The sequence below is a fragment of the Megalobrama amblycephala genome, linkage group LG18 (genome assembly GCF_018812025.1).
Source record: "Megalobrama amblycephala isolate DHTTF-2021 linkage group LG18, ASM1881202v1, whole genome shotgun sequence".
NCBI classification, from domain to species: Eukaryota; Metazoa; Chordata; class Actinopteri; order Cypriniformes; family Xenocyprididae; genus Megalobrama; species Megalobrama amblycephala.
Window position 1 is genome coordinate 2,942,045 of NC_063061.1, and position 72,089 is coordinate 3,014,133.

At 38.5% G+C, this 72,089-nt stretch overlaps 3 protein-coding genes across 10 annotated transcripts in view; 2 read left to right on the forward strand and 1 right to left on the reverse strand.

The window, feature by feature from the left end:
* Window positions 1-20,466, forward strand: part of acsl6 (acyl-CoA synthetase long chain family member 6) — a 73,733-nt gene extending 53,267 nt beyond the window's left edge. For 2 of the 4 annotated variants that reach the window (XM_048166648.1, XM_048166646.1), the window contains exons 2-21: window positions 1,070-1,290; window positions 3,243-3,357; window positions 3,913-3,977; window positions 4,050-4,151; window positions 4,234-4,333; window positions 6,033-6,211; window positions 7,802-7,834; window positions 9,117-9,168; window positions 10,569-10,642; window positions 10,730-10,807; window positions 11,441-11,575; window positions 12,910-13,044; window positions 13,123-13,218; window positions 13,295-13,367; window positions 14,740-14,828; window positions 15,472-15,588; window positions 16,450-16,593; window positions 16,673-16,774; window positions 16,861-16,932; window positions 18,961-20,466. In XM_048166648.1, the coding sequence (XP_048022605.1) occupies window positions 1,087-1,290; window positions 3,243-3,357; window positions 3,913-3,977; window positions 4,050-4,151; window positions 4,234-4,333; window positions 6,033-6,211; window positions 7,802-7,834; window positions 9,117-9,168; window positions 10,569-10,642; window positions 10,730-10,807; window positions 11,441-11,575; window positions 12,910-13,044; window positions 13,123-13,218; window positions 13,295-13,367; window positions 14,740-14,828; window positions 15,472-15,588; window positions 16,450-16,593; window positions 16,673-16,774; window positions 16,861-16,932; window positions 18,961-19,101 (2,106 nt within the window). In that variant the 5' untranslated portion in view covers window positions 1,070-1,086 and the 3' untranslated portion in view covers window positions 19,102-20,466. The other 2 variants (XM_048166649.1, XM_048166647.1) reach the window with 2 other exon arrangements.
* Window positions 20,467-29,360: 8,894 nt separating this feature from the next.
* Window positions 29,361-41,345, reverse strand: LOC125252952 (protein phosphatase 1 regulatory subunit 36). Of its 5 annotated transcripts, XM_048166655.1 has the most exons (12): window positions 36,028-36,050; window positions 35,868-35,946; window positions 35,353-35,426; window positions 35,156-35,248; window positions 34,924-35,012; window positions 34,777-34,846; window positions 34,510-34,608; window positions 32,755-32,886; window positions 32,636-32,678; window positions 31,287-31,462; window positions 30,615-30,809; window positions 29,361-30,525 (listed from the first exon to the last, which is right to left on the reverse strand). In XM_048166655.1, exons 1-12 carry the CDS (start codon window positions 36,033-36,035, stop codon window positions 30,255-30,257), a joined length of 1,329 nt encoding a protein of 442 aa, XP_048022612.1. In that variant the 5' UTR covers window positions 36,036-36,050; the 3' UTR covers window positions 29,361-30,254. The 5 variants fall into 5 exon arrangements, with proteins under 5 accessions (XP_048022612.1, XP_048022611.1, XP_048022614.1 ...); XM_048166654.1 differs by lacking the exons at window positions 35,868-35,946; window positions 36,028-36,050 and adding an exon at window positions 40,692-41,345; XM_048166657.1 differs by lacking the exons at window positions 35,868-35,946; window positions 36,028-36,050 and adding an exon at window positions 40,520-40,818.
* Window positions 41,346-47,557: 6,212 nt separating this feature from the next.
* Window positions 47,558-59,504, forward strand: LOC125252958 (tripartite motif-containing protein 16-like). Its single transcript, XM_048166677.1, has 4 exons — window positions 47,558-47,919; window positions 48,124-48,397; window positions 49,643-49,678; window positions 58,568-59,504. The coding sequence occupies exons 2-4, from the start codon at window positions 48,139-48,141 to the stop codon at window positions 59,098-59,100; spliced, it is 828 nt and encodes a 275-aa protein (XP_048022634.1). The 5' UTR covers window positions 47,558-47,919; window positions 48,124-48,138; the 3' UTR covers window positions 59,101-59,504.
* Window positions 59,505-72,089: the final 12,585 nt, after the last annotated feature.

Consider the following 72,089-nt stretch of genomic DNA (forward strand, 5'->3'; position numbering starts at 1 on the left):
GCGTCAGTATCCGGCGTCCGCTGCTGGACGGGGCAGACGCTGCTGCTCCACACCGGTGAGTTACGACTGACGTGACGCTCTCATACTTTCATGTGCCTAATGATGCTTATGTCGTTCATTTTGCAAGACTCGCTCACAGGGGAAACGGCTGAAGAAATCTAATTCCTGTTGATCAACTTCCATTTTTGGAAGAGTTCAACCAATGAGGCCAGCAAATACAGCAAAACTCCAGGATCAGCCACACGTGTGTTCATGACTGCGACCGTCAGAGAGGAAAGAAAGAGTCACGCTTCAGTTCATTCAGCGTTCTTCTAACTATAAGTAACTTTGCAATGTTACCTAACTCTCAATAATTTGCAGCTACATCAATCAACTCTCATTAGAGAATCAGTAGACGGTTAGGTTAGGGTTTGTGCTAGTAGAATAAGTTGTATTTGCAGAGTTATAAAGCTGGGAAACCGTCTTCAGCTCCACACAGATGCCACAAGAGAGATCCGACAGCATCAGATTCGTGTTTCTCTCAGTTGATCTTTACACCGAGCTGATCATGCTGAATTATAGAGAGTAGTGACTGATCACGTGTCATCTGGATTACACAATCAGAGTCCAAAAATGACATTATATTACCTTTTAAAATACTCATATTCAGACTACAGTTACTCATGTATTGATTACGTGATTACTTAATGTTCACAGAATGGCAATAAATGATTCATAATTCAAAACGTCTACAGCAGGTGATTCTGCGGTCAGACTATGACACTGTGTTTGTTGACTTTTGAGGATCACAGAGTTCAGATGAACCGCTGGACTGACTCTCAGTAGAGAGGACCTTAGTGAGCACAGGCTCTGTCGATTCCCTCAGTTTGTGTTCAGTGGCGCTCTGGCTCAGACAGCAGACTGATGTTAATATGTAAGCCGTCAGAAGAAGCCCGAGCGCTTCTGAATGTGTGCGCTGATGTCGAGACAAACTCTGTTCTGTCACTGTGACTTTCAGTGTTATCTTTACACACACGTGATCATACAGTAAAACTGAGTGTGTGTGTGTGTTTGTGTGTGTGTGTGTCAGAGCTCAGCTCCACTCTTATGGAGAAGATGCAATCTCGGGATCTGCTGCTGGGGCTTCAGCTGCCGGAGCTGGAGGATCTGGGTCAGTTCATCCGCTCTCTGCCCACCTCCACACTGCTGGGTCTGGGCGCTCTCACCGCGGTGCTGGCCTACTGGATCACCACACGCCCGCGGTCCATCGTCCCGCCCTGCGACCTCCGGCACCAGTCACAGGAAGTGCAGGTAAACACACCTTTCCTTAAAAACCTCTCGATCTGATGAACTCCACAGCGGCCACAAGATGACTTCATATTAAATAACACAAGACAAGATTTAAATGAAATGTAATCTAATTTATTTAATACAAACATATAAAAATTATATATTGCTATTTGTTAGTCAAAAACGGGGTTATTACAGTTAACTAAAACTGAGATCATAAAGAAGCATTCTTGTTTGGTGAAATAAAATAAAACATTAACTGAAATAAAATATGAAAAACTTAAGCTTTATTTAAACTAAAAAAAACAAAAAACAATAACTAATAAAAATGACTAAACACAGCAAAATTACTAAAACTTTAAAATGGAAAATTGAGAAAAAAAATCTCAATTATACTAAAATAACACTGTTTAAAAAATGAAGAAAAGTCAATGGGTATTTATCAACCATGAAGAACTTTCAGTTATTGGGATTTTAGAATGTAATTATTTTAATTATTTATCATTATTTTATTTATTCGTGAATATATTGCCTAGTTTCTGTAAACATCATAATTATCTTGACGGGCCTTCAGATATCATCTTTGAGATTGTAATCGAAATGCTTGAACACTAGTTAGTGAACATCATGACCAGCACTAGTTAGTGAACATCATGACCGACACTAGTTAGTGAACATCATGACCAGCACTAGTTAGTGAACATCATGACCAGCACTAGTTAGTGAACATCATGACCAGCACAGCACTAGTTAGTGAACATCATGACCAGTACTAGTTAGTGAACATCATGACCAGCACTAGTTAGTGAACATCATGACCAGCACTAGTTAGTGAACATCATGACCAGCACTAGTTAGTGAACATCATGACCAGCACTAGTTAGTGAACATCATGACCGACACTAGTTAGTGAACATCATGACCAGCACTAGTTAGTGAACATCATGACCGACACTAGTTAGTGAACATCATGACCGACACTAGTTAGTGAACATCATGACCAGCACTAGTTAGTGAACATCATGACCGACACTAGTTAGTGAACATCATGACCAGCACTAGTTAGTGAACATCATGACCAGCACTAGTTAGTGAACATCATGACCAGCACTAGTTAGTGAACATCATGACCAGCACAGCACTAGTTAGTGAACATCATGACCAGCACTAGTTAGTGAACATCATGACCAGCACTAGTTAGTGAACATCATGACCGACACTAGTTAGTGAACATCATGACCGACACTAGTTAGTGAACATCATGACCAGCACTAGTTAGTGAACATCATGACCGACACTAGTTAGTGAACATCATGACCAGCACTAGTTAGTGAACATCATGACCAGCACTAGTTAGTGAACATCATAACGTTCCTCCTTCACTAGTGTTCTAAAGCATCCCATGATGCACCTCATGAGTGGAATCTAGACACAGAAGAAGTGTTTTGGTTTGTGTTTATTAAACATTATACATGATAAAGGATCAAACAAGCACTTGCTGGTTGTTGTCCTCTGATGATCAGTTTTCTGCCTGAATCCCGTGTGTTCAAATCAGACCTGCGTTTTAGTCTCTGTTTTGCATAAGCAAAAGATGTGAGACAGGTGGCCGCTTGAATCGTCCTGAAACATGAAGACGATCAGTGTGTAAATACACTCTCTTCAAGTCCAGCTCAGGTGACGACCAGAATAAGAATATTTCTTGCCCAGCTATAAAGCTCTTGAGTCACATTGCAGACTGATGTTTGGATTAAATAATCATATAGTGCCAGATGAGAACATCTTCACTGAACCCAAACACACCATCATCCTCCAGAGTCCAGGCCAATGCAAATATAAATGCAAACACAGATGCAAACAAGAACCAGACGACCAACTCAACAATACTTCATTCATACAGTTATTGAAATGGGTTTGACAAAAGACATCTCCGAGTTTCCTCCTCTTTCAGTCATTCTGTCCCGCATCTTTTCCAGATGGAAGACGGCGCTCGAAGGTCCATGATGGGCAGCAGGTCCGAGCTGCTCTCTTACTACCACGAGGACGCCAAGACCATGTACGAGGTGTTTCAGCGAGGTCTGCACATCACCGGTGAGAGTCATTTCAGTCCGACGCTCCACACATGTGATCCTGATTTATGCAAATCATGTGAAATCACACGGTGCCTCATCCTTCAGTACAGCCGCTTCTGAGTTCAGCAGAACATCGTCTGACCCAGCAGAAAACAGTCTGCTTGTGATATGAATTTTCACTTATAAATATGAAGATACATTTCTAATGCTCAGACTAGTTTTAAATCATAATCTGAAATGGGTCATACCAGTGACATTACACAAGCAGTTCAGTTTTTAATATGCTAAAATACTCGACTTATTGCACGGATTCAGCAAGAACATGATGTAAGTGTCTAAAACACGTGTGCAGAGTTTATGTGAATAATAAAGTTTAAACTCCTTAATTCTCTTAAACTGAACGTAAGAAGAGAACTGTGTGATGAAACAACATTAACAACAAGACTGAAGTGCTTTAGAGGTTTAGTTCATGGTTAGCTGCTGCTGACTAATGTGGTTAAGTTTGTTGTGAGGTGTCAGCGGCGTGTTTGAGATGATCTTCAGAACGGATCTGACGTCTGATGTTTTTGAGCAGGTGATGGACCGTTTCTCGGCTCCAGACTGCCCAATCAACCCTACACATGGCTGTCTTACAAAGAGGTGAGTAGAGAAGCGAGGTGTGACCGGCGCTGACCCCGCGCGGATCTGACCTGTCGTCCGTGTCTCCTGCAGGTGTCCAGCAGGGCGGAGCTCTTGGGCTCTGGTTTGTTGTCTCAGGGATGTCAGCCCAATACGGATCAGTTCATCGGGGTGTTTGCACAGAACAGGCCTGAGGTAAAACATCCCAAAACATCAACCTGCCAAAGCCAGTTAACAGTGGGAGACTCATGAACCCCTCGGTCTTCTTGACTTTCAGTGGATCATTTCTGAGCTGGCGTGCTACACGTACTCAATGGTGGTGGTGCCGCTCTACGACACTCTGGGACCCGACGCCATCCGCTACATCATCAACACAGGTGACGTTCACTCATTGCAAACTCATTGTGCGTTATATCAACTGACACGATCATTATAAAGCTGTTTAAACGACACAACACATTCACGTCCACATATTTCGGAATATATCATACAATTCATGATAAAGTTAACAAGTTAGTGAATATTTTGAATAAAACGAAACAAACGCGATACATATCTGTGTGTGTGGCTGCGTGACGCGACGCCAAGGATAGCCTACTCAACGTAAATAATAATGTTCTAGAATAACTGTCGCCTCAAACTCACGCTGGGGCAAGAATATAGAGCAGAGTCCACACAACCAAATTCAAGGTTTCTCTGAAGAATAAAGTGAAGTTTTTCATTAGCGGTTTTGCACCCACACAGAAGACCGCGTACACGACAGACTTCTTGAATGAGGTCTTTCGACACATCCGCAACCAGCAATCATCTCCGGTATTTTATTTATTCTGATTCGTAAGGGAAATTTCCATCCTTTTAATGTATTCATCTCTAGTTTTTTTTTTACATTTTCGTTTTTGTGCTTCTGGTGCTTCGTTTCATTTCTCGTGCGGTTAACACATTGTGAGCTGTATTTTGAAGTGCTCATGTTCACTTCTTACTTTTTTTTAATTCACAGATTTTAATTTTATTTTACTACAATATTATTAGTTAATGTGCTCATGTTCGTAAGAAAAAATTACACACACACACACAAATCCAAAGTCGTGATTTGGGGCCTCTAGTGTCCAGGGCCCATCTGTCTGGCATACTCTGCCCCCCTAACAGCGCCACCCTTAAACCATTACTGGCTCTAACGAACCTTTCAGTTCTTAAAGTACACATGAAATCAAAATTGACCTTATTTATTTTGTTAGCTCAAATTGCTAGTTTTGTGGTAAACAATTCATCCGTGCAAGTCAATCCACACAAAAAAAATGGCTTTGTAATATTTAATCAAAATCTGAAACTGCTCCTCCCCTCTGCAACGGTGCCCTTCTCTGATGACGTCAGTTTGACGGCTTGGGTTGAAAACGCTTAATCCACTCCCCTCCGACCGTTAGTCTGCTATGAGCGAGAGATGGAGAGGAGGAGCAGTAGTAAAACTCTGGCCTCTATTCAATATTCAGTTTCACTTGGAAATACATCACAACACTGGAGAAAAGTCGTTTGCAACTTCCGGTTCACGCAGACTTTAACTCTTTCCCCGCCAGCGCTTTTGAAAAAAGTTCCCAGCCAGCACCAGCATTTTTGATTATTTTCACAAAAGTTTCATGGCCCCCAGAATATTTTGTTATTTGAATATCTGAAAATGCAACATATCAAAAGAAAGAATATTAATGCATTTTTTGAATGTGGGTAAGTTTAGTGAAAAACATTTTGAGCAAAATGCTGAGAAAATCGTGTTTTTGTCAAAGACTTCATCTGGATTGGATTCAGAACGGATGATCAAAACACAGCCGGAGTAGATCGAGTCCATCAACACCTCAAAGCTTCACAGTCCTGTAGATCATCCTGGATCGACATTTCATTCAGTTTCATTTGGCAGTTTTGATTTATATGCTGTTTTATTTTGGTGATTGCGTCATTTTACATACATCATGGAAAGATGTTAAAGTTTCTTCATGGAACCATCAATGCCAATAAAGCACCTTTCTTTTTAAGAGAAACCTTTCTTTTTACTTACGTCTCTTTGACTGTGAACATTTTGTTTTTCAGCTGAAATCTCCACAGTAATCTGTGATAAACCAGAGAAAGCCACAGTGCTTCTGGAAAACGTTCAGAGAAAAGAGACGCCCGGTCTGAAGATGATCATCCTCATGGATGCGTTTGATGCTCAGCTGGTGGAAGAAGGCCAGAAGTGTGGCGTTCACATCCAGGCCCTTAAAGATGTGGAGGTGAGACATCTGCTCGCGCTTCCACACCAGTTTAGACCAGTGCTTCTCACCATGTGAGCTCAAATCATATTTCTTATTTTAATTACCCTTGAACTACATTATTATTTAAGAGCCGGGTTATCTCAGACAGTGTTTTAAAAGTGTAAATAACACACTTGTGTTGGAATTGCTATGCGTGAGTTAAAATAATTAAAACTAAGTCTTACAGAAGTCATGTAAATTCATTGTAACATAAACCATGATGAACATTCAGTTGTTGGGATTAGGAAAATGTCATTATTTTAATCATTTATCATTATTTTATTTAATTATTTTAAAATATTGCCTCTCCTAGTTTCTATAAAAAAAAAAAAGAAGAAGAAGAAGAAGGAAAAATTTGCTGCTTTGTCATTATAGCAGAAGTAACAAAAGTAAGAAAAATTTCTTGGGTGGCCTTCAGAATATTGTCTTTCACAATCGTCCTTGTAGTCAAAAGGGTTGAGATCCACTGGTTTAGATTGATTTATTGGCAAAAGGATCGTTCAACCAAAATGAAGATTGTGAATATTTGGAGAATATCCTGAAGGAGGACTGATGCAGTCGAGCTCACGTGTCTTCTGACGTCGTACAGTCGGACTCAAAAGAGCGATTCCTTCATGAACACGCCACAGAGAGACCGGACAGATTTTCAGTGAATGATCACTGAATGACTGCTTACTGACCACTGTTACGATCATTTTGAAGGTTGAGTCCTCATTCAGTTTTATCGTATTTTCTTTAGTAACTGGTAAGAAATGTATCTGTTGGCAGTGTTGGGGTAACGTTTTATAAGTACTTGAGTTATGTAATCAGATTACTGATTAACTAGTAAAGTAATGCATTACTTTTAAATTTACAACAAAATATCTGAGTTACTTTTTCAAATAAGTACTTTGTTTTCCTATGTATTGACTGGCAGCTCTCCTGTCTCCATGATGAGAGGAATCAGGAGTTGATGCACTCTGTATTCCTCAAAATGAATAAAACAGTGAAATACAAACTCTGAACATTACGCAAACCTGCAATAATTAAATATGCTAACTAACAAAGATATACTTTATGTATTTAATCTCACTTATTAACAAATGTCTTTGCTGCTGACCTTCACTAATCCAGGTCAACCATAAACTAAGTAGAAAAAATGACTTTAGATAAACATCACATTTGTAACTAAGTAACTAAGTAATGCAATTAGTTACTTTTAGGGAGTAAAATATAATGTGTCATAATATTGTGACTCCAACATATTTGAGGGTTGTTTTCAGTCCTGCAGACTTCCTTGGTAGTATATCAGGATGATCTGTCTGAGGAACATTCCAGAATGCAGCTTCATTGAGGCAGGCTTCAGCTTGCTGCACGGACTCTTTACGTTAGAGGCATACAGCAGCATTCAAGCCAGCCGTGACCGACCTCTGCTCACTAAAGAACCACAGAGGATGTCTGTTTCCTGTGAATGTGTGCAGAATTTTATGCTACGATGAATATAATGAACAATGTGGGCAAACTGTATTGATGCTGTTGCTTGAAAAAGTAACAGGATGTTGTTGGATAAAGTCTTGTTGTTGTTTTCAGGCTCTGGGTCGAGATCACCACAAGAAACCAGTGGTGAGTGTGTATTTCACTGCCAGTTTTTGGATGACAAAACAGATCATAGCTGACATTTGATACGCTGAAACATGGTAACCTGAAAATGGTCAAATCTCTCAAATGTTTTTTCAAGTCAAAAACTGAATCAAACTAAATCCATTACTTTATACCATCAATTAAATCAGGTAGAAACAGATCTTAATAGAACAATGGCAGGTTGCCACGTTTCATAGTGTAGGATATATGGATCAACTGCAGCTTTAACACTTTATTAAGGGGAATGAACAACTCAACAAGAAACAGGTGCGCAACATAATTAGTCTCCATGACAACCGACTAGTGAGACAAACTCCAGAAACGGAAAGGAGGCACATGAAAACAAGGAGCACACATTAAGGCTATGTTCAGACTGCCAGCAAAACTCAGATTTTTTTGCATGTCAGATTTTATCCACTGGGGGGTTTTGAAACTCTGGACAGAGTTTTCTTGTTCTGCTCCGCGACTCGACAGATGATGCACCTCCGTTCTGAAAGCCTCGTCGTGGGAAACACCTACATCATTACCAAAACAACCCATGCTGATAGGCTGCTTATGTCTGGACACACAAATCTTATTTGATCACCTAAAATTAACAGAGCAGACAGTCTGCCTGAAAAGATCTGATTTGAGATGAAATCTGATTTGCCTGCGGTCTGAACACAGTCTAACAGCTCAAACTGAAACAGATCATGACAACTTCAAGCAGTGGATTTGTTACAAAATTTCCTACAAAATGTTAAACTGTGTATAAAAACATAGTATGAAAACATTTCTTTTAAGTGTCACCTCCATTAATGCTTGTCATGTAATTTACATGAGTCAGGTGACATCCGGCGCCCCACAGCACCTGTCCACCGTTCAGATATTAGTTTTCATTTTATTTATTGCTAACTCTCCCTAAATCTCGGCTGAAGTCTGAAGGAGTTTGTGCTCTTCTCTGTTGTCTCTGGAACAGTCTGCCCCGTGAGATTAGAAGTGGTACTACACTTGGTCTTTTTAAATCACATCTTGAAATGAAATGAAAAATGTTAAATGCATAACACATAAATGCCAGTGTAAAGTTGCTAGTGTGTCTTGAATCGAAGCCTTTATTGTCATTATACTCTGATTTTAACCCTACTACTTTATATTTCTGTATTATATTTATATGCTGAGGACATCAGCGCTTCAGTGTTTAGATCTGTTCTCTTCACTGACTGTAATTTCATCTTGTTGAGCGACAGCTCGATGTCTCCAGTAACAGTTTGATCTGTTCTCGTAGCCGCCGGCACCAGATGACCTGTCCATCGTCTGCTTCACCAGCGGAACCACAGGTTAGTGAACACGACACATTCTCCTCTGTCACACCGCCGTGCTTTGAAGGTGAAGTAACTCTAAATCTCCACCTGCTTCTACAAGTCATTTTCAGTGTATTTTTTTTAAAACTGGTCTCTTTGAATCTTGCATAAATTTTTTGTTAAAATTGGTTAAATTATTCTGATGAGTTGAAGTTAATGGAAAAACTGATCATATCATTATCACGCTGTCATGCCACTTTGCTGCTGAACATGCCGAGCAGATGCAGTACACTGTATCCCACAATGCAATGTGCCTGACTGGACCCTACACGCTTCACAGTGTGAATGAACTGCAGGTTACAATTTGAACATCTCCCACTTGACTGATTATTTGATCAGACATTCAGATACTAAAATATTTTTACACAAAATTGGATTAAAAATGCAAAATTAAGTTTAATTATAGCCCAGATGCAGCGTGAGGTTCATGAGCGGTCAGCCGGCGTTTGGCCTTCATCTCCTGCTCACCTCAGAATCCACCGGCTGAATCCTGGAGCTTTCTTTGGTATTTTCAGTATTATTTCTACATGAAAATGCCTGTAATAAAATATCAGTCCAGTGAAATGGACTGTGGTAAGAGCCGAATATGAGCGGCACAGTTAGTAAAACGCCTCTCGTCTGTGCGCAGAGTAAATCATCGGGGTCAAGCGTAAATTCCTCCCTTCCTGTTTTCTGGCCGCTCTTATGCTTATCTCAAGAATTCAAAGCATTTGTTCAGAAGAACTGAAGGGAGTTAACCAGGAAGGATATCTTATTTTCTGTCTGAATGTAGATTTGACCCTTTAAAACATCTAGTGTTGAAGATGAAGACAGTCAGTGTTGTGTTTGATAGTTACTGAAGTCAAACACTGTTCACCACATCCCTTCAGATTATAGTTAACTAAAGCTAAAACCATAAAAACATTGGCACTTGAAATAAATAAACGTCAAATTAAATAAAATAAACATACTTTATTTCCACTAGTTGCCAAGGAAACACTTCTCATTTTCATTTAGTTTAACTTGGTGTACTAAAATGACTAAAACTCAGACAAACTAATGTCTGTATATACTGTGTTCTTACATTTAAATGAATCATTTGATACGATGCTCTTATTGTGTACATACATGCTTTTACACTGTACTAATAGTTTAAAAAATACCTGCATTTTAATGTCTGCAATTCCATCTATAATTACACTGTAATTAACCTATCCATATCCACTCAACCTGTTCTAAATATTCTTAAAAACGATTGACACTGTTGCCTTTAATTCACAACATATATATATATATATATATATATATATATATATATATATATTTCCTGTTTATTTCTGTGAAGCTGCTCTGAGACGGTCTGAAGCTGACGTAACTCTCGTGTGTTTGTCCTTTAGGAGATCCTAAGGGAGTGATGCTGACCCACGGGAATGTTGTCGCCGACTTCGCTGGCTTTTTGAAAGTGACAGATGTGAGTGATTTCTGTGTGTGTGATGGCTGAGTGTTGACAGACGACGATCTGACTAACCGCAGCCTCTCTGTGTTTGTCTGTCTACAGAAAGTCATCTTTCCAAACCAAGACGACGTGCTCATTTCCTTCCTGCCTCTCGCTCACATGTTCGAGAGGCTGATTGAGGTGAGACCCGCATGAGAAATGTGTTCTGTGGCGCTTTATAACACTGATCATACAGAGCTCACGTCCACTGAGAGAAACACACACAGATCTCTGTTCGCCCCTCAGCTCTGCTGTATCAGATTACAGTTTGGCAGTGAGTCAACCGCGAGCACTAACAAGGGCACAGAACCACACCTACGCGCACACAAGTGTGCACTTCCTCTTTCCCAGGCACCTCATAGCCTCGGCCTAATATGACCCACTGATCTGAATCTCTTAAAGGAGCCGCACAGTTGAATTACTCCAGGCCTTAAAACAGCTGGAGCGATCTGAAACCGCAGCTGTTTTCTTTCTGCTTCACTTATGGAAAAAAGTTATGGCTGTTCACTTATGTAACAGCCAGTTAGAGAGCTGAAGAAGTGTGTCTGAAGCTCAATCATCACACAGTGTTTTTGTCCTGGTGAACTCTACAGTCAGACCAACATAACCACTAGATGAAGGCTTGTCAAGTCAAGTCATCCTTTTTCAATCAATTTCAGCTGTAAAGCAACTCTACAGAAGACAACAGAGTCTTTATTCAGCTCAATTCAGTTCGACTTTAGCTCTCATCCGAGATTTCTGAATATGTATTGTCTCGTGTTCCCTTCATTCCAGTCTGTGGTGATCTGCCATGGCGGGAGGATTGGCTTTTTCCAAGGCGATATCCGTCTTCTTCCTGACGACATGAAGGCTCTCAGGCCCACGATATTTCCAGTGGTGCCGCGTCTCCTGAACCGCATGTATGACAAGGTGAGACGTCGCTCCGATCGAACGCTGTGGTTTTCTGTGCGCTCTCATTCATAAAGATCTGCCTTATCCCATCTGTTCTTTGAAGAGCAATCATTCAGATAATCTGGACACGATCTGCACTGTCAAAAGTGTTAACCTGTAATTGTAAGAGCAATTTCTACCTGATTTAACATATAAAAGTGATTTGGTTGAGTGACGTTAAATAATATTTTTGACTTGAATAAAACCAGTTCCTTTAGACTAGATGATTGTTGACCAGCAAACAGGTCCTGATGTCTGACGCCGCGTCATACGAGCTGCTCTCCTTCCCTCCGATCAACGCATTAGCTCTGTTTTCTTGTGAATTTAACTTGTGTGCAAAATTCTAATATGACATAAAACATTTGAAAATAAAGCAGCGTTTCCATCCCGTGTGTTCAAGAGAACAAAATCATCACTTCCTGGGACATTGGCACAAAATATCAGTAATAACTGATAAGTAATCTCCTCCATCATAAATGAGTTGGTCTCAGAGCGTCAGACGAAACACAATAAACGCTGTCATGTGATCTTGCGTTGGGATGCTGGTGTTCAGGAACACAATCGTGAGAGACGCTTCTGGAGGAATTAAACCAAATCATTCTGATGACAGACTTTGACTCAGACTTTTCAGAACCACCAAACCAACATTTGAGATGCTGCAATACCATTGGTCTGCTGGTTAGTGCAGTTATCCAATCAAAGCTTAAAGCTGCCGGGCTCGACCCTCTCTACACCTTCATAGTGTGTTTTTAGATGTGTGTGTGTGTGTGTGTGTGTGTGAAAGAGAGAGAGAACCACATACAGCAAACTTATAAGACTTTTATCATTGTAGTTCTGTTATGAAAACATCACTTCCTTGCTATTTTTCTTAAAATGTATATTTCTGTTCTTGTCAGTTCTGTTTCTTCTCTGCATTTCTCTAGCTTGCTTCATAATCTAGTTGTCTAATAAAACTGGCATTGTATGTTATGAATATTGTTGGCTCATTGACGAATTGCTTTAGATAAACGTGTCTGTTAAATGCATAAATGTAAATGCTATCCGTTAAGTTAAACTGAAGTAGAAGTGCTTTTAAGATCATGAGAAGCATAAATTGTCAGGACTGTAATATTTTATGTCCTTAATTTTATGCAGATCAAGTCAAGTCAGCTTTATTTCTACAGCACTTTATACAACACAGATTGTTTCAAAACAGCTTCACAGTGATAAACAGACCTCAGTTCAGCTGTTATCATTTATTAAAATATAAAAATGTTCTTCAGCCACAACCGTATTCCTCACACACCTCTTGAACCGTCTCTGTTGTCGTTCAGATCTTCAGTCAGGCCAACAACTCCGTGAAGCGCTGGCTGCTGAACTTCGCGGCCAAAAGAAAAGGAGCGGAGGTGAGCCGTGGCGTTATCCGCAGCGACAGCATATGGGACAAGATCTTCTTCCATAAGATCCAGGTGCGTGACGGAGAGCCAGTGGGACACGAAGCCCAAGCGGCGCTGCTGTTTGACTGGATGATGTGTGTCTCCTTACAGGCCAGTCTGGGAGGGAGGCTGCGGATGATCATCACCGGAGCGGCTCCCGCGTCCCCGTCCGTCCTGGGCTTCCTGAGAGCGGCGCTGGGCTGTCAGGTGAGGCGAGAGCGCCGTCCGTAGCGTAGTTCTCCCGCTGTGTGTCTCAGCTGATCACGGCTCGCTCTGCCTGCAGGTGTACGAGGCGTACGGTCAGACGGAGTGCACCGCCGGATGCACCTTCACCACCCCTGGAGACTGGACGTCCGGTGAGACTCCACACCTGTCATCCGTTCACACTGGCCTGACAATCAGGGTTTAAACATTTCTCTTCAGTTTCTCTAAAGGCGAAATAAATAAATAAATAAATAAATAAAAGAAACTTTTTTTAAAAATAGTATTTTGGCTTGACACCAGAGAACTCATACTGGCTCGCTTTACTGACCGCAGAGATAAACTTATTTTAAAAAGACATCACAATAAACATTGTCTTTGATAAATATAATTTAAGGAAAACGAATACATTTGGCTGTAATGAATTAAAGTATTTAAGTTAGTCCTAAGTATCATTTCAGAAAGACAAGAAAAATGTTTCTGTGAGAGGAGATTAATGACCCTGACGACGAGTTTCACAGTGATCATCTGTGGTCTGCTCTTATGATTTAATTTACCATATATACCTTTAATAATTCACTGAGGATCTCTTTTTTCTCCCCAAATCCTCAAGTAACTTTCCAGGTTTGTTTTCACACGGATGCTTTAAATGTAACGCTCTCCCCTGTCCTCTTCTAATCCCTGTAAGCAGGTCAATATAATATTTATTGTCTGTCAAAATGACATAACTTTGAAATATTATCACTCAATGTTCCAGTTAATGAACATTTTTGATCAAGGCAATGTATGTTACATAATACAGACATATATTACTACAGTGATATTTAATACGTCCGTAATATTGCTGCAGAAATAATCAGGGGTTATTCATAGTCTGTTATTAATTTGTTAATGTTTTTACACTTTTAAATGTTCTTTTAATGTTCAATGGTTGAGGAGTGAGGAGAATAATGTCACAATTAGAATAATGTTGTACTCAGTGTTTGAAAATGCTTCTTATTACATTCATAGAGCGAATCTGATTGTTTACAGAAGTTACCAGTAGCTCCCATTATTCGCACAAAGCATCATGGGGTTAGCAAAGATGTGGACAGAAGTTTCCACTATGAAGAAACCTGGAAATGTGAAAAGGGTCCGTCACTGCAGAGCTTCACTCAGAATAGCTCTTTAGTAGGGACTCAAAATAGAAAAAAACTGCCCAGTAACCCATAACGATCCATTTAATGATCAAGATGAAATCCTCTAATACTGACGTGATGTGGACCTGTGCAGGAACTGTGAGAAATATGACGTCTCTAGATCCATTGTGAAGCTGCTCCTCATGCGTGGCAAGATCTCCCTCGTGTGGCTGATTATTGTATAACACTTAGCAGTGTTTCTCAGTCATTGTAGAATCATCCAAACACACACTGGCAGCTACAGGTCTGTATGTAATGCTTATGGAGAACATGACTTGAATGTTGGGAAAGGTTGAAGCACACTTTGGCTACTCCTGATGAAGTTCTTGAGGTTTGTCTCTGTCTGTAGGTCATGTAGGAGCTCCGCTGCCGTGTAACCTCATTAAACTGGTGGATGTGGCTGAGAAGAACTACTTTGCTGCTAAAGGAGAGGGCGAGGTTTGTTACGTTCACCATCTGTTATATCTTAGTTTGACACACGCTGGCTGATAAAAGTGCAGATGGAAAATGAGCAAAGAGAAAAAATACTACTTAGCTACTTCATGCTAAAATATAGAAATATACTTGGTCGGCAGAAATGCGCGCTTAGTATTCATGTTTATGTAATATAAAAATCAATCATTTTCACAACAAATTCTCTAAAATGTCATGAGGCGTAAGCTGGTGTGAAATGTATGTTCAAACGTTCCTTACACCTTGAATACACGTGTGTACAATCATCTCGTTCAATTAGTATGAATTTCTGAACTATAAATATTGTGACTTTTTTTTTTTTTTTTTGCAAAAACAGCACTGCTTCAAAACTTTGTTTCTTTGTTTTTTTTTTTTTATAAATAAAAGATTTTATTATATGGCGTTGTGGAATAATGCTGTTCACGAAACACACGTCTGGAAAGCAGCTTGAAACAGGAAGTCGTTCTGTCCATGTTGAACAGCATCATCTCAAGCCACAATGCATTTGTCTTTACGTGAGCGAAGCTCCATATCTGCCATCTCTGTCTCTCACCAAACATAGAACATGTCATTATTAAAGCACAAAATAAAACATCACCCATCATTTTTCTCTTTGTTTTTGCTTCAGGTTTGTGTGAAAGGCCCGAACGTCTTCAAGGGTTATCTGAAAGACCCTGTGAGGACCGCTGAGACGCTGGACGCGGACGGATGGCTTCACACTGGAGACATTGGGAAATGGCTGCCGGTACGTCGGCCTTCTTCTTTATATGCAAGAGACACGGCAAAAAGCCACGATGATCAGGACTGTCATGCTTCTGTACACTGTAAACGCTGCTAACCTGCAGTCGTAACTTTAACTCTTTCCCTGACTGCGTTTTTTTTAAACTTGCCATTTTAAAAATTTTGATAATTTACACAAAGTTTCTTGGCACCCAGAATATTTTGTTGTATGAATATCTGAATATGCAATTCTTCAAAAGAAAGAACAGATTTTAAACAACAAACATTTTATTCTAGCTTCATGCATTCTTTTTTATCAACAGTTGAATGTGGGCAAGTTTCATAAAAAACAAAAAAACATTTTGAACAAATTGCTGAAAAAAAAAAAGTTTTTTGTTTGTTTGTTTTTTTGTGTGTTTTTACAACGACTACAACATGTGCGTACTCTACTCTTTCATAAGATGTGTAACTGCGCCCCCTACTGTATGACAGCGAAAACACGGATTGCTGGAAAAATTAGGCAATGGTCTGGAAAGACTTAGTTATTTCTGATTTATCCCATTAAATGTGAACCCTTTTTGACATGAATAAAGCCATTTTCTTCAGTGTACAGGTCTATCCATCTAAATCTAACAGATATTGCTTGATTTCAGACCGTGTGCATTTCCTCGCCATTACTCTTGAACACCAGCATTGAATAGGCTTATTTAAACAATATAGAGTGTTGAATGGTGTGAAAATGCATTACCACTGCATGGCCAGCCCTGCTCTTCTTCACTGGTGTTAAATGTGACCCTGTGGCCGTTGAGCTGCTCAGACAGATTTCCACCACCTAACTGAATAAATCACGCTCCTTCCATTCATCTGTCCATTGTTTTACCATCAGAACGGCACACTGAAGATCATCGACAGGAAGAAGCACATCTTTAAGTTAGCTCAAGGTGAATATATTTCCCCAGAGAAGATAGAAAACATCTACATCCGCAGTGAACCCGTGTCTCAGCTCTACGTCCACGGCGACAGCCTGCAGGTCAGTCACTAACCGTCGTCTAGAATGTCCAGAGAGTTAGCAGTGCTGCTCGATGATAACGCTGACCGATTGTGTGCAGTCGTGTCTGGTGGGAATCATCGTCCCGGATCCCGAGGTCTTTCCCTCATGGGCTCAGAAGAAAGGCTTTGAAGGATGCTTCGACGAGCTGTGTGAAAATAAAGTATGGCTCACCTGAACCCTGATCTCCTACAGATTTGCTGCTTTTCACCAAGTTGCTGACCTTTGTCTCTTTTGTCACATCTAAAGGACTTGAAGAAAGCCATCCTGGATGACATGGTGCGTTTGGGAAAAGCTAGTGGCCTCCATTCATTCGAACAGGTACGTTCCAAAACCGACATTTTGTAGCCAACAACTACAGTAGTAAAATGCTTTTATGTTTTTTTTGTTACATGTTTTAGGACTAGGTTGAATTAGCTAGTTCAATTAGCTTAGCATTTTATATTTAATCTAATTTGAAGGTGAAGCGTGTCATTTCTGCCTCGTTCTTCATCTCTGGCTAACTGTGGTTCTTCAAATGCATTCGAAACGCAGTTGTCTGAGATTACTGTGCGTTCTTGTGTTCGTGGCGAGGTGACCAGCAATGCAGCGATTGGCCGGCAGAATGACATCAACTGAACATCATTTCAAGTGTATTTAAACAGGCTTTATGTGTGTGAATTAAAAAAAAAAGAGTTTTAATGCTTTGCAGCATGGCGGCATAAAGTAAAGCCGAGTGCTTAAGGCCCGTTCACACTGAGAACGATTACTGTAAAGATAACTATAACGATATCTATATTTGCGTCCACGCCAACAGACGATAACGCTCTGTTTAAAGTGTGTACAACATGTCATTAAACATGTTTTTGCTCTTCTTGTTGCATTTACATGACTTTAACCAGCAGATGTCCTCAGCGTGCTATGTTTGGAGTGAATAGAGCAGGGGTGTCAAACAGATTGGAAAAAAATAATCACGTGTGGGCCGAATTAATAGTAAAAAATAAATAAATGTTAGTGTGCTGAAAGTTGCATTAATATTAACCATATAAACAACAAATTAATTTGCAAGAAAAGTAGTACACTGCCCCTTAAATCTGTATTTGTTTTTACAGCGAAAAACTGTTCGATTTTTAAAATAATGCTTTTTTAAATATTTTTTAAAGTGATGCACCATTTTCTTGGCCAATTCCATTTTTTTAGAAGCAAATTGGTCGATTCTGATACTGGTTGCAGATTTTTTTTAAAAAGCAAATTTATTTGTTGTTCATTTGTTCAAAAAATATGTGTAGCTCTTTGATATTAGAGGCGAACACTGCATTTTTATCACAGTCCCAACAAAGATGTTATGCACATGAGCATGAGCAGTTGTTTTTAATTTAAATTATTGTATAATTTTAAGATTAACAGCAAAAACAGCATGGTCTGACTTTAGCTTTGTGAAATTATGCTACATAAGACTCCTGAACAAAACAGCTATAGCAGACGGACCTAAAAAAAAATAAAAACCTAAAAAATAAACTTAAAAAAAAAAAAAAAATGTTTGGATTTAGGACCAGTGGACTAGTGCATCTCTATTTTTTTAATTATTATAGTTCAAATCATCCCGCGGGCCGTCTGTTTGACACCCCTGGAATAGAGCAATCTGAATTAATGAATTCAGCTGACGAAGTCAATATAGTGGGATAAACACAACACCTAGTCTTTTTCACTGCAACTTCAAAGGAATTGAAATACCTGAGGTAATTTTGTTTTACACTGTTTGCTAGCCTGCCATATTTCAATAATACTTCTCTCCATTTATTCCGTGGCTGTTTTAAAGAATGGATTCTGATTGGCTGTCAGTGTTTTATCGTTCAACCGCTGGAAAAAATTGTTGATTTTTTCACTGCAAATATCAGGACCATTTTTCACAGGACACTTTCAAATGAATGCACAGCCTAATCGGACTAATTGTACATCTAATGTAAATCTAAATGAAATTTTGATTTAGCTATTCCCTCAAATGAAAATGGTGTCTGTTTTCAAAGCCATTATTTTATTATATTCATAATAATGTGTTTTGTAATGATTCTATTTATTTTCTATTTCTGCTCTGACAGTAATCATTTAAGTGAACACAACCTGTTGCTGAGATGAGTTTAAAGAACGGATCCATCAGTAATCCTATTAGTAAGAATGGGACACTCGCCCCAAACAGTCAATCCGGCAGTCCCCCGTTGAGCCGGTGCAGTAGTTATTACAGGCTAAAGTTGTGCAGAACGTCACGCTTCACATTTGAAATGGTCACAACAATGAAGTGCCTTCATGTACAGTGACAGTGCAAGTCAAACACCAAACCGAATAACTCATGATCCTCTGTTTTCCTCCCAGGTTAAAGACATCTACATTCACAAAGAATTGTTCTCCATACAAAACGGATTGCTGACCCCCACTTTAAAAGCCAAGAGACCGGAGTTGAAGGAGTATTTCAAGATGGAAATCGAACAACTGTACAGCAACATCTCCATGTAATTGTTCCGTCACCAAAAGATGAGGACGTTTTATCGACATTGGCATTCGTTCACTATTTGTTCTTCCTCGCTCAAAACTAGCAGGCACTAAAAGCTCCGAAAGAGCCATGGGCGTCAAGACAAGCATGAGCTTACTCGCTAAAAGAGTCATGAAACGAGTAATTCCCCCTTTGGCCGTGAATGTCAACAGTCGGTGTGCCTTTAGAAATGTGTCCGAGCTGCATCCAGATCGAGTCCTCCTCTAAAGCGGAAGCAGTTCCAGCTCGCATGCATGCTTCACTCGAGGAGAGCGACGATAACCCAAAGTTCATGTCCATTCATGTTTCGTTCGTGGGTCCAAAGGGAATTCGAATGGCACATTCCCAGCTAAAAGCCATGCATGCTGTGTTCCGGCGTTCCATGACCAACATTCCCAGGTCCTTTGCGGCATCAGAAGACGTTTTACATACTTACATTTCACATGCACAACACTCACCATATGATGCTTGTCTATGTAGTAAAGAGTGGCTCGCTTGATCAAAGTGAGCAGAACATGCAATTCTGGGCTGACCTGATGGATCAATTAGCGTTTCAGTTCTTTTTCATCCCAAAGTATTTCAATAGTAGAGTACATTTTGAATAAAACTAGATGTGAAACTATTTAAGCAATGGTTTGAAGTGTAGAGAAACCAATAAGATTTGAATCTGCTCTTGAATGATATCAGAACTTTAACTTTGTTTTCCACGAGGGGACAGGAATGGGGAATATGAATCTGCAGAGATGTTAATTCATCCTTGGTTACTTTAGCTTTCATTTATGGCATTTAAACATAATGCATTTCACACGGCACCTTTCAGTCTGGCCTAAACTGTGTTTTTTGTCTCTTTGTTAGAATATTATTAGCTAATTTAATGATCAGGGTTATTCCGTTATTCATTTATTTATTACTATCAGAGGTTATTCTAAATGGTAACTCCATTTGGATGCCACTAAGTTCTGCATAACTTTATGCTTACTGATTCTTACTCTTTTTTTTTTTTTTTTTTTTCCCACACAAAAATCAACCTGATAAGTATACATTCCTGCTGATTTCAGTGGTCAGTACGCCAACACGTCAGACTGAAGCCCAAAGTCTGTCTAAAGCATTCAAAGTCTTTCAGTCAAACAGCTATTAGACATCTACCAGTCTGAACATGAGCCTTACACATTTTATATTATGTTACAATTTGGAGAAAGGAAGTTTTTGTTTTGTTATTGAAACAGTTCACCTGCATCTTTTCCTAATAATAAAGTCTTTTATCCGCATGTACATCTCTGCATATACACAAAAATAGTGATGATGAGTGTGTGCAAAAAAATGTAAAAATAAAGAAGAATTCTTTGTAATTCTATTGGTAGTGGTGGTGTGTGAACCCTCGGCATTTCAATCATGTGGCCTGAAGTACTGATATAATACCACAGATGAAAGTGTGCAATACAGTTTTAGTAATTAGTAAATTTCCATTATGGATTGATTTAGTCCTATAGGATTTCTATAGAACATTTTTGAAATTTGTTTTCCTTGATATTTGCTCATGTTTTACCACTGCAAATTAAAGGGATAGCTGATGACAGAATTATCATTTTAAGCTCACCGTAAATTACACAATAGTAAAGTCTTAATGTATGTGTTAACCGTTTGGTTGGAGATTGTTTGTGTGTAGGAGAACGGCTGTATGGGAATGTTTTTAATCAATATCTCACAGTCGTTCTGTACTTTTGAATATCAGCAGAACTGCCTGCGGCTGATACTGAGAACAACAGCAGTATTATTGTGAGCAGATTATCCTTTTTCTTAGATCAACTATTGGGCTGATTTGTGTTTTGGTCCCAAGACCAAATAAGATCTTCAGGAATACTTGACAATTACAGACATCTATTGATCTAGACTACTGTTGAAAGGTTTGGTGTCAGTAAGATTTTTGTTGTTAAACAAATTAATTTCCACAAAAATAGGAAGCAGCACAACTGTTATTAACACAGTCAGAAATTAATGTAAGCCAGCTTTCTGACTGGACCGTGTTTGTTCATTGTCATGCATTAAATTACAACAGTCACAAAGCTAAATTAAAGGCAGGGTAGGTAAGAAATTTTGTTCCAAATTTGTTTAAACTTTCTATATATATACATGCATAATTAAAATGTAAGAACTCTGGTAAAAAGAGTATAAAAATCGAGTGACTCTAGACCGTTTAATCTGTATTAAACACAGCTCATTATTTCCATCCGGGACGAAACATAGGATTGGCTTAGGCGGCTGTCACTCTCTCGCAACCATGGCAACCACCCTTTTGCCACACATGACCTGCCCACTTGCGCGCGCACGTTTGATTTGGGGAATCCAAGAGGCACGGATCCTAGGAATACCAAAACAATGGCAGAGAAACAGCAAGCTAAATTCACAGTATCGGCCTATGCAGTTAGTGAAGGCAAACCAGGCAAAAAAAGGAAGACAGTAACAGTACAAGAAAAGGCAATGAACAAAAAGTCTTTGGATAAACAAAGAAATAAAACGCGAGTTAATATCGGCGTGGCTTTCCAGCGATGGCGAGAACTGAGGGAACTCAAGGGGCTGAAAAGTGACTCCTTGATGGCTTTATTTCTGCTGGACAGGTAAATCTTTCTTTTTGTATTTTGATCATACATATTTTTTTGTTTATTTTTTCATGAAGCATGTGTCATTAGCACACGTAGCTGCGTAATATAGCTAACATAACATTACTTAGCGAGCCGTAGTAGAGACGATAAATAATGATAGCTATAGTGTTGAATTGTGCATAATTTTACCCTCTGTCTAAGTCTTTTACCATGTTCACCTGCAAGTTTACCTGCACGTTTTTTTCGCCTTTGTTTTGTTTTTATATTCTCTACCTATGTTTACTGATGTCTTTATCTTGTATCTGTGTGTGTCGTACACACTTTGTTGTATGTGTGTGTTATTATTTTGTGTCTGCAATGCAGTTGTGAGTTGATATTTGAGTGTATGTTACTCTGTTGATCTGTAGAACAACGTATATGTTATGAATCTTACACGAAATTCATCTTCATCACAGTGTAAATGATGGTAATGGAAAAACGTGTATCATGCAACCTGTTTTTAGCTTTGCCTTATAGATAACTAGCTCGTTAGCGAATCAAAAAATATATATTTTAAACTTTACCAATATCAATATGCTAGCTTGATAGTGAGTACTAAAATACATCTTGTTTGTTTATCTTCATAATTATAAAGTTATTTTTATTACATGTGATTCTGACATGATGTCACTACATGCACTGTGCTCCTTCCTCTCCGCTCGTCTCAGGTAAATAATGCGTCTTCCAGCTCAGTGGTCGGAGTCACACGTTCATGCGTTTTGGGGGCGTGGCTTTGGAAGGAGCCCAGAAGGGAGGGGGTGGAGTGAATGGAAATAATGAGCTGTCTTTAAAACAGTCGTGAGAGGTCTACAGACACTCGATTTTTATACTTTCTTTTTCAGAGTACTTACATTTTAATTATGTATTGATATATAAATAAAGTTTAAACAAATTTTGAAAAAAAGTTTTTTATACATTTTTTTGCCTACCCTGCCTTTAAATGAAATGTATCCACATTATCAAGGATCTATTTCGACATGATTTCCAACACATAAAAATGGCTTCCTTTGGCGTAACATAATTTGCTAAGGTCACATTAAAATATATTTTTGACTTTGATAAAATCAATTATATATTGGAAAAAAATCTGTGCATTAAATATTCAATGATTATATCTTTTGACTTAAAAATACATTTCTCTGTTGTGAAGAAAAGCTTATATAGTTTAGTACAAGGTATGTGTGAAACCATTCTACAATGAAAGGGAAATGGTCATTCTGACTCATTTAAATATAATACTGATCATATTTTGAAAATACACTTTGTAACCCATTAGGTTTTCTATTCAGTTACAGAGAGCTAACAGTTTGAAAGTCCAGCCCCAAAATTCAGTTTTGTAAGTCCTTATCAGTTCTCATTTGTATTTAGTGTGGTTTGTGTTTCTCCTATGATCTGCTGTTTCTATTATTTATTCTCCAGCAATCACCTGTATGTTTAAATTAAAGACTCTCAATCTTTTTGTGTGTGTCTAGCAACCACATTCCCTTACAGAAGAACTGACCTTCACAGTAAAATATAACACCAGTTCAAGTAATTCTCCACACAATCTTCACAGAGTCTGGCCCAGCCCGGTCACCAGCATGTCCAGTTGTAATGGTCGCTAGTCCTGTGTTTTCAGTACCTTCCCGTCCTGGCATCTCTGCAGTGAGGTCAAGTCTGGGGGACTCAGAGGTGGTCCCACTGTGGACGGCACTCCCGATTACAGCGACGGCAATTTTGTGCGTTAGGGCCACAGACTGCTCTTCAGCCCAAGAGTCCGCTCCAGAGTCCACTCCTGCCCCAGAGCTCAGCAACTGATTACTTGCTTTCGATACTTTATTTGAACCAAATATTATTGCCTTGTTGCTATTACATATATTTAAGTCATTTTAAAGGCTAATGTCTTTGCTTAGGTCTATTTTTATTACTATGGTTACTCGATTAATCGTCAAAATAACCAACCAATTACCAAAATAATTGTTAGTGACAGCCCTAATTATTTTTGCACATCTAAACATACCTTTTTTTTTATATATTCATAACAAATGAGCACACACTCCTACACAGCTGAATCACTTATTTAGGATTTCATTTCCTTCACGGAAACAGTCAGAGGCAAAATCCCCCTGCATCCCCAATTCCATCATGAAAAGAAACTACAAACGAAGAAAGAAATAAAGCAAACAAGACTCCATACCTCTGTTTCCTGTTAATCAACACAATGATCAATGGAACTCGTCTCTTCTCCAACACCAGCTATCACAGCTCTCACGCAGCTCCTTTCTTTTATTTTCCCCTTTCACTCTGTCTTTCAATAGAGTCATTTCACATCCTCTCTTGGTTTAAATGCACATACACACATTCTCTCCATCTCCTGCTGTCTGGTTCTTTCAGATTCGAAACCAGTAGCTATGCGTGATTGATTGAAAAGAACAAGACAGAGTGTGTACGCGTTCACGTGAGAAAAAGCATTGTTTTTGTGTGTGTAAATCATTGCCTCAGCATATGTGTATATATGCAGCTTGAAGGTCTTTAAAGGGAGAGTGGCATAAACGTAGGAGTATCTGTTTGTGTGCTTGTATGCGTGATGTTTAAAGCAGTTTGAAGTCGACTCTTCACAGCTGATGGAATGACATGACGAGACCAGGCCGACCAATCAAAGCTCTTGTTTCAAGGCCACCTGTTTCAGATACATAGCATGGAACATATTAATATTTCATTCTCACTCATACATATAAATCTTATTTTTTCAACCTGTTCAGGTGTTCTTTGATCCGTTTTGGCCTCTGACAACACACTATAAGCGATGCTAATTCCTTTAGCAGCGGTGTATAATTGAAATGAATCATATTTAATATCCCCATTAGCCCTCAATGGTCATCACATCTACAGTAGAAGATTTCCACACGCGGCTTGTGGAGTTGACTCACAGCAGATCCAGAAATAGACTGACCTTACATTTTTAATGTCAGTGCTATGCTACATGAGAAATCTATATAGTTTTAATTTTAAGTTTTAATTGTTTTGTTTTTTTACTGTATATGGTGGCCAAAAAAGGACACCTAAGCCACATAAAAATGCATGAATTACTTTTCATTATGTAACAAAGTGGTATTTATTTTAAAGAAAGAAAAAGCAAAACAAAAGATAATTGTTATTAAATGATAAAGTGATTTTCCAAATGAATACGCTTTCTGGCTGTCAAATAATGTTAGTGGATGTTCACATCATGGCTATTTTACACAGAATGCATTTTTGTTAGATGCAGATCAGTGGAATGACAAAAAGCACAAGGTCTAGAGTTGATTGAACTTTTTGACTTGAGAGCCACATTTTTAGATACAAAAGACATGAGGTGTGAGCACAAAGGTTAAAGCTGTCCATCTAGCATGCATTTATATTGAAAAACAATGGAAACAATGGAAAAGTAGTGAAGTGGAATGAAAAAACGTGTTCTGCGTGAATGTGTAAAGTGATGAACCTGACCTGTTGGTACTCTGCTAGCACATTTGTTTGAATGTAACAGGAAAAGGAAAGTAAAAATCCCATTTATTTTAGGAATGTATTTTCTGCTTAAATCTTTCAAGACAAATATACCATGATCTCCAAATTTCAGTGGTTAAGCAGTATGTTTCTGTTGGTCATCAAATAATTAGAGCCAATTTCTCTCTACACAATCAAATATTCTATGTATACTGTATATATGCACTATTTAGATGCTGTAGATAGATTGTAATTAAAATGTAATTTATTCCTTTGATGCAAAGCTGAAGTTTCAGCATCAGTGTCACATGATCCTTCAGAAATCATTCTAATATGATGATTTGGTGCTCAAGAAACATTTACTATTGTGGTAACACTTTACAATAAGGTTCATCAGTTAAACATTAGTTCATGTGTTAACTAACAAGAACTAGCCATGAGAAATACATTTGTTACTGTATTTACTAATCTTTGTTAATGTTAGTTAATGAAAATACAGTTTGTTCATTGTTTGTTCATGTTAGTTCACAGTGCAATAATGTTAACAAGATTTTAATAATGTATTAGTAAATGTTGAAATTAACATTAACAAAGATTAATAAATGCTGTAGAAGTGCAGTTCATTATTAGTTCATGTTAACTAATGTAGTTCTTAAAGGGGACCTATTAAAGGTAATTAAATTACAGTGAATAAGAACCGAATTAAACTGTAAATGATTCAGAATTAATACTAAACACTTTATCAACTATTTGTCCACCGAAAAGTTGAGGTTAGGGTAGTTCACCAATTCTGGACAAAATATTATCCTGTGGCCAACTGTAATAATATAAAGTTATGATTACTGATATGAGCAAGGTAGCAAAATCTAAAGTTTAAGGGGGTAATTTGTAAGCACACAGCACAAGAAACTGATATATGTGTAAAACCAAACAAAACTTTATTGAACTACTCTAAAAAATACAAACTAATTTAATGAAAACACACACACACACACACACACATTAATACAGTTACAGGGAAATTGTGCGATTGTTAATGGAGTCCCAATTGTCTTGCTTTAAACAACCGTTCTTTGACCACAACCTGAAAGAATGAATATACTAGCAATTCAACCTTAGTTCGTTTGCTTAATAAAAATTAAACCAGCTCAGCGAAATAGAGGAGACTGTGTTATTTGCATGTGGGATGCTCCTGTAAGCACGCGTTCCCTTCATGACGTAGTTGGAGGAATCTTTGCGGCGCTGCTTGGCTGGAGGTCGGTCAAGAGTCCTGAGGGACAGCGTTCGACAGTGAGTGGGTTACTGGCTTTGCAGGAAGGAATCTTTTCCGGTCAGTTGCTGGGTTATGCTTTGCTGTGTAAATTTCTCCCTGCATCTCGATGATTTGCTGGAAGCAAAAGACTTTTGAGAGGATTTCTTAGGCAAAGTTCAACGAAGGCTCGTCCGGCAGAGTTGATGAGTTTTGATGAGTTCTTGAAGAGGTCTAACGTGCAGGCAGGACGATGGTCGGTCCACACGGGTCAGCGAAAGCCAAGGCAAAAAGCAATGCTAAAATGTGTGACATTGGTTTTTAAACAGGTCTGTTAGCTCCACCCTTTCGAGAGTTTCCACCAGTCAGATGTTTAGGGCGGGTCCTACACCCAACTCTCCACCCAACTGGTCCTTTGTTCTCAAACTTCATGGAGTTTTGGGCCAGCATTTTAAGAAATCAACTTTCAAAGTTCAAATGTGGTACCTCTTACACTCATGTACTTTGCATCAAAATACTGGAAATCATTCACACATCACACATATACCAAATTAAATCCACGCCAACGCTTATATATACGCTTATATTTATAAAAATGGTCTTTGACAAGGAAAAGTGCTTAGCGCCACGTCAGGGTCTGAGCAGACGTTCGCACTTTTCCTTGTCAGATTACTGCAGGTTTTTGGAAATCTAAGCTATTCTTGCAGCTCGCCATTCTAAATTAAAGGATTTGGACGATGACTGGTGATCTTTTATACGTAAACGACATTAATTAGGTGTCGTTTACAATGTGAAGAACTGAAACCATTCAGCTGTGCACAAGTTCAAGATCATTTGTGATTTATAGATTTCACATCTGAAAGAGAGGCGTACGCTCATTTTCTGTGTGTACGTTCATTCTGTGAATCACACGCATGCACACACATCTGAGAAATGAACGTAAGATCAAATTTAGGACGGTTTCTGCGCAACATTTTATAAATGAGGCCCCTACAGTCTCCTGGAGGACATAGTCTCTAACAGAGGAACCCAATTTACATCCAGGGTGTTGAGGGATTTCTGTAAACATCTTGACATCAATGTCAGTCTCATGTCCAGATGCCATCCTCACGCTAACGGTCAGGTTGAGAGACTCAATCAAGAGATTGGACATTATCTTTATTCATACTGCAGTCGAGAACAACACAGGTGGAGTGAGTTTCTTCTGTCAACTGATTACTCCCAAAACTCCTGGGTCATGGGTCATGGGATATCAACCACCACTATTCCCCTGGTCTGGAGAACCATCAGACATCCCAGCAGTTGATGACTGGATCAGCAGGAGTGAAGGGGTATGGGACAAAGTATTCAAGTGGATTGACAAAAACATCCCGACCTATGGTCGGGTGTCCACAAGAAATCTACGGCTACCCAGCAGGAATCTCAGCCCAAGGAATGTTGGTCCCGACAAATAAATCACATGAATAAGAGCTACACACATTATTTCCAGAACTCCTGTGACTGAACATATTTCTCTGGTACTGCAATAATACTACAACACTTGTTAACCACTCCTGGTTAAATATTGAATTGTACTCCTAATAAGGCACTCCATAATCTTGCCCCGGTATAATTGATGACTTATCCTTATTTACCTTAAAATAAAAAAAAATCACCAAACAGGCCAATAAGCTTTAAAAGGGAAGGTACAGATTTTTAAGCTCTGATAAAAATACAACGGTATCAGAGTAGAGGCGAAAGCAGTGAGCCTTGTCGGGATCCGTGACTTAATTTCAATGGTTGCGAGCAGGACTTGACATTAACACCCGCCAACCCGTCAAATGTGGGGAGATTTCTGAATATAATTTCAGCCTACATAATAATCAAAGGTAGCCAAACTTGTAGTAGCACAAAATTACAAAACGATCCCAATTCGTTATCTAGTAACTTACAGTTAGTGAAGGCGGGATAGACGGAATCGCGCTGAATGACACTCAACAGAAGCACTCTCTGTCGCGCACGCGATCGATTAGATCTCCCTGCACCCGAATAGTCAAATACACACACACAGATGTCCATCGTGTGCAGTATCTCGCATGAATACAGTTGGTTATGGCTTAAATGGACGTAAACGGACTGGTAAAAACTGGATATGTGTCAGTATATTACGTCCATGCATTCAGCAGCCCAATTAAATACCTGTCTGTCATTAATGTTAATCAAACAACAAAAGATGATAAATAAAGGTTAAATAAACCTACTGTATCTGAAAAAAGAGTTTAGGCTATTTAATTTACTATTGTATTACTATTACTATTGTGTTCAATTATAGAACGCACAAACAAAATGCCCCCCCCCCCATTGTACAAATATGTCAAGGATTTTTTAAATAACGTAAATGTTTCATGGGTTTTCTATTAGTAAGACACATCATTTACGTTATATTAAGCCATACAAGTTTTAACACCATGCTTCCCTTTAAAGCTCAGTGGGCTCAGGGGAGGCAAGAGGGATGCGACTCCTGCTGTAACTTTACCTGCGGTGTCGCTATTGGACAGTGTGGTTTATTTGGATTTCCCATAATAGCACACATTATCTGCCAAATTCATAAAGGATTTAAAAACAAATGCAAAACATTTCTTTAGGCATGTACATTCAACTGTACAATGACGGCACTATAATGAGCCGTTAACTGTGAAGCTACCTGCTGGAACCAGATCAGTGTAAGTGAATTCTCAATGCAATGTCCCGCCCTCATGAACAAATCGAGAGAGCTTGGCGTAGTAAACAGTGTCAGACAATAAATAATCCTGCTTTTGATTTCTTAAACTCTGCATGAATTGGACATTGCACTAGTCTTTTCTTCTCTATTTTGCTGTATATCTGAGTGAAAAAGATATAAAAACACAAAAGGCACTTTGACTGAAGTATTGCATTTCTGTCATGACAACTCTCTGAGAGTTTGGCTTGGTAACAAATATGACAATGTTAATGTGTTTGGTCTGCTGCTGCTAAACAAGTATGGAACTTTCCACTGCTAGTACACACTCGACACACCACTGTGAGCAAGTAAAGCCCGGGATACACTGCACGAGTTTATCAATCCTATAAGATCATTACTTTATCACACTGTGAGACATGGATCCACTAAACTTGGGTACGACATGCATGTAGACTGTACGATGATAACACCTGTTGACTCGTAGACTACGATGCAAGTTTCTATAGAAGAATAAAAAGTCATCAGCATGCGCTAGTGGTAAACAAAACACCATGTCGAATCACACTTTGGCAGTTGTAATTTTTATTTAAAAAGGAAGCGGCGAAAGAAGAAGGGATTGATTTCATGTTGCATTTTCATTGGCTGGTCAGTAGATGTAGGTGTTAGCAGCAAACACACACTATCATAGGCTATCTTTGGTCTCAAGACCGGGAAAACGTCCGTCTTTGAACCTCTCTCACTGTACGACATTGGACCACCGATTAAGAGCCACGATCACAGAAATCACCACGATTGTTTCACGATGGCAATCTTTCATCTGGGACAGCCAAAAATCATGCAGTGGATCCCGGGCTTTAGACATGCTGCTGCTGTACATTATAGCATACATGAATTACCTGTAGCAGAGCTGGAGCTGGGGAAGGGTACAGCAACTGCTACAGCAAACGATAGGCAAGTATATGTTGAGCAGCAAGCTAACTGGCTACTGATACAGCGGGAACCAATCAGCTGTGCCCTATAGAGAATGATGTGATTGAGTTAAAGACCTGCTGTATCAGCCTGCGCCATCACGACAGAACGTTGTGTTTATTCGGTGTCTGAGGACACTGCTTCAGTGGTTGCTCTGGAGGCTAAGTCGTCACGCCTAGAGCGGATGTGTCCGTCTATAGTTGTGGTCAGTGATCTTTGGCCCATGACAGAGGTTTTCCTACTCCTGATGTGTACTTGTGGGTCAGGGTCCACCACCTCGCCGTCATTACCCTCATCACCCTCATCTTCCTCATCTTCACTCTGGCCTTCCTGAGGCTTCAGTGTCTTCGAGCTGAATTGGCTCAAAGGCTTTCCAAGAATGCCAAAGCTAAAGGCAAAAGAAAGTAAATACAATCAGGCAACAGAGACTATTAGAAACAAAGCGAAATAGACACATAAAATGCTTTTTATTATTACCTGAGAGACTTTAGCTGCTGTTTCAGCCCCTCCATCAGAGCCTCTGAATCACAGCCTTCAGTCGAGGGCCGTTTGCCACGTCTGAAGCCCCCAAACAGGTGCGGGGCGTTTTCTTGTGGAGTGGGCAGCAGAGAGACCATCAGAGGCGAACACTGGGTTAGAATCTTGTTCAGAGCTGGACGCCGCTCTGACCTCCTGGGTTAAAGGTCGGGAGACAGAGAGTGAGAGATACAGATGTTCACTTGCAGTTGCTTAACACAGAAGTTGATCAAGTTACTTCCAACACCTCACAAACCCCTAAAACCTCTTCATTCACATGCATAATAAATAACATTTAGTATAAATGTGTATCACACATGTTTAAAGTCTGGCTTGTACTAGGCTTTGGCGATTAAAAGACTCAAATATTATTATTTTTATTTTTATTTTCAGAAATGAATGCTTGTGTTTTTCAGACAGATTTATTAAAAAGAAAGATAAATAAAATCATATAATATAAAATAATTAAATAATATATATAAAAATAAATCAAACAACATATAATGAAAATAATACAATATTTTAATTAAAAATATAACATTTTAAATTAAATAAACATACTGAGCAATTTCAGTTTACAAGTCAAACATCATTAAATTTTAATTATACCCAGTTTTCTTGCCGCTTTCCCACCTGTTGTTCAATGCTGTTCGTTGAGGCTCCATAGACTCAGACCGATCACCTGGTTCATTCAGGGCGGGGTTAAAGCTGTCTGAGCGGAACAAGCGACCAATCTCCTGCTGGATGACCTTCAGGTCCCGCCTCTCAAAGGTCACCCATACAGCATAGCTGTAAAAACTGTAGAGACACTGAGACACAGAAAACACACTGACGTCATGCTGGGAAACTACTGATATTCAAGTTAGGGTTAGTGTTAGGGTTATTCTGGAATCCACTGCTGCTTCAATACATATCTTTAGAGTTATTAACATTTATCTTTCTAAATATTATATTTGAATGACTTCAACTTATGGTAAAGCATTTATTTTCTTTTTCAAACACTAGAAAATAATTTTAAATATTGTCTGTACCTTTTACTGAGAGAAAAGTACAACTTATCAGTATGTTTTGAGAAACTTTCCGGTTTATAGTTGGAGCCTGGGCCAACTTCAGCCTTGAAGAAGCTGTGAATCATGTGTTTCTGTGTATATGCGCTAGTGTTCTGTGTGTAGGTCCTGTATTGGTATCAGTGGACAGATGGCATTTGGCCGGAGACCTGAAGACATTATGTCATGACCCAACAGGACATCCAGTACCTAAATCCAGGGTCCCCTCGTCAGCATCCTGACAAATGGAGATATGCTTCTGACTATCTGTCCATGTGTGGAAGATTCCTAATCTTGTCTATTTTTTCTTAGCCAAGCAGAATAATTTTTACCCAAGTATTGACGTAGTTAGTGGACTCTGTTAGATTATAATTGCTGTGGAAACGTGAATGTGCGCAGAGCGGCCTAGAACTCAAACTATTCTTCAGTAAAACTTCAATTTATTATTATTGGGGCAGTCATGGCCTAATGGATAGAGAGTTGGACTTGTAACCCAAAGGTCATGGGTTCGAGTCTCAGGGCCGGCATGGATTGTCGGTGAGGGGAGTGAATATCCAGCGCTCTCCCCACCTTCAATACCACGACTGAGGTGAGACCCTTGAGCAAGGCACTGTACCCCCAACTGCTCCCGGGCGCCGCAGCAATGGCTGCCCACTGCTCCGGGTGTGTGTTCACGGTGTGTGTGTTCACGGTGTGTGTGTTCACGGTGTGTGTGTGCACTTGGATGGGTTAAATGCAGAGCACAAATTCCGAGTATGGGTCACCATACTTGGCCACAAGTCACTTCACTTTCTTTAAAACTTTGACTCCGGTTCTTCATTCATCATATCTGGTCTTTTGAGTCTTTAACTGTAAAATTCCCCTACAAAGTACATAAAAGTTTTGCTTTAACATGTTCAGGAATCACATGCTGTATATTAGTTGAATAGCACAAACCTCATCTAGCTGAATGTCACTGTGAGTGGACGACACCTTGAACCTGTTGGCAAAAATCAGGCCTTCATTCATCAAATGGTTCACTGAGGCTGACTCACACATCATGTGTCTGTCCTGACCTGTCACAAGCCACGAGGTGCTGTTGAGACGGAGCTTCTCCCAGCAGCAGGCTGGAGTACGAGAGGGCGAGCTGCTTCAGTGCCAGATCACACGTGTCCGCCACCATCCTCCGCTCGGTGTCGCTGTCCTCTCTGAAACAGAACAGCGTTAGGCTGCGTACACATCTTTATTGTGTTCCTATCATAATGTTGTGCTTTTTCATGTGACTCAAACTCACCCCTAGACATGTGCTGATATTCGGTAATACGATATATCGCGATAATGAATATGCAAAATATTATTATCGTGGGCACTTCAAAATACTGTGAATAATTATTTATTACGAATTATTCACATTTTTATAATGCATTTTAAGAATACTTTCCCCATCAACCATATAAAATGCACAACACCGCTGTATTCTGCGTCAAAGGGACACGCGCTCAGATGTAAACAAGCCCAGCGTGCACGAGAAGCACATGACTGAACGAGTGAAGGAGACGCGCTGAATGAAAGCAGAGGGCGCTGATGGAACAGCAGAAATGAGCGGTTACCCCGGAAACCCCGTAAACAAAGCAGCTGCGCTACTGAACAGTATTTAAAATGCTTCAGACATTCAGTTTTTTTCTAATCTCAATGTTCATCTGTTACAAATCCTGTCAGTTCCCAAACTACATTTCCCATCATCCTCCCTGTCAGTCACATGCTCACACTCCACTCCAATCATCATCAGCCACATACACCTGTAGCTTGTTATCTGGACTATAAAGGACTCACACACACACCACCTTATGGCGAAGTCTTGATTATCCTGTGTGTCAGCTCCAAGCGTTATATCCTGTCTGCCTGTCTAGTGTTACCGTTCCTGCCTGTTAACTGTTTATTGACCCGTTGCTGCCTGTCCTGACTCCTGCTTTGTACACCGACCTGTGAGTGATATCTGCCAGTCCTGTGCCTGTATTCTGACTACGACTCTGCCTGTCCCTTGCTGTTCCTGTTTGCTCCCGATTGACCCTGCCTGTATGACAACGCTCACGTTTAATAAAGCTTTGCATTTGGATCTCTACCGGAGTCCCGCCTTCGTTACATCATCACAGCACGAAATATTTAATACTTCAATTAACAGGTTATTTATTTTCAAACTTAAACATTTTTATATTTTAATCTGGACTACAGCATGCCCTAATGATTAGAAATGTTCTGATTATGTGTTATTGATCAATAACACTTAGTGACAAACGGCTTCATTAGTTAACATGTTCATTCATTATTACCAAACTGAAAATGAAAAATACTTATAAAGCATTAATTATTCTTAGTTAATGTTTAATAACTTTATTAAATTCAAAAGTTGTAACTATTATTCAATGGACCCGATCTAAAACTAACGATGATCAGTTGTTTTTTTTAACCAAGATTAACAAAAAAATAATTCCTTCTGTAACAAATGTAGCTGTTGCTCAATCTTAATCTTAGTTAATGCATTAGCTAACATTAAATAATGAGACTTTATTATAAAGTGTTACCTGTTCTTTATACTTTTTTTGCACTTTAGTCTGTTTGAAACATTTTAATTTATATTTTTTCTGTATTGCGTTATTGTTTTAAAAATATTCAGAGTTCTTTTTGTTATAAGAAAGAGTTCTTAAACCTGTTATACTATGACAACACTTTTTTGCAACTTATTTCAATATCGTGATAATATCGTATACCGTGAGAAAAGCTTCAGCAATTAATCGCAACATGAAAATTTGATACGTCACATGCCTACTCACCCCATGAGAGACTTTGGTTTTTTCTCCAGAGTTTTCTTCTCAAAGAAGCAGGAGAAGTAGAGCAGGAGATTGGCAAGAAACACATCCATCTCTTTGCTCCTGCGGATATTTTAACAAAAGAGGTTTGAACTTCATTTAAGTGTATCTAAGAAGTGAATATAATAGACAAAATAAAGAAGAAGAAATCAGTAAATATGAGTAAATATTAAGAATAAAGAATATGAAAATATAATCCTTAAATAGATTAAAATAAACCTAAGAACGTACTTGAGCAGCGGTAAGAAGCGTGGCGGTATGGGATAGCCCTCGTTCTCCTGCAGCAGACAGACCGCTGCCACTGCAACACATCTCATGTATATTAAATCAAATCATCTTAGCCGTTGTTTTTCATTGTGTATCAGTACATGGACCTACATTTAACATCCTGAATTGTGACATGTGCCTTTTGTGAGCGTTTTACTGAGTTCTTGAAGGCGTCCAGTTGAGCGGGTGTCGCAGTATTCCTTTGAAAACATGAAACAGAGTAAATCAGTGGCTCAGAATAACAAATCAAAGTCCTGCATACTGACCAGGAGAATTAAATTATTCAGCCATAATTATTTCCTGATGGCTGCCATACGAGCTGATGTCAAAAAACTAAAAATACTTTTGCCACTTCTCCAGATACTGTCTGATTCGCTCTTGGTATGCAGATGATTTTGGATTTTTCTGCTTTTTCTCCTCTTCTTGGGCTTCAAAACTGCAAACAAATAAAATCTGAATTACTGATTATGCTTGTGCGATTTTTTTCCTCAATGAAATAAAAGAAACGCAGGCTTGTGAACCCGAGCAGTGACAGATGACCTGATGAACTCCAGGCTCAGGGTTTGATCGTTGCAGGTCCAGCGTCCAGAGGAAGGTGGCGCTGCCATCGTTACCTGTCACACAATTAACATCGAAATAATGATGAGACCTTATTGTTCTCTCTCCACCATTTGACCATTTTTTAAAATAATAATTAAAGAACATAAGGCACCGAGGCTGCTTAATTTTCTGTCTTGAGCTGAAACTAAATGAGCAACTAATTACATTCATTTGCCCTAATTATATGATGAATTATATGTATCATCATCTTGTAAATGCTAAATTCATATCTAAATATTTTACAAATTAATCTCTGCCATTTTCCCACTATGACTGAGCAAATTAGTTGTCGTATTAGTTGTCTCTTATTAATTGTCATGTTAATTGTCTTATCTTGAGAAAGAAAGAGGTTTTAAGTTTGGAAGTTTTAAAAGCTTTTGCCGTTTGAAGCAGTGAGTTACAGACGTGTTGGTGACTGAGACCTGTTAGTTTTTACTGTGATGTGCGAGTTTTACCATAAAAACTAATCTGAGAAGATTGAAATGACCTGGATATCGAGTGAAGGACTCTTGGACACACAAACGGCTGCTAGTCCTAAAACACATTCGGTCTGTTATCATTATTACTGCTGCAGTGGTTTCTAGAGCAGTGTTGACACGTGACACGAATTCCTACCGTTTCATTCGGTGATTTTGCCATAATAACTCATCCGCTCAATAACTCAAAAATAAACAAATATCCAATTCAGTAAACTCGGGAACTGGGAGCGTCCACGGTATCCTAGCGACAGACTAAAGGCTGAGCTGCGCTGCGCCAGTTCTACGCGTGACGTTATGTGGGAAGCCACGCCCACCACGTACACATATGTAATCCACCCAATTAATTGAGGTTGTTCCTATGTAGTTTTATGTATTATTTTTTTTCTCTTTCCTAATGCATAAAATGTTCAGGCATATTTGTATTTTATTTTTTATTATTTTTATAATTATTATTTTGTTTTCGTGACGGATGAAAATAAGTTTTTTTTGTTGTTGTTGTTTTTGAATATAAGTTTCACATATATTCAACATATATAAATATTTCATAAATAATGCTTTGATAAACGATGTCACCATGAATCAGTATTAAAGATATTAGAAAAAATAGTTTCAAAACTTAAGGAAAAAAAAAAAAAAAAAACAAGGATAGAAAAAAAAAGAAAAAAAAAGAGAAGGGTATACATGTATATTTAAATTAAAGAAGAGGAATTTAAGTCTTTGTAAATGTCCATAGTTCTGATTGCTTTGCGGGTTGAAAGTCCTTGTAAGGTTTCAAAATAAATCTTCATGTCAGCCTTGAAGTGGGTGATATTGGGTATATCCTTCCAGACCATTTACATTTGTGTATATGAAATTTACCAAGTAAAATTATAAGATTTAACATAAACACAAGATTCTTATCTATACCTTTTTTGTCATAATAAAAAATAACATCTCTTTTGTCTATCTTAATTTGGATTCCACTTAACATATTAAATAAATATTCCACATCAATCCAAAATAATTTAACATACATACAATAAAAAAAAAGATGTAAAATAGTTTCAGTATCCATTTTACAGAATACACAAGATTCAGAAAGATCATTTTTATATTTTTTTAGAAAATGGTTTGTTGGATAAATTTTATGTATTATTTTAAAGTATATTTCGTTAACTTTATTATTGATACAGTATTTATTGTTATAAGTCCAAATCAATCTCCAATTAATATTCTCAAAATGGTCATTCCAAAAGAATTTATGTCAAATGTTGCAGGACAGTGAATCAAACGTCTGAATAATTTATTATTACATTTACTGTCTTTAATATCAACACCGTCCAACAAGACCTCTTTTTTAAACTTTGATTGCTTGTGAGATTCACTGATGCCTTGTAGAAGTCTCAAAAAACCTGTTGGTATTGCATCAAATACGATGCTATATTCTCGTGGAGATACAGGGATACAGGATGTCTGTAAAAATTCAGAATATGTAAATAAGTAGCCCTTGTCATTTATCAATTGTGAGACCATTAAGATACCGTTTTTAAGCCAATTGTTATAGAAGATTGATTTATTCTTATATTTAATGATTTTATTATTCCAAATTAACTGTTTGTGGGGAAAAAATTATGTTTGTATATAAGAAGCCAACACAAAAGAGCCCGTCTATGAAAACTGAATAGGGAGTTTATTAACCTCAAAGTCTCATTTTAAAAGAAAATCTATACCACCAACTTTTTCAAAAATAAGAATTATATACCATAACTTATCTTTATGCTTAGTATAATGTTTAATCCAGTTCAACTTGAAAATTGTATTAGAAGTAGCAAAATCGAGCACGTTCAATCCTCCTTGATTATAGGAATTACATAAAATATTTTTATTTAAATAGTGAGGCTTGTTTTTCCATATGAAATTGAATAAAGTTGAATCAATTTTTTTAAGAAAAGATTTTGGCACATCTAATACTTTCGCAGGATAGACTAAGCGAGATAGCCCCTCCGATTTGGACAAAAGAACCTTTGAGTGATAAATCCCTCATGAGCCACATATCAAATTTCTTTTTAATTTTCAACATAAGGGGTTGGAAATTAGATTGCACTCTGTCTGACTGATTTTTACAGATATTGATACCAAGATAAGTTACCTCCTCCCTAACTGGAATACCTTCAAATTCACTTAAATGAATACTATTGTCTTTAAGTGGAAAAAGAGTACATTTTTTAACATTTAAAGATAAACCTGAAGCTTCAGAAAATATACTGAGAGAACTTTTTTAACCTGTGATATATCTTTCAAAAAAATGCTGTATCATCAGCAAGTTGACAACATTTAATTTCTTTTTCCCTAGTTATGATGTAAATGTAGTGTCATTGTTTCCATGACCAAGAGAAACAGAAACGGGGCCGCCGGATCTCCCTGTTTTATGCCCCGGGAGATGCTAAATCTACGAGTAGTTCCCCAAGGAAGTTTAACTGAACTATTACAGTCACTATATAAAGTTTGTATCGCCCTTTTAAAGTATTGACCAAAACCAAAAAAATCTAATAGATCAAATAAAAAATCATGTTTCACAGTATCAAAGGCTTTATATATATCTATAAATAAGATGTAACTGTAATCTGTTATGTAATCCTTATAATTTATTAAATCTAAGATTAATCAAATATTATTACTAATATGTCGTCCTTGCATAAAGCCGGACTGACTATCATCTATAATTGTATCTAAACACAACTTTATTCTTTGTGCAAAAATATGAGCCATCAATTTTGCATCATTATTTATTAAGGTTATAGGCCTCCAATTGTCAAGTAATAAACAATCCTTATTGGATTTAGGTAACAATGTAATTAAACCTTGACACATAGTTGGGGGAAGCCTACAAGATTCTATAGCCTCCTTAAAAACCAATAATAAGAATTCAGAAATATAATCTTGAAATACCTTATAAAATTCACCTGTAAGGCCATCATTCCCTGGGGATTTATTATCTTTTAACTTACTGATGTTCTTTTTGAGTTCATCAATGGATATATCTTGATCACAAAAATCCTTCAATTTCATCAATACCTTGTGCAACATTATTTATATAAGAGAGGAAGTATGAGCTCTGATTACTGTTGTGTTCAGAATAGTTTTTTATAAAATTCTTCCACAAAATTCGAAATTTGTGGGGGGTCTTCAGAGAGCTGTTCATTAATTTTAAGTTTATATATACTATTAACACGAACATTTCTTTTTTTCTAAATTATGAAAATATTTTGTGTTCCTTTCACCAATGTCTATCCATTTCCGTCTGGAACGAATAAAAGCTCCCCGTGCTAAATTTTGATAGATATTGTCCAATTCATATTGTAATTCAATTAAAATACTGATGTCGGCTGGTGATTGCTCAGTCTTTTCATAAATAGAAATGATTTCCTTCAGTATTCTATCTTGTCTCAGTCTTTTTTCCTTAGATAATACTTTTCCCCTTTTGACAGCCATATTACATATCTGAAATTTGGTATATTCCCAATGTTTGCCATATATTTCTTCTTTTTTTGCTTTTATTAAATTTTCATTTATAATTTTTTTGGCTTTTTCTTTGAAGATTTTATCACTCAAAAGTGTATCATTTAATTTCCAATAATTTGGTTTATATTTTATTGATTGATTCCTAATACATAAGACTAAAGTAACCAAATTATGATCAGAAAATATTGAGGGTTCTATTTTGGCTTCTTCCACACTGTCTAGTAACTCATTTGAAATAAGCCAAAAGTCAATCCTGGATCTCTTGGATAAATCTTTGTTATTCCAGGTAAACTGGATTTGATCTGGATTTTTTAATCTCCATACATCACAACAGTTTAAATGCAGACAGAGATTATTAAATTCTCCTTAAGTGCCTCTTAATGATCTTTGAGGTTGACAGTCTTTGGTGGGGTCACTTATGCAGTTCCAGTCGCCCGCAAAAATTAGTTTAGCATTAATGAAGGAGTTCGATAAAGCATTTATCTGTTCTTCAAATTCAGCAAAAAAGTGTGTTTTTATGACTATTGTTATGACCATATATATGTTACCCAAAATGAAAATATCCTCCATAAATTCAATAACTAAAATAATCCATCTTCCTGAATCATGAACTACATTTTTAAGGATTTTTCCCTGAAAGGAACCCTTTAATATGGCAACGCCAGCTGATTTACTGCTTCCATAAGCCATCCAAATATTATCTCCCCACTGATTTTTCCAGAAATTAAAGTCTGAAGCTAAAGCGTGTGTTTCTTGTAGGAAATAAAAATCTGCCTTGAAAGTTTTACAAAATAAAAATACAGCTTTCCTCTTAATCTGTTCTCGTATACCCCTCACATTGAGTGAATAAAGTGACAATGACAAGTTGAAAAGTATAACAAAGTTTGACTCAGAAAAAAACCCCTTGAGTTTTGGGGCTATTAAAAAAACAAAATGATTTTCTGCACCTTTTAAACACTAATTTGAACAGGCAAACAAGAGTTTATAAATCTCTGATCTTTGAACTATCAAACATGAGGTATAACAGCACATCATTAGATGAAATTTAGAATACAGCTACATTTCTCAACGAAAGCAGTTTCCTTTAACATCAAGTCCGATCCATCATTACATTCTAATTTCTTTACCCTCAATGAAGGCTTTGGCTCCGACGAAGAATGCTTTTTTCCCTTGCTTTCGTGCCTCTTCAATCTGTGGCCACAGTTTAGTGCGTGTCTCTTTGTCTTTTGTAGTTAAGTCTTCGCCGAACTTTAACTTGTTTGTTTTGAGGAATTCCGAATTCTTCGCACATTTCCATACCTTTTCTTTGGTTGATCTGGACATAAATCGTGTTATCACCGGCCGAATTTTGCCATCCTCTCTCCGTCCGATCCTTTGGCTTACATCAATTTGGCAACGAAGATTCTCTTCGGGGTCTTGAATGACTGCCTTGCAGATGTCAATCACACGCTGTTTAACGTCTTCTCCTTCCTGCTCTGGTAGGCCATACAGCCTCAGGTTCCATCTCATTCAATCTGTCTTTCAGGCCTGTTATTTTCTTCTGATGATCATTACTTGTCTTTTTTGCCGTTGATATTTCTGTTTTCATGTCTTGCAGTTCGTTGAAAAGAAACTCCGATGATTCCTTTAAAGCTTCGATGCTATCTGCATTTTTCTTTATAAGACCTGCAAGACTGTCCGCATTTTCTTTTATTTTTTCAGCCACAAGCCTCACGATGTTATCTTGCAACTCGGAGAGTGTAGGTTCAGCTTTCCCTTTCTTTGCGGCCGGAGTGCATGGAGTCGAGTCAGGGAGAGGGACAGCTCCTCCGTCGGAAGTGTAAGAATGGTGCTGCTTTGACAACTTCCATTACATCCTCAGTCAAATCTTTGTTTTCACTGGTGAATGAAAGAGTCTTGTTTATTTTTTTACCTTGGTCTCTTTATCTTTTCTCGGTCATCTTTGATTTTCTTTTTTTCCCCCTTCAATGTGTTAATTAGTCTGTTTAACTCAAACACACTCCGAACAAATGTCCAAAATCATCCTTGTACCAAGACAACAACGTAAACATATAATTCCAGTTGTTTGCACAGATCGAATTTAACGTTTAAGGTGAAAAAATCATTTATTAATCCTTAGCTATGAATATCACCATCTATTCCGGCCGTAAAAGTTAAAAGAAGTAAAAGAAACGTGTCGATGGGTGCTGACGTCACATGCGCGCCAGCAGCTCGTTGAAGAGAGAGATGTGAGCCACATGTGCGGCTATTATTAATCTTACCCATCTTCATTATTTTTCTAAATGGATGTCTGAACTGTTTTATTGCATTAGGTAAGTCACAATCATTCTTTATTTTCATAAATATTGTTTAAGTATGTGTTTGTTGACACATACATGAAATGCGGATGGTTGATGCTGTTCGTTAAATGGGTATTAAGTGTGCAATGCAATATTTGTAAAGTGTTTCTGAATTTGTATACTTGTTAAACCTGTTTGGACAGAAATAATGTTAAACTTAAAGTTTAAGTTATAAATGTTATGCATTTCGGTGATGGATGCTGATGTCACATGCGCGCCAGCTTGTTGAAGAGAGAGATGTGAGCCGAGGGAACAAGATGGCTGGATAAGCATATTTATTCGCTCACCAGTAAATCTTGATTTTTATGTCAACATTTTAATCATCCTAATTGTTGTGTATCAGCGAGTATTGGACTTTGTCAACAAAAAAAGCTTCCAATCACCCGAAATTAGTCATTCCAGGACAAGAAGGGATGCCTGTAAAAACTTTGGGTTCTCTTGCCGAACATGAATACGTCATGGAAGCCGACCACGTCGATCATAAAGAGAAACAAAAAGAATCTTCCTCCTTGCAGAACACTCCAACTAAAGTCCAGGCTAAGAAACGGAAGGGTGACGAAAACCCTGAGATTTCCAATGCCGCTCTTCTGGAAACTATAGTTGCCAGATTCGATCTACAAGACGGGAAGCTGAGCAACATTGAGCATAAAGCCCCGGGTATACTTCAGCTGTCGGCGTTCGTGCACCGTCCGCATGACGGAGGGCTCGCAGCCGTCCGCACACCCCGTCCGCGTGCAGCCCAAATTTTGAGACCTTGCGGACGGTGCGCGTGCAACAGCGCATGCGCAAGCAGGAAAGAAGCGTCCACTAGGTGGCAATATGCACAGTACTGAGCACAATGTGCAGTCGTCGAAGAAGAGTGTGTAAAGAACGATTCAAAAACAAGACGAGTAAACGCATAAGCATGCCTTCTCCATCGTTTTTGATACCTGTTCTCTTGGAGTATCTTCTGAACTATGCTGCAATGGTGGCTGCACTATTTTTCTTCTCCAATCCTGCCCAGCGAATGTCCGGTTGTCTGGTAATAGTATAGAAAAAATTGCACTGCGCATGTGTCGAACTCTGTCATCCGCGCGCATCCTTGGTTATAGTATACTTTGAAAGATGCGCGGACGCGACTGCGTGCGTGACGTGTCCGGGCACGGAAAGTGAAGTATACCCAGGGCTTAAGATCACTGAGAACAGTCTAATGATCGTCAGCCTGACAAAAGCAGTGGAATTCAACGCGGTGGAAATAAAGGACTGTAAAACTAAAATAAACTTGTTCGAAAAACAACTGGCCTCCGTTGTCACATCGCACGCAGACTTGATAAGCCACACGTCGGAGCTCCAACGCTACAAAAGACGATGGAACCTCAGAGTAATCGGAATGAAAGAAACCGCAGGTGAAGATATCCGAAGAGAAGTCATTTCCCTGTTAGCCGAAATTGGACCTCACCTGCAGCACAAACTTGAAGACATCGTGGATACAGTCCACCGCAGGTGATCATTCAGTTCTGCATGCGGAAACACAGAGACGGGTTCTGGCGTTCCTCCAAAGTCTCGGATGTCTGTAAATTCAGGGGAATAAAGTTTACCGAAGATTTATCTAAGGAAGATCACGAAGCCCATGCTGCACTATGGCCGAGGATCAGTGAGGCTAGAGCCGCAGGGAAGAAGGCCTACTACCGTGGTCCATATGGCTACATAGAGGGCACCCGGACTGTCGAGGACGGTTGATCTCAACAACCTTGAATGCACTCATCTTCCTTTTGTGTTGGTAAGAGGTGTAAGCGGGATGTTTTGTTATGTTTGTGCTGTTGAGCGAGATATCGTTACAGTGCTCTGTTTGAGAGAGACATTGGTTTGTGTTCATTAGAGTACGATTACATATTTTCTATTTGATTGTTTATCTTCTTATTTCACATTAATTTTATTTATTGTTTGTTTCTATCAGTTAAATGTTCTCAGTGAGATCGTCTTTGTGGCAATACTGTTCTACAACTTGCCTGGCAAAATTATTAAGGTAGAAACAGATCCAAATGGCCATGGGGCTTCAGCTGTTAAACAACAAATTATTCACTGAAATTTCTAATTCTCTATTTGAGTTAAAACTGGTTTACCCAACTGATAATATGATTATAGGAGATGATTTCAACATGGTTATGGATGAAGCGTTAGATCGCTTTCCGCACAAATTTAATACCTCTCACCCTAATCTTAACCTTCTTAATTTTTGCTTGAATAATAATGTAGTGAATGCTTGGAGAACTGCGAATCAAAATCTTAAACAATTTTCCTGGTTCAAAACTAATGGGACTTAGAGAATTGATTATTGGTTGACCTCATCTAACCTAACCGACTTTACCAAGGACATTTCAATATCCGCAGCACCTTTAACTGATCACTGTTGCATCTCTATATCATTCTACTCGGCAAAAGAGAATCGCATAACAAGGGTTATTGGAAATTCAATGCTGATTTATTAAAACAAAAAATTTTGCTCGCAAATTAAATCCTTAATTAATGATGTAACATCGAATAAGGACCTATTTTCATAAGTAAATGGGAATATTTAAAACACAAGATTCAGGAATTTTCTATACAATTCAGTAACAATTTAAGTAAGGCCAGAACTCTCTAGGAAGTATGACCATATTAGCCCAGTTCTGTCATCACTGCATTGGCTTCCTGTTAAACATCGTATAGATTTTAAAATCTTGCTAATTACTTACAAAGCACTAAATGGTTTAGCTCCCCAGTACCTAAGCGAGCTCTTAATGCATTATAGTCCTTCACGTCTATTGCGATCTCAGAATTCAGGCCAGCTGATAATACCCAGAATATCAAAATCAACTGCAGGCAGTAGATCCTTCTCCTATTGGGCACCTAAACTCTGGAACAAGCTTCCTAGCATTGTTCGGGATGCAGACACACTCTGTCAGTTTAAATCTAGACTAAAAACACATCTCTTTAACCTGGCATACACATAACACATTATCAATTTATATTTTCAAATCCGTTAAAGGATTATTAGGCTGCATAAATTCGGTCAGCCGGAACCGGGAACACTTCCTATAACACCAGATGTACTCGTTACATCAGAAAAAGAATGGCATCTATGCTAATATTAGTTTTTCTGTTTATCCCGAGGTTTACCGTAGTCAACCGGATCCGGGCCGTGTCCAGCTGAGACAAAGGACCAGCGCCTTGACACGACCACAACGCAGCCCTGAAGTATCATCAGAGATCGAGTCAACTAGATCATCCACTGTGAAGGCCTCATCGACACGACAGCCAGTGCCACAGTTCTTCAACAGACCGCCCATCCCGGCGTGAATACGATCCTCAACTGGATGGAACTGAAATAAATACTTTGATTGTTGCGATCCTATCAGACTTATGATAGCAACCTGATTCGTAACAAAGCACTGTTTGCCAGAGGAGAACTGGCCCCCGACTAAGCCTGGTTTCTCCCAAGGTTTTTTCTCCATTTTAACACCTGTTTGCCACCTGATGTCACCTGATGGAGTTTGGGTTCCTTGCCGCTTGCCGCTGGGGACACTTGACATTTGACTTGACATTTGATATTCAACAGTATTCTTGACATTTATTCAACAGTGCTTTGATCTGCCTGCATTGACACTATTCTTTAAGAGCTGCTGTGCAGCCAAAATTCATGTACCAGTTATCATTGTAAAGCTGCTTTGACACAATCTGCATTGTAATAAGCGCTATATAAATAGGTGACTTGACTTGACTACAGTTCTGCCTGTCCCAGTTATACCTGTCTGCTCCTGTTTGACCCTGCCTGTATGACCACGATTGTTCTTAATAAAGCAATCAAATGGATCCCTGCCAGAGTGATGATTTGTTACAGACTGTCCCTTTTTGGTGGTGGTTGTTTTTCCATTTCAGCCTTAACTTTTCCTGTTTGTTTTTATGGTTTGTCTCTTGCATTTATACACCTTTCATTTGTAATATGATGTTTTAGGGCCATGTCCCCATAGACACTGATTTTATGTACCTTTCTATTTTTGTTGTAATTTGTATTGTAATGTAACTGAATACCAGACTCAGAGAGGATTATCGTCAAACCCAAACAGGAATTTATTGAACCGATGGATTGCTCTGATGAAACAGGTGAGTAATGGCTAATTCAGAAATAATGATTACTGGATAATTAATAACAGTCTCTCATCCCAATTTACCTGGTAAAAGGGAAGGACCATGAATGGTTAGTGAAGGTGACTGGAGAGCACATACTACTTGGATGGTTGGAACAGGTGAGTAGTGGAGCTGGGGAACAGGGGCTCGTTTCAATAAGGAGGTTCAACCAACTCTGAGTTAAATCTTGAACTCTGAGATGGGGAAACTCTGAGTTTTCGGTTTCAGAACAGCTGAATTGAGTTAGTTCAATCGACCCGAAGTTAAGCGTATGCACCACGACTATTAAAAGCCATGATCAATGGAACTCAGATATTACGATTCACCATGGCAACAGCACCCGACAAAAAGACATCTGCATACAGACAGAGTCAACACAAGTTTAATTCTCATCACTGTTATAATATCATGGGTGAAAACTGGCAGAACGTTAGGGTATTTAATCAATAGGCTATTCATTTTCATGGTATCCCACAATCAAAAAAACTTACACTTTTTGCTCCTTTATTTTTGTCTGTACCCTTTTATTTTATGTCCATTTTATTCTATCTGTGCCCATCTGCTCATTTTATATGCTCCATCAACTGTTGGAACCAGTTTACTGGTTGAGAAATTTAGTCAGTTGACTGCAGGTTAATATTCAAAGTCACTTAAGCTCAGATATATAGGGGTGCTCTGCACTCTGAGAATTAGGCAGCAGAGATGCATTTAGCAAGGTACAGAAAGCTTCAGGGATTGTCAACATTAACAAGATATTTAAGTTTTCAGCCAAGCATATTTTGGTATGTACAAATGCTTTAGATTTCAGCAGTGCTTGTTTGTGTCTGAGACTTGGAAGACAAATCAGTCTTGAATCACTTCTGTTATAGTTGGTGTAATTTGCTGTCTAATATGCTGTTAAACCTGTCTGCATGATTTATATTTGTGTACCTTTTTAGTTTGTCTATGCATTTTTTTCCTTTTTATTTATTCATTCATTTATTTTATTTTTTAAAATCTGTGCTCTTTTGTAGTTTTTGTATTATGTTGTGACTTTTTGCATTAGTACTTTATGCCAGTTTCATGTTCCTTAATTTCTGAATTTTTTTGCAACCATGAGCCTTTGTCCACCTGTCCCTTTTGTATTCTTCTGTGCACCTATTCCTTTTTTTTTTTATAATTTTTTTTTCTCTTGTTTTTATGCCTATTTGTCTGTCAGTTAGATTTAGTAATGCATTTTATTATTTTTTTGTCCCTTTGTACTTTATGTTTTTTTGGTGTTAATGCCTTGCATTATCTTTGTACTTAACAAGGGCAACAAAAAATATTACTTTACGCTCCTGTGTTTTTTTGTTTTTTTGTTTTTTTTTAAAAATATACCCTTCACTTGTTTCTTTGTCCACTGTGTATGCTCCTTCCTATATTGTGAAGCTTTCTACGAGAGTCACTATATGTGAACTGAGTTGTATGTATTTTGTTAGGCCTTGTTTTGTATTTATGCTTTCATTTTGAAGTATCTTTTTTATCTTTTAAGGTTCCCTGTCTTGTTGTTAATTTTTAAAGTCTGATAACCTTTTTCTTTTTTTCCCACTTAACCTCTTAATTTATTGTGCCCATAGGCCCCTTTTTTATTATTTGTAATTTTAAATGTCATTTTGAAAATTTGAATTATGTAAAATTAATTGTCAGGTTTTTATTTTATTTTGGTCCAAGTTTCTGTAAATTTCCTGTTTTAGTTTCTGTTCTCATGCCAATATAAGTGAGAGTCAAATCATCATTGGCCTTTTTAACAAAAGATGATGATGATGATGATGATGATTCTTATTTTAAGTCATTTTGGATAAAAGTGTCTGCTGAAGTAAATCTGGCTCAGTTTACTGCATACATCAGATGACACGTACGTGTGTTTTGATGACAGGCTGTGATTTTCCCCAAAGGCGTTCTCTCATGTCTCTTGAAAAACTGGTTTCCTTTGTTTTCCCAGAGATGAGTTTCAGAGCTTTTTCTTGAGAAGCCAGTTCAGATGAGGAACAAGAAGTCTACAACTGTCCTAGTTTTTCACAGTAAGTAAATACTGCTTCATAAAATACTGGCCTATGGAGATTTAAACTTAACTGATTCCAGACCTTCAGCATCAGACACTTGAGACATTGTGAATCACAATAGTTTGTGTTCATCAATGAAACTCAAAGGCAATTTAATCTTTTCAATTAATTATAGCTGTTTAACACAAATCAGATGACTTTCTGTGACTTCTTGTCTTGCAGACATGAATCAGTAGGATGACGGCGTCTGTTTCAGAGCAGCTTCTGGATGCTCTGGATGATTTAGAAACAGATAAACTGAAGAGGTTTAAATGGCACTTAGAGAAACATTACTGTGTTAAAAAGGCTGATCTGGAGAAGTCAGATGCTCCTGACACAGTAGACCTGATCATGAGTCGTTTTGGACCAGAAGAAGCTGTGAAGATCATGGTGGACATTCTGAGGAAGATGAACCAGAAACATCTGGCTGAACAGTTGGAGAAAAAACACAAGCAAGGTAACAGGTTAATGTTAAAATGAAATCTGTTTAAAAATAAAAGTGAAACTATAAAGAATTGATTTTTCTAAATATACTTAAAATATACTAGATTTAGTGATTTTTTTTTTTTTTTAAGTGACTTTTTTTTCCAGAAAAGTAGCAACTCTTTGCTACAAACCTTATCTATATTCTGAGAGTTGACATTATTACCCCATGAGCGTGAGGTTGTTTTCCTGCACAGACATGCCTCTCTCTGCATCTCTGTTCAGTGAGTGTCAGACGAGCAGGAGCTGTGCGCTGTGTGGTTCGCTTCTTTCCAGCCATTGTTGCCTTGAATTCATTTATTTTTGGAAAAATTTAAAATGTTTTTAAAAACCTTTTAAATCTCTAAATTGTGAGAAATAACATGGCAATTGTAAGAGGGGAAAAGTGGCAGAATGTGAGTAAAACAGGTAAAATCGATTTAACCTGGTGCACTGAAGGAGAGAAGAGATTGACTCATCAAACTCTGGTCACTTCTAACAGCACTAACATGCGTCGACTGAAGCACATATTTACTGTTAAAATCACCCATTTAAATACTGTTGATTCTGTTGATACCAAGAGCTGAATGAATATCTGATAACAATGTGTTTTTAAGAATCTAAGTTTTTTTTTTGTGTGATCAGTATTTTAAACCAAACCTAAATTATGCATTTTTATGCTTTAATTAGAACTAAAATGTGGCTTTCATATTTTCACAGAAGTTTTCATAATAAACAGTAGAATTATAATATAGGCTAATCAAATGATTATGACACGTTTATTGCTTTATCTTTTTGAGAAAGAATAATATGGATGTCTGAGATTAAAACTCAAATCTTTTCAGTCACAATTCTCTTTCATTTCCATGTTATTTTTCACAGTTTACAGATTTTAAGGGTTGTGTCACAGACGGTTACATTTACTCTCAAATCAAATCTGTGATCAGTTCATGTCTACAGAAGCCGAATCAAATATGGTGACGTGTCAGTAATAATATCAAACCCTCAGTAGTGGTTGTGTCAGGATTTGGGCTCTGTAAACAGCAGAGACATTTCTCTAAATATCTTCCGTGTTGAAAGAGTTCTGCGCAGAGTAGCTCAAAAAGATCTTTGAGATTCATCTGCTCTCAGAAATGATCCTCCATCTCATGTAGATCCTCATATTAGAAATGTGTTAGCAATGGATGCAGGGATGATTTTCTCTTGATTATAATCACTCTTCATGTCTTGATTTCCACAGACTTTGTTCCCAGGACCAGGAATGACTTCCTACAATGTAAGTCACTGAGAAAAAGCAGCGGTGCAAAAAAGCAATGTTCTTCCTATAGAAGGTGAAACTTTGACACAAAACACTGATAAAGACAGACTCCATGAAATACAAGGATAGGCTTTGCCAGTTATCTAAAACAGCTTTTCAACCACACACACAAATATGTGACCAATCATGGAAAGTAGGGACACAAGTCGGTTCTGGGGCATGTATAGTTATTCACAGATTCTGAAAGTGTAGTCTCTAAGCTTCCCAACGATGTGTAACACATGGAAATCTGATAATATTTGGAGAAGTTGTGGCCATCTGAAGGTAGGCAGTCAAAAAAGCTCTAAAGAGAGAAAATGCCTCTAAAACGTGTGCAGTTCTTACCTGTTCTCACCTGCTGGGGGTGACAATAGGGCTCATTTACATCTCATTTAGATAAGCCATACCCCCTGTAAAGCTGCATGGTTGCATAGCAACGACAGATGCAACAGGAAAAATCGGACCGCATACTATTAATAATAAAGGATAATGTGCATTGTAAATGTCAGTAATTTATCTTTTAATTTATCTTTCCTGGTTTAGACCTCAGTTAGTGGTTAGACCTGGTTTGAGTCAAAGGATTAAAAAAAATCCTGTACATTAAACTCTTCATACTTTTACTTTTGACTTAATAACGCACATTTTACGGCTACGGATACTTTATACTTTTACTTAAGTAGGAATTTAATCTGATACATTTACTATTACGTTAGTAAATCCTTGTTAAGAATATTAAGTAGCACTTTCTCCACCACTAGCTAAAATTATTAGCATCACATTCAATTCAAGAATGCTAACAGGCAGGTTTACGTGGGCTAAGTCATTCACACCAGTCACTTCAAGCAATTGAAGCGTTATTCAAATTAATAGCAGATGCTAACATTACCATCTAAAACAGGGGTCTCAAACTCAAATTGGCGGGGGGCCATTTCTGTGATTGACACCTCATAGGAGGGCCATATTAACATTCAAGCACAAGAAAGCACAACATTTCAGAAAATTTACTTTCCTTTGCATTATTTCTCATTTACTTTCATTAGGCCAACTAAAATGTTTTTATACCTATACTATAAATATTTTATTTACCATACTAAATGTAAACAGCAGTGTCTCACTGTTACAGAGTGTAATATAATTATATAATACTATTACTAATATAATACTACTAATATAGCCTACTTATATAATACTATTAATTGCAATAGTCTGGTGCAACTTCTCACATCCAACAAAGTGCATGGAATAAAAAAAATGTGTAATTTAGGAACAAAACCAGCAAAACTTGTGGCGTGGAGGGGTCAGAAATAAACAAAAAACTGGAGCTATATGTCAACTTTATTTTGTCAAAAAATAAAAATCTCTCATTGTTACATACATTATTAGTTTTTAACATTTAGTGGAAGTATTTCCCCTTACTTTATGTTAGCTTAAATAACATTAAAATTTTGCACTGAACAACACTGTAGGCTACTGAACAAATACAATCCCTGAATACATTTGTACACTCTTCTGTTTCTTGACAGACAGGCAGTGCTTGCGCTCACACAGCTGAGACACATTTGTCCAAGATGCCGTTTGAACATCGGTAACGTTTAATGGTTGCATCAGGCGCGTTTCGGTGGTTTTAAATCGACGCTCGTGACTTAAAGTCGAGTGCTTTTACTGTGATTTAGGCAAGCGCGCTCATAATAGAAGCGACGCGGTTGAGAGCGCGGCTCATGGTTGCATAGCAACGACAGACGCCACTGGAGCAAAAGCGCATTGGAAAGGAGAATGCGGTATGTGAATGCCCCCATAGAACGGCGACTTTTTCTTTGCATATCAGTCAGGTAGCAACTAGGGAATAATAATAATTTAGCGGGCCGGATTATGTTTTATTTTTGAGATTAGTTGCGGGCCGGGTAGAGGGGGAGGACGGGCTGTAAATGGCCCGCGGGTCGGCAGTTTGAGACCACTGCCATAAGTGATAACAAAATAAAACAAAAGTTTCAGAATAACTCGCGGGCCGCACTAACACTAAACTTTGATGTCAGGTGGGGGGCCACAAAATATCATCCGCGAGTTTGAGACCCCTGATCTAAAAGCACGTTATAGTAATTAAATTAAAACGACAGTCCTGAGCTAGCTAATAACAATAGACACATGAGAAAACGTGTACATGTTCTTAGACTGAACACAAAATGACAAACTTTGTTTATGGAAACTCACCCCATAAGAAACAGAAAAGTATTCTTGCAGATCTTGCTGCATACTAAGTAGCCACGCTTCCCTTGGAGGGCGGGGGTACTAACAAAAGAAACAAAAGCCGGTGTATCCGATTCCAGTAAGGAAATACAAACAGACAATGACACGCCCCTACTGCGAGATAGAATCTCAGAAAAACAAGCCGATTTCAAACTTAAAATGTACGCTTTTAAATATACCAATACTGCTATCTCAAACACGGAGAGGCTTCTTCGTGATCTCAACTAACAGATTCTGCAAAAAAACGAAAATCACCAATTTTGAAAAAAAAAACGCTTCTTTCTCATTTTGCGCGAATGTTGTGCTGCCGACTTGTGTCCCTGGTTTCCGTGACGGGTCACATATACACATACACATACACACACACACACACACACACACAGTTGCTTTTCTTAAAACAATAACAACGTTATTTCTCTCTTACAAATGTTCAAATTATCACAGAAGTAATGAGATGATAATTTAGTTTACATATAAACACGGATGTCTACAGTAGTGAACAAAATAGAGTAAATCACCTTTTAAAAGTTACTTGTCATTTTAAAAATAAAGATTGTTTCTATTGCATCGTTACGCTACCAGGTGATTTAACAATTGACTGTTAAAAATGTATTTGTCATTGAATTCTACATTCAAGAGATTCATTCAAAAACACTGATTAATCCAGTAATGAAACAAGTGAAGCGAGTCATTGAATGAACTGATTTTTAAAAAATAATTCATTCAAATAAATGAAACAGTTTTAAATACTCTGCAGCAATTAACATTTTGTCAGAACCTCTAGTAAATGACATTTAGTTCTAACATTTTTTTTTTGTTGAAACAAAAAAAGATGTGATTATCAGTGTATCCAGAATCGTTCAGCTCTATACTGTTTATATGTGTACATGTAATAAACACTTAAATCAAGTTTGATTTTTGGCCCTTCATTGGTAAGTAACGTAGGGAGCGGGACAACGGAGTTGGAGACCCAAGTGCAGGCTTTATTTACAGGAGAGCGTAGTCGTACAGGCTGTAGGTCAAACACCAGCAAACAGTAACAAGAAGGCAAGGCAAAAGAGCAATCCAAAAACAGGCAATGTTCAAGGCAGGCAGCAAACGATCATCAAACAAGGAAACAGACCAGGGTCAAAAACACACACGTCGGGACTCAGGAACCACCTCTGTGGTCATATAGCGACAAGCAGACAGTTCAGGAACAACCTCTGTGGTTGCGTCGGGACAAACTGACAGTTCTGGTGTGACCTCTGTGGTCATGTCGAGGCAGACAGGAAACTTAGGGACGACCTCCGTGATCGTTTCAGAGCAGACAAGGAACTCATGGATGACCGCTGTGGTCGTATCCATAGCCCATGAGGCTGGGTTCTGGGACCGCTGCAAACTCTGGAGTAGACTCATGGACTGGAACAGTCTCTGGTGAGGATTCATGGACTGGAACAGTCTCTGGAACGGATTCAAGGACTGGAGCGGGCTCTGGAGTGGATTTTTATGTGTGTGCAGCCCACACACACCAAATGGCTGTGGCCATAATGGCCAGCGCTGCAGTCTCTGAAGGCTCAGGCATGGCAGCCATCTCAGCTGAGGGCTCAGGTGTGACAGTCATTTCGGCTGAGGGCTCAGGCGTGGCAGCCATCTTGGTGGAGGGCTCAGGCAGATCTGCTGAGACGTGACAAGGCACTGGAAGATCTGCTGAGACGTGATGAGGCTCAGGAATGGCTGCAAATACAGGAACAAACTCCGATGCAACTATCACATTAACAGGCTCTGGTGAGGCTCTTCTGCCCCCACAGTGAACGAAGAACCACACAAAATTAATGCATAGTCCATAAAGTCTCTTAGACTGCAACTGAACTTCCCTTCAGAAAACCAGGAATTTATGGGCTCATTTAGGCCAAATCGGAAAATGTCCTTCAAAGCCACATCGTCAAATGGAACTTGAAAACACAACTCTGGGACAATGGATGGAAATTAGCCTTCGGCTACAATCTGGTGTGTTTACATTCATGTACTATCATGTCTGTTCATTAACACACGGTCCCTATCAAATAAATAAATAAAAAAACCCTCACAGAATTGATGAACGTATTCTTCAATAGATAAGTCTCTTTGCCGAAGACATAGTAGCTGGTCGACTGGATCCATGGTTCGACTGGAAACGCTTATAAAAGCCACTGGATCTGCGCTTGGTCTGGCTGAGTATTCTGTAATGTAGGGAACGGGACAACAGAGTTGGAGACCCACATGCAGGCTTTATTTACAGGAGAGCGTTGTCGTAAAGGGAGTAGGTCAAACACCAGCAAACAGTAACAAGGCAAGGTGAAAGAGTAATCCAAAAACAGGCAATGGTCAAGGCAGGCAGCAAACGATCATCAAACAAGGAAACAGTTCAGGGTCAAAACAAAGGCAAAGGTCTAGGCAGGCCGCAAACGATTATAAACAAGGAAACAGTCCAGGGTCAAAAACACAGGCAAGGCAAGGAACAAGGAATGCGGAGACAAGGTAGAACAAAGGCTAAACAATACTCAGCCGTGTGTGTGTGTGAGTGCAGCTTATAAAGGGTCACTGATGGGAAACAGGTGTGAGTGCATGATTGGTTCCTAGGTGGGGAATTGTGGGAAATGAAGTCCATGTGATAAAACAGAACACAGACCCAGGGCACATGTAACAGTAAGTGTGTGCAGCTCTGCTTGAGCAATTCCTTCACAGCAGCTGCTCTTGGTAACAGACCTGAGAGTCAATCACCGAACTAATGGAGTGCTTTAAGATTTCACAACTACAGATGAGATTTTGTGAGATAGGAGAAAATCCTACATCAAGTTCAGATCTAAGACAAATCCTACTTAAACTCGTCAGATCTTAAAGGTGCCCTAGAACATTTTTTCACAAGATGTAATATAAGTCTAAGGTGTCCCCTGAATGTGTCTGAAGTTTCAGCTCAAAATACCCCATAGACTTTTTTTTTTATTAATTTTTTTTAACTGCCTATTTTGGGGCATCATTAAATATGCGCCTATTCAGGCTGCTTCCCCTTTAAATCGTCGCGCTCCCTGCCCCCCCGAGCTCTCGACTATAATACATTGCATAAACAAAGTTAACATACCTAATATAACCCTCAAAATGGATCTTTACAAAGTGTTTGTCATGCATGCTGCATGCATGCATCAGATCATCTGAGAATAGTATTTATTTGGATGTTTACATTTGATTCTGAATGAGTTTGATAGTGCTCTGTGGCTAACGGGCTAACGCTACACTGTTGGAGAGATTTATAAAGAATGAAGATGTGTTTATGCATTATACAGACTGCAAGTGTTTAATAATGAAAATAACGACATTGGCTCTTGTCTCCTTGAATACAGTAAGAAACGATGATAACTTTAACCACATTTAACAGTACATTAACAACATGTTAATGAAACATTTAGAAAGACAATTTAGAAATATCACTAAAAATATCATGTTATCATGGATCGTGTCAGTTATTATTGCTTCATCTGCCATTTTTCGCTATTGTTCTTGCTTGCTTACCTAGTCTGATGATTCAGCTGTTCACAGATACAGACGTTAATACTGACTGCCCTTGTCTAATGCCTTGAACGTGAGCTGGCATATGCAAATATTGGGGGCATACATATTAATGATCCCGACTGTTACGTAACAGTCGGTGTTATGTTGAGATTCGCCTGTTCTTCAGAGTTCTTTTAAACAAATGAGATTTACATAAGGAGGAAACAATGGTGTTTGAGACTCACTGTATGTCATTTCCATAAAATTAACTTATTCAACTATGCCAAGGTAAATTCAATTTTCAATTCTATGGCGCCTTTAACTCAAGACTGAAGATAGAAAGTTATTAGATCCAGAAAGCCCTAACCCATGCTGGGAACTAAAAATCCACTGCCCAATTTCAGTCCATTCAACACAAATGGATGAAGTAAACTTCAGTTCCCTTTCGAAGGGAACTTCTACTCTGTGTTCGATGACGCAATGGGGAACGTCCACGTGACCCGGTGTTTCGAAACCTCACTACCAAAAACTCCAATCCTATTGGCCGGCGACAGTCACATGGCACGACCCGGAAGTACAAAGGCGCGCCTATGGAAGCAGTCAGTATGCATCATCTTTTCGGGACTGTTGTGTCGACCTCTACTGTGTATTCTTTGTCGTTAAGAATCTATCCCAATCCAGTAATGTCTGAGAAAGGTAATAACTTCAGGAAGTGTGTTGATCCATGTCCGAGATTTCTGACACCAGAGGACGCACACACCCTATGTGTTCATTGTCTGGGGGAAGAACACACGCGGACAGTGCTTGAGGGCGCTGTCTGTGTCAATTGTGAGTGGTTCCCTATCAGAACGCTCCGTTCTCGCCTGGCCCTCTTCTCGAGAGAAGGGGCGTCAACATCTGTGCCCGGTGGATCTGGTCCCGCTTGCGCTGAGGCGGAGTGAAGGCTGCATTCATGGGGCTCACAGATGGAGCTCGCCGTCTAGTTTGAGAGAGGTGTGACTATCTCTCAACCTCAGGTGGCAGCTGGTGAGGATACGATCCTGGATGATGATGATGTCTTATCTCTGACATCGTCAGATCCAGGAGCGACTGTTCTTCTGGCTGCCAGCCCCCAAGAGCAGGTGATGGCTGTAGAGGAAGAAGCGAGTGAAGCAGCTTCTTTCTCCAAACCTCCTTGTTCAGCGTATGCTGAGTTATTGGAGGTTATGGAGCTAGGAGTGTTATTTGCTAATAACCTTATTTATATTATCCCCATTGGATATATATTCCTAGTTTTGGCCTCCTCCCGAGGGAGTTGTTAGGCCGTATGCCCATTATCCCCTTATTTATGTAGGTGCATGGGTTGAGTTAACAGCTAGGTTGTAAAACTATTGTTGTAACTTCCTGTTCTGTTATCTCAGGTGGATTAGGCCCTTATCTTGTTGAGACAGATAAGTTATGCATTTTTTGCTAGGCCCCACTTTCTAGAACTTTATGTCAATAAGGAAAATGTGCTTTTTCCTCTAGGCCACTTGTTGTATGCTACAATCAAGTCGAGTTGACATTACTATCAGTTAGTTTTTGTCCTCTATGGCTTAGCACAGATTTGAGAATAGTTCTGGAAGAACTATTTCCTTTTTTGAAATGACATATATTAAAGCTGCTGTGTGCTTGCTTTAAGTTCTAGATCCTTGCCCTACATATTTGTATGTGAGCTTAGTATCCTGCCACAGGTTGGCACCTGTCACATGATAGCTGGCTTGTTTTTAAACCCTATTGTAGACATTGGTGACCTAATATTCCCCATTGATAGGTTTATTGGTGTTACTGAGTGCATCACCTGTTGGATTGCATAGTCAGGGTAGCTTTACCACTTTCTGAGGAAAGATGGTGATTTTATCGCTTCCTGTTTTTGATCATCCTTACGGCTAATCTTTCTAGCTTAGAATGTAGGCCTGTTTGTCACATAGCCTCTTTCTAGTTAGCATTGGCTAGATTAGCATGCTTTAGTTTGATCATTTTATGCTTACATTGTTTACACTGCCACAGGTTGCGCCACGTGTTTGTTTCAAGCGAAAGCCCTATTGGCCTCCTTTAGACTGTGTTGGCTGTATTTGTTCCCTTTAGCCAATTATATTTCATTGCCTGTTGGAATGTGTGTTAGTGTTAGCTCAGGATTATCTCCCCATAGATTTTTTGGGCTTAGGCTGTTTTCCTATAGCTTGGTTCCCTATTAGATCACGAGCTGTTGCCACATGCGGCGTGAATGGGTAGGTCCTCTTCAGCCTCCCTTCTAGTCCCGTGATGGCACGGTGTGCATCTCTTAGTGTTCCAATTAGGCGGCTGCCTCTTGGCTCTGATTTGGTCAGCTCTGAGGAGCTTCCTTGTCAGTTCACTTGTTGGCACAGTCTGGTATACCTTGCAGTTGCTGTAAGCCACCTGTTACTAAGATTGTTGGCCCTCTTTAGGCCTTCTTTTTTAGTTGACTGGCTGGCTCAGTCTGCGAGTGTATATTTACAATGGCTGAACTGATTGAGCTGTTGGCCTTAGGGAATGCTGTCACTGACAGTCTGGTGTGATCCGAGGAGGAGTTGCTACAGTTTCTATAAGAACTGTACAGACGTCTGTCTCAGCCATTCTTTGGTATGCACTCCCCTAAGCATGGAGGCGTGGGTATATCGTTCCCCATTGCGTCATCGAATGCAGAGTAGAAGTTCCCTTCGAAAGGGAACGTCTCAGGTTATGTATGTAACCATAGTTCCCTGAGAACAGGGAACGAGACTCTGCGTTTCTATGCCATGCTTGGGGCTGCCTGCGGAACAGTCCCTCAAAGATGATGAATACTGACTGCTTCCATAGGCGCGCCTTTATACTTCCGGGTCATGTGACTGTCGCTGGCCAATAGGATTGGAGTTTTTGGTAGTGAGGTTTCGAAACACCAGGTCACGTGGACGTTCCCCATTGCATCATTGAACGCAGAGTCTCGTTCCCTGTTCTCAGGGAACTATGGTTGCATACGTAACCTGAGACGTTTTCCATATTTAGATAAGTGGATACATAAGTGGATTTATTTACAGTACATATTAGATTAAGATCAGATTGATAATTCCTTATTGTGATGTGTTTTATCTCCATCAGATTCCCATCAGCTCACTCTGGATCTGAACACCATGAATGAAAGGATCCGTCTGTCTGAGAGGAACACAGTGATTACTAACACTAACCCAGACCTTCAGTCGTATCCTGATCATCCAGACAGATTTGATCACTGGCCTCAGGTGTTGTGTAGAGAGAGTGTGTGTGATCGACGCTGTTACTGGGAGATTGAGTGGAGTGGAGATGAAGAGTATATATCAGTGTCATATAAGAGCATCAGGAGGAAGGGAGGGGGTGAAGAGTGTTTGCTTGGACATAATGAACAGTCCTGGAGTTTGTACTGCTCTTCCTCCAGATACTCATTCATATACAATAGCACAGAAACCTTTCTCAATGTAAAGCCCATCAGCAGTAGAGTAGGAGTGTATGTGGATCACAGTGCAGGAACTCTGTCCTTCTACAGTGTCTCTGGAGACACAATGAGCCTCATCCACACAGTCCAGACCACATTCACTCAACCACTCTATCCTGGGTTTATGGTTTTATTTACTGGATCATCAGTGAAACTGTGTTGATGAATCAGACTATAGGCTTCATTACATTAATACTGTCACTGAAATATGTCGAAATAATTGTGTGTGATAAATGATAAATCATATGGATAAGTGTGTGTGTTAAATCCTCATATAAACAGTCAGTGTGTGTATCTGTGCTTTTCTCAAGTTTGTGTTGATGGAAATAACTTTCATTTAGTTCACAATAATTTATCATGTATGTAGAATTGAGATTAGTTGAACATATTTTAATCCAGGTGTATTTTAGGGGTTCAAGTACTGAAGCTGCTGCATCATTATTGTGTTTGTACTGTTTTATCAATTATTGTTGTTCTGCTCTAAACATGTCTGGGTGTCAGACTGTAAGTGATCTCAAGCTTTGAAATATTAATAATAATAATAATAATAAAAAAACTTCTCAGAGACTTGTTGGTGGTCACTCAAAACTCATGAAAACCCTGATACATTAAAGCACTGTGAAGATATTAAATGATCAGGCATCACACATTTGTATGTATTGATCTGTGTCTGCTGATCAAACATAACAAATACTAATACACACAGATGATCTCACGAGGAAACAGACCAATATACTCAAATCCAGCCATAGGGGGAGCTACAGCTGAAAAACACAGGCAGATCTGCAGCTGTATGAAGTTAAACATTTATATTAATCTTCTCTAGGTCAAATGATAACACATATTCAACAAACATGACCGTCAGCAGCCAATGAAGTTTCAGCAGCTAATAAGGTCAAACCTAGAATACTGTCTAACACTTGATGGATGCTCTAAGTCTTTGTTGTCAGTTAGGAACCTGGGTGTGCTCTTTGATACTAATCTTTCATTTGAAAGCCATGTTTCTAGCATCTGTAAAACCACATTCTTCCATCTTAAAAGTATATCTAAACTGTGACAAATGTGGAACAGTTAGTTCATGCGTTCATGACCTCAAGGCTAGATTACTGTAACACTCTACTGGGTGGTTCTGCTTGCTTGATAAACAAACCCCAGCTGGTACAAAATGCAGCAGCTAGAGTTCTTACTAGAACTAGGAAGTATGACCATATTAGCCCGGTTCTGTCAACACTGCATTGGCTCCCTGTTAAACATCATATATATATTAAAATCTTGCTAATTCGCTCGCCTACTGCTTTTCCCCTATTGTATAGTAGGTAAGTAGGCGGTTTCGGACGCACTTTAAATAGGCACACGTCCGAATCTCGCGAGAATTAGTACGTCACCCAGATCATTTTCGCCTACTCTTTTTGCTTTGGACATACTTATTCGCTCTCCTACTGCTTTTCCCCTAATAAATAGTAGAGAAGTAGGCGGTTTCGGACACAGCCAGAGTGTTGTTTGGATAGAAGGAAGCATGGCTTCCAACACTTGCTATCATTAATGTGGACAGTCCAGATTGAGAAACACTTGTTTCAAGCACAATGTAAGTGTTTACTATGTCTTTTTTTTTTTTTTTCTCATCTGTTTTCTCAATTGATATTTTTTGGGGGGTGTTTACCCTAGGTTGTTTGTGTTTGGTAGCAAGCTAATGTTTATATTGTGTCTTACTGAAGGACTCTATAATTTTTAATATTACTTTGTGAGGAGCAGAACAAGGTAGAGTCAGTCACCTGCAGGTGCATATCTAAAACCAGAAGCACAGATATCAGATGGGGGCCCCTAACTTGGTGATAAAAATTGTCGATAAGTGAAATAATGTTTTATTTAATTACCATTGAAGCTGTTCTGATATTTGAGACAAGTTTACAAAGGGTCTCCACATTTCTGCAGTGTTTGTTTCTGACTAATTTGCTGTTAAATTTTGTTAGTCATCATTTGTTACTGTCCAGGGATACCTGACTCAAAAGGCAGATTTGACCGGTTTGTAAAATGGAGACAGACATACAAGTAATGCAGACTATTTAGTTTGCAGGAGATGGGTCTGATTGGAAATGGGTGCAGGTGATTCAGGTGAGTGAGATTGCTGTGAGGGTTTAACAGGGGAGCCTGGTGACAGCATTACATTAGTTATATTCCCCTTTTGTGTTTATTCATTTTTTTTTTAATACTCCCATACCTCTATTTATTTTACTTTATATTGCTTATTCATGCCTTTTACCCCATTTGTATTTGTCAGTCAAATTTACTGGAACATAATTTTTCACAGTCATTTCAAAGCCGCTTTGTCCATTATATACTAGAGTGCTTTTTCTTTAGTGCCACTTTCCATTTAAGCCTTTTGTGCTTCTTTGTATTTATGTACATCTTTATAGGTTTTTTAATGCCCCTTTCTGTTTCAACATTTCTTTATTCCTCTATGAATTCCTTGTTGTATGATGTCCTTGTTTTATTTAGTATTTCTGCTTTTGCTCTATATGATTTATAAGACCTATATGATCATTTGTATGTAAGCTTTTATGGCCCATTGAATTTATGCTTTCATTTAATGACTTTTGTTCTTACGTCTTTCATTTTGTTCCTTTTTATGTCTTTGCCATTTCTATTTGATTCTTATACTGAAGCTTTTTCGCTCCTCTCATTTGTCACTCTTTCATTTATTACATTTACATTTATGCATTTGGCAGACGCTTTTATCCAAAGCAACTTACATTGCATTATACTATATATTTGTATCTGAGTATGTGCATCCCTGGGATCAAACCCATGACCTTGGCATTGCTAGTGGCATGCTCTAACCACTGAGCTACAGGAAAGCCATTTATGACACTTGATCTTGTACATGTGCCTTTTTGAAGCAAATTATTAATATATAACTTGTATAACTTTGGTGTATAACTTTATTTGTGTTGTTAACCCTCTGGAGTCTGAGGCTAATTTGACAACCTTTTGAAATTTGACTCCAGGTATCCATTTGTTCCTACTCATCTCTTTATTGGGTTGAGCCATGTTACTTAACACCTTTGGAGAATATGGCTATTCTGCAATGCAGCCTCTGATCAACCCATGTTAGGTATATTACTTGGTGAGGAGCAGAATGGTGTAGATTCAATCACCAGTAGGTGCATATCCAAAACCACAAGCTCAGATATCAGAGGAGTTACGCAAAATTTGGCAGCAAAGATGTATTTTACAATACGCACACTAAATTTGAGGGAAGCTTGACCATTTGTGTGTTTATATATTAAACAGTTAATGGTTTGTTTGCTTGCATGTTTTTTTTTTGTTTTTGTTTTTTGACTGGCCTTCCAGCCAGTGTAACTGAGACATTGAGGGTGATCCTTGAACATGGAAGCACATCTGTTTTGCAATCAGCTAAAGTAACAACTCAACCTGTCACCTCCTGTTCCTATTCCACTGGCTCAGTTATTCAATTTAAAAGCTTTGACACTGGCTTTCAGGACAACCACTGGAACAGCACCCTCTATCTCAGTACAGTTGTTCATATGGAACAGGGGGAGCATGTACTTGTACAAGTGTGCTACATTCCTTATCTGCAATGAAGTCACTACTGTCACAATATCCATTCACCATGCCTGTCACCACAACACACTACATTTCCCATAATCCTCCCTGACCATCACCTGCACACTCAACTCAACTCAACTCAACTCAACTCAACTCAACTCAACTCAATCTTCACACCTGTTTTCCATCAACCCCATCAGTTTCCCTATATAAGCAAGTGCCAAACACTCATTCATTGTCTGGTCTCATTGCTACTAGGACTGTTATATTGTGTTTGCCTAAGAACTGCTTACCTGTGTTGTTTCACACAGAAGGACTTGCCCATCTACTCACCTTGGATTCTTACCTGTGTTATGTCTGTTGTCAGCCTGTCCTTCAGTCAGGCCAGCCAGCACCTGCAAAACATAACACTCTTTCTCATTCAGTTAGGTATGTTATTATATGAATTACCCACTCACCTGCTTGTATCTCAGCTGTCTTGAACTGCTTATAAAAACTGTCTTTTGCATTATCATGTTATCCTCTTCTGTTGTTTTGACAACTGCAAATCTTGACAACCTTAATGCCACTTTTAATGCTGTATAAGTAACTTGCTTTAACACCATACTCCATCTTTTTGCTGCTTTTGTATGTATGCCTTCACCTCTTGTTCCCCTCCAAGACTTGTTTGTGTCTGTCTTAATGTCCATTTTTTTTTTTTTTTTTTAATGATTTGTCTCTTGCATTTATACACCTTTCATTTGTAATATGATGTTTTAGGGCCATGTGCCAGATTCTGGAAGATGAATTTTTCAAACAGTGGTACAAGAGAATGCGGTGCTGGTCTTTCAGGAGTCACTCTCTAGCTGTCTGTCTATAAGGCCTATAAAAACCCAGTCTTCATGTATTTTACAACACTTCAGCTTGTGATTCTTATTAAGAGTGGGTCATTTTTTTAGGATTCTTTAGCTAACCTAAGTCTCTGAGATCCTGACACCTTGCACTTCTGGAGACTCCAGGTAGGTTGCAGTTCTGGAAAATGGTGGCGCTGGAGACTAAAGGGTTCCTGATGGTTTCACACTTAATTCTTTACCTTAATTATTAATTATTTTGCAGTTAACATGTGTCTTTTCTTTTTTACCTGTTTTTGTATGACCCCGCTAACCCAATGAGCATTTTGCTGTCCCTTGGTCATGCTTTAACTTTGCAATTTCTAGTACTGCTTTAGTATTGCGTCCTTCTCATGAGTATTTAATAATTTTTGACTTTTCAATCTGAGTTAAATCTCTTTTTTGGCTCATTTTGCCTGTAAAAGAAAACCTGCCTAATAATTCTGCACACCTGAATATAAGGCATTTTTCATTTCCAGCCTTCATGCACAATTATATATCACTTATAAATGATTAAAAACAATATTAATAGTAGTTATTAAGATTGATGTAGATTGGAATTGGTTTTATATATATATATATATATATATATATATATAAATTTTTTTTTTTTTTTTTTTTTTTTTTTTTTTTTTTTTTTGTATGGACATAGCAATAACATTGGACAAACCAGATGCATTGTTTAAAGTGTTATAGCACATGTGCTAATTTTCAACACCTGTCCATAAAGACTTTTATAACAAAAAAAACAAAAAACAAAAAAACAAAACAAAAAACAAACACATTATTAAACAAAACACGGCACAATTTACACATGGGAACAACTTTGGCCCGATTTAAACCACTTTTTGAGCTCTTTGGTGAAGATATTAATATTGTTCTGTAATTTGAGTCCTGTGGGGAGAGAGTTCCATAGTGTAGCCCCTCTGAAGGAGAAGCTAGACTGTCCAAAAGATGTTCTAAACTTCGGGAGTACACAATCCCCACTAACTGAGGCTCTGGTGGAAGGTCTAAAAGAGCCCCGACGCCTCTCCATGAGGCCAGAGAACAGTGGTGAGACAGTTGTTCAAACATTTAAAAGTCAATTTCAAAATACTAAAATTTTCAAAAGTAAAAAGCTTATGCTTTTGTATGATATCACAAAGATGCCATCTCATTGGTTTTGTCAAATATCTTAATTGCCTGTTTATATAGAGAAATAACTGGTTTCAATGTGGACACTGATGTTTGTGACCATGCTGTTATACAGTATGACAAATGTGAAAAAACCATTGCATGCATAAACAATACAGCCGCGTGATGTGACAACTCTCCTCTAATAAAATGAAAACCGTTCAGATTTGATTTAACTTTCCTGCAAACATGATTTACTTGACTTTGAAACTTCAGGTGTTTATCCCAGATTATGCCCAAGTATTTCGTTTCATGAACCTCATGAATGGGTTCATGGTCTAAATGAACCTCAAAAATGCTGTCAGGGGACCTCTGGTTGATAGAAAAACACATTGAGAAAGTTTTCTGTGTGTTTAGAGTTAAATGGGACAGCTGAAGCCATCTTGAGACGTTATGTAAAGCCTGTGTTAACTGCTGCCCAGCCAGTGCAGTTGTTTTTGCTGACACATAGATAACTGTGTCATCAGCATAAAGCTGGCAATTTACACCCTGACAGCAATCTGGGAGATCATTTATATACAGTGAAAACAATAATGGTCCTAGAACTGACCCTTGAGGCACTCCCAAGTCATTAGGACTTAGATTGGATTTAACAGTTCCTACTTTCACACATTGTTCTCTACCCTCCAGGTAGGACTTAAACCATAACAGAGCTTCCGCTGAAAATTGAAATTGCTGTAATTTCTGCAATAAGATACAATGGTCCACTGTGTCGAAAGCCTTCTTCAGATCTAAAAACACAGCGCCTACGACATTCCCTTTGTCCAGTGAACCTTTGATCTGTTCCAACAAGAAACAGTTGGCGGTTTCTGTACTGTGCTTTTGTCTGAACCCAAACTGCTGGGGGTGCAACAATTGGTTATTTTCAAGATGTTCTATTAATTGCTCCACCACAATTTTTTCCAACATTTTGGAAACAACAGAGTGGAAATAGGCCTGTAATTGCAGGCTTGGTCTTTGTCGCCTGACTTGTAAATTGGAGTAATTACAGCAATCTTCCAGCTCTGTGGGAAAGTATTTGTTTGTATTGACAAGTTTACAAGGTAAGTAATGGGGTCGAGTAAACTGCTTAGATGTTTTTTAATTAGATCTACATTAAGATTGTGTATGTCTCTTGATGTAGAATTTTTCATATTGACAATAATTTTCCTTACTTTGTCGTGCGAAACTTCTCTGATTTTTAAAAGATCTGTACTGCTAAGCTGAACCTTATTTTCAAAAGGTAATTTGCCCTTGAAAGGTTTAGCTAGATCGTAAACTGATTCAACAAAAAATTTGTTGAACTCGTTAGCAATTAACTGGTTATCATTAACGTAATTATTATCAATTTTAAGGCAATCTGTCATTTGATGGTTTATCCTATTAGAACTTGTCAATTTGTTTATATGTTTCCATAGTTTGGAGCTGCTTCCATTTGCTTCTTCTATCATTTTTATAAAATATTTTGTTTTTGCTTTGCGCAGCTCACTTATGACTTTGTTCCTAAGACCAGTGAAACTTAGATGGTCAGTATTATTCCTAGATTTTAAGAACTTTTTAAGTGCAAGGTCATGATTTTTAGCCATTAGCCAAATGTCTTTGTTGAACCATGGAAGTGAATTCTTTCTTGGTTTTCTTATCCAGGTTTTTGTATACTTATTTGTTACATCTTTTAGTTTAGTGACAAATTTGGATGCACTCAAATTTAAATCAGTCTCATCAGTAATACTATTCCAATTAATTTGGTTTAATTCATTTTCAAAGGAGTTTATTTTTGCTTTAGGAATTCCTATTGTTTTCATTCACCATAAAATTGTTGGTTAACATTCAAAGCCACTTAAGGTCAGATATATAGAGGCGCTCTGCACTCCAAGAATTAGGCAGCAGAGATGCTTTTAGCAAGGTACACTAAAAAGCTTCAGGGATGGTTGATCAATGGTGCATTGTCAACATTAACAAGATAATTTTATTTTTTAAAAGCTGTGCTCTTTTGTAGCTGTAGTTTTTGTATTATGTTGTGACTTTTTGCGCTAGTACTTTATGCCAGTTTCATGTGTTCCTTTTTTATTTCTACATTTTTTTTTTTTTTTTTTTTGCAACCATGAGCCTTTGTCCACCTGTCCCTTTTGTAGTATTCTGTGCAACTATTCCTTTTTTCTTTATACTTTTTTTTTTTTTTTTTTTTTTCTCTCTCTTATACTCTTGTTTTTATGCCTATTTGTCTGTAGGTTAAATTTAGTAATGCATTTTAATTTTTGTTTGTCCCTTTTGTACTTTGTTTTTCTGGTGTTAATGCCTTGCATTGTCTTTGTACTTAACAAGGGCAACAAAAAATTAAAATAATTACTTTATGCTCGTTTTTTTTTAATATACATACCCTTCACTTGTTTCTTTGTCTGCTGTGTATGTTCCTTACTATATTGTAAAGCTATTTGTGAACTGACTTGTATGTATTTTGTTAGGCCTTGTTTTATATTTTATGCTCTCATTTTGAAGTATCTTTTATACTGGTTTAGGTTCCCTGTCTTGTTGCAGTGTTAAGTGTCTTTTTCTTTTTTTTTTCCCACTTAACCTTTTATTTACCTTATTCTTGTGCTCATAGGCCCTTTTGTATTATTTGTAATTTTACATAATTCAAATTTTCAAAATGACTTTTGTAAAATTTAAGTAATTGTCAGATTATTTTATTTTGGTTCCTGTGAATTTCCTGTTTAAGTTTCTCTTGATAAGTTTCCTGTATATTTGTTAACATGGCAACCTATTGTATCCACCTGTTTTTTTTTTTGTTGACTTGATGTCTGTATATATGTACTCCATTTATTTCCTTGTCTGTTTTTACATCAATTTAATTTTGTTCTTTCCCTGAGTGTTTGTTACTTTTGATTTATTCAAGTTTTATTGCTGAAACTAGATCCTACTAAAGAACATATTGTCAGAGATGGCTCCTTTCAGCCCTTTGTTTAATCCTTTATTGGCTACAAACTGCAGCTCAGATCTACTTTGGGCTTCCTGTATGCCAATTTTGCCTTGGTGTGTCAATCCTCTGGCTTTGACTCGAGCCTTGGACTCCAACTTAACCTGTTGACCTATCGACTTTAATGTGGCCAGTCATTCTTCAAGCTTCACAAGGCAGGCCTAAAGGGACAAGGGAGAGCAGTCATCACCCTGGTTGTGACACGGACATCCTGTCCTATGGCTTTGCCTTCCTGTCCTTACCTTGTCTGTCTACCCCGTTGGCTCTATTGATGTCCTTTCTCCCTTCCATCTTGGATTGCAGAGTACCTGTTGCCTCCTTGGTTGCCATCCTGGGCCTTTGGCTCATGCTGGGTCCTCATCTACAACTTGTCCACCTGTCCATCCTCCAAATCCATTGTGGGTCTGCATCCTGGTGATTTTTTTATTTTTTTTTTCCCTGCCATTTTCTCCCTGAATCATACTTAGAGAAAAACACCAGAGATAATCCATCAGCGCCATCCACCCCGATCATACTTGTTTCCAGTTCCACATCCTCTGTCAGAAAGACCACACACACGTTTTTCATAGTTCTTTTGTAATGTAATCTTGAATCTTTTTGATGTAATGCACTTTAGTTTCTTCCTCCTTTGGTGAATGTTCATGTTTTTATGTAAACATTTGTAATTGTTTGTTTTCTTGTAAATGTTTCAGTTGTTTTAATAAATAAATGAAAGTTTTAAATTTGTCGTTGATTTTTTTTTTTTTTGTTATTTATTTTATGTAAGCGAGGGTTAGGAGTCCGAGGGTTAGGAGTCCGAGGGTTAGGAGTCCTTAGGGTTAGGGTTAGGGTTAGGGTTAGGCTTATATGAGTCCAATAAACGGACCCCAAAGGAGTCCGAATATGGTTGTGCACTGTCCATTCTCTCAGAGGCCGCTCCACGTGCATAAAAGAACGAGAATCGGAAGATGTCGCATCGACAGCCCAAGAACGCTTCCCCGTCCATTGCAAAAAATGAAAATATACACGCACCATGATGATAGAAAGAAGGAAAATAAGATTGTATAAACCAAAACCATCACAGAAAAATTCCCCAATGTATGTTAACAAACTAAAAAGGTGATAGAAAGGGATAGATATTTTACAGGAACTCTGTGTCGAGTTACCTGTACTTCACTCCATTTTTATAAACTTTAGTACTCACTGAATTGTAATTTCTCTATATGAACTTTTTTAACCCCTCATGAATTTTTTGTAAAAAGATTTTATTTAAATAGCTATTTTTTAGCCTTATTAATATATTTTTTTAATTTATTTGTGAGTGATAGTGGCCCTGTATAAGCCCTGTGTATCCGAAAGGTCAAAAGGTCATTTAAGAATTTTGGTGTTAAAATGAAAAGGGATCCAAAAGAGAGGAATTAAAAATAATCAGGGCTTTTTTTTCCATGCGGGTAACCGTCATCAGGGTTCGCGGCCAGCGGGCTAGCGGACTAGCGGGCTAGCGAGCTAGCGGGCTAGCGGACTCAGGGTTAGGTTTTAGAAGGTGGGTAGATTTTGAACATAAAAGAACTGAGGAGGGGTAAAAAAATTTTTTGAAAGAACAGTGACGGTTAGGTTTAGGTTTTAGAATTGGAGTGGGGTTTAAAAAGTAGCGGGTTAGCCGTAAAAGGGGTTTTCCTTTGCTGTAGGTCTAGAGGTTAGGGTTAGAAGAAGGGGAGGCATAGGGGATCGGAAAAGGATACAAATCTAGCAGTCTGAGGGCCTCAAAGAAAAAAAACTAGCAATCTGAGAGCATCAGAGATACAAATTTAGCAGTCTGAGAGCATCAGAGATACAAATTTAGCAGTCTGAGAGCATCAGAGACACAAATTTAGCAGTCTGAGAGCATCAGAGACACGAATTTAGTCATCTGAGAGCATCAGGAAAATAAAATTTTAGTAATCTGAGGGCATCAGAAAGATATAAATTTATAGCAGTCTGAGAGCATCAGGAAGACAAAAAGTCTAGCAGTGCGAGTGCAACAGAAAGAAGGATGCAAATCTAGTAATACGAGAGCATCTAGGTTTCATTAAGTCCCCTAGGAAATTTTGTATCCAATTTTCTGATCCAAGTAGCTTCCGCCTTGAGACGATCCTTAAGTGACCAATTGGGGTTGGACTGCAATCCGGTTGCGCGCAGCGCATGTACACCATGTAAAAGAAAATGCTGGACAACATATCTGCGTTTTTCAATTTTGTGGGTTATGTTATGTACGTGCTGGTAAATCCTAACTCTCAATTCATTTTTTGTCTGTCCAACATACTGTTTCTTACACTTGGTGCAAAATACTAAATAGACACAATTGCAGACCTCGTGCGAAAGTGCTCTGGGGAGCTGGAAGACCTTTTTTGAAAAACGACTGACCACCATATGAGCCGATGAGTAGTACTTGCAGCGGCCCACCCTGCCTTTTGGAGGATCTTTATAAATTTTACTCTGAACTAATCTGTCCATCAAATTGGTGTTTCTGCGGTAGGCTGCAATGGGTCTATGTCGTGTGAGGAATTTTGAAGGCTCCAGGAATTTTTGGAAATTAGCTTTAATGCATCGATTCAGTTGCTGGCTTTGGAGGGAGAAATGTGCAACCAAGGGCACGATCTTTTCTCTCGAAGTGATCTCGACCTCCTGAGTCGCTCTGGGTTGATCAAATGTTTTCAGAGCTTTTCTCAAAAAAGAGCGCGAATACCCTCTCTGTTTAAGTGCAGAAAAAAGAATTTTTACAGCTGAGAAGAAAGATGTCTCTTGAGTACAAATTCTCTTGAATCTCAGGAGCTGCGATTTAATAATTCCCCGAAAAGTATGCTTGGGGTGAAAGCTGTGTTTATGCAGTAACGAGTGGGTATCCGTGTCTTTGAAATAGACTCTGAAGTCCAGCAAGCCTGTTTCCAAAAAACCTGGGCCTTTAAAAGAAACAACATCCAAGAAGTTCACCTCATTAGGATCTACTGTATATTTAATTTTGATGGAGCGTTGATGACTGTTTAAATGATCAGTAAATTTAATAAAGTCTTCCATCGAGTGGGTCCACACACCCCAAACATCATCCAAGAATCTGAAATAAGAATGAGGCCGTTTGGGGGCCGTGGAAAGAGCAGTACTCTCCCAGTCGGCCATAAAAATATTTGCGTACGATGGGGCAAAGCGCTTGCCCATCGCGGTGCCCTTGACCTGTAGGTAAAATTTGGAATCGAATTCGAAATCATTCTTGGTTAGATTTATTTCCAATAATTTTAAAATATATTCATCAGGTCTGTTCGGGTCAGGGTACTGCCGCATACATTTTTCCACGGCTCTCAAACCGGCCTCAGTCTCAATGTTGGTATACAGACTGTCTATATCGATAGTGAAAAGTAGGGCGTTAGGAGGTATAATAATGTTTTTTATTTTATTAATAAAATCGTACGTGTCTTTAAGGTAGCTAGGGTGGCGCGTCGAGATGGGGTTTAAAAAATGTTCAATATATTCAGCAGTATGATAGGTTTCACTGCTACAGTCGGAAACAATTGGTCGGCCGGGTGGAATTTCCCCCGGTTTACTCCATTTCTGTGGTTCTTTATGTATTTTTGGAAGTAAATAGAACCGTCTCGGTCTAGGAGAACTGTCCCCCAATAAATATTCTTTCTGCGCCCCTCTTAAAATTTTCTTCTCAATCATTTCATTTAAAATTTTTCTACTAACGCCCTTGTCTGTAGATAAATTGGTTCTTGGAGAGCACGATAATGGTCAGTCACAGCCAGCTGTCTTTCCCCCTCCCAAATATACTGGTCTTTATCGAGGATGACAGCGGCATTTCCCTTATCTGCCGGTTTAATAATAATATTTCTATTTTTCTGTAATTCAGTTAAAGCTCTCTTCTCTTCCCTTGAAAGATTTTCAGTGACCCCCAAGCCCCAGTTCAAGTGTGTGAATGCATAGTTGTCCGCTCTAATCAGCTGTGTGATCTGTGGCGGAAGACTGGCCAGTGAGGGTGTCCACTCTGAGGGTTCAGTAAAGGGAATTTTTGTTTTTTACTTTTCTTTCCCTCAAAGAACGTTTCCAATTTGACCCGACGATGATAAGTCTGCATGTCTTTCAACAATTGTATTTTTTGTGTCTTAATTCCCCTTGGGGCAGGAATGAAAGAAAGACCTCGAAGCAACACTGATCGTTGTGGTGGTGTCAATTGGAACGTCTTTGATAGATTAACTATTAATTTATTCTCATTGGAGTTGCTTTTTTCTCTGTCTTCCCTTGTGGGACTCAAAGAAGAAATCAGTTTAAATGTACCATCCAGTGGTCGAAAACGGCCCTGGCCGTTAGCGCTCTCCAGTGAATTCCGTCATTTTCCACTCTGAATTGTTCATCCGGCAAGGCCGGGATACTCTTCCCCTCCCTCTTGATGTGGCTGTTAATATGTTCCACCATAGTTTGTTCCTCAAGAGGAAGGGAGGGTGAATAGTTAATGACTGGAATGAGTACTTCCGTGTTGGGCAATCTCGCAGCAGCCGCCTTACGAGCTTTTTGTAATTCGGCGAGAGCATTGATCCTATATCTCTGTTGTCTATTGTTCAGACCGAAGGATAGGATTATCTT

What these genes read in the sequence shown, in the direction of transcription:
- LOC125252958 (XM_048166677.1), top strand. Translation starts at nt 48,139, where the DNA reads ATGACGGCGTCTGTTTCAGAGCAGCTTCTGGATGCTCTGGATGATTTA. An exon ending in GGAGAAAAAACACAAGCAAG is followed by an intron (nt 48,398 to 49,642) that starts GTAACAGGTTAA and finishes TGATTTCCACAG; the next exon opens with ACTTTGTTCCCAGGACCAGG. An exon ending in CAGGAATGACTTCCTACAAT is followed by an intron (nt 49,679 to 58,567) that starts GTAAGTCACTGA and finishes TATCTCCATCAG; the next exon opens with ATTCCCATCAGCTCACTCTG.
- LOC125252952 (XM_048166654.1), bottom strand. Translation starts at nt 40,901, where the DNA reads ATGAGATGGAACCTGAGGCTGTATGGCCTACCAGAGCAGGAAGGAGAA. An exon ending in AAACCAAAGTCTCTCATGGG is followed by an intron (nt 32,887 to 34,509) that starts GTGAGTAGGCAT and finishes GTTCTGTTTCAG; the next exon opens with AGAGGACAGCGACACCGAGC. An exon ending in GTGACATTCAGCTAGATGAG is followed by an intron (nt 31,463 to 32,635) that starts GTTTGTGCTATT and finishes TCTGTGTCTCAG; the next exon opens with TGTCTCTACAGTTTTTACAG.